Genomic DNA, 72,089 nt, shown 5'->3' on the forward strand with positions numbered 1-72,089 from the left:
CGCATGCTGGTGGTGGTGAGGCTGTTGGTGGTGGCTCCCCGGCTGATCTTGGCGCGACAAAGTTTGCACACCACTGTTCGTCGGTCGTCAGGCGTCTCTGTGAAAAACTGCCAGACCTTAGAGCACCTCGGCCTCTGCAGGGTGGCATGGCGCGAGGGTGCGCTTTGGGAAACAGTTGGTGGATTATTCGGTCTGGCCCTGCCTCTACCCCTGGACACCGCACTGCCTCTTGCAACCTGCCCTGCTCCTGCCCTTGCCTCCCCCTCTGAAGACCTGTCCTGAGTAGGCGTTGCATACCAGGTGGGGTCAGTCACCTCATCGTCCTGCTGCTCTTCCTCCGAATCCTCTGTGCGCTCCTCCCTCGCACTTACTGCCCTTACTACTACCTCACTGCAAGACAACTGTGTCTCATCGTCATCGTCCTCCTCACCCACTGAAAGGTCTTGAGACAGTTGCCGGAAGTCCCCAGCCTCATCCCCCGGACCCCGGGAACTTTCCAATGGTTGTGCATCAGTGACGATAAACTCCTCTGGTGGGAGAGGAACCACTGCTGCCCAATCTGAGCAGGGGCCCGAGAACAGTTCCTGGGAGTGTTCCCACTCCTGAGCATGTGTCATTGTAGTGGAGTGAGGAGGCTGGGAGGAAGGAGTAGCAGCAGACAGAGGATTCGGATTTGCAGCACTGGACGGCGCAGAACTCTGGGTGGATGATAGCTTGCTCGAAGCACTTTCTGCCATCCACGACAGGACCTGCTCACACTGCTCATTTTCTAATAAAGGTCTCCCGCGTGGACCCATTAATTGGGCGATGAATGTGGGGATGCCAGAAACATGCCTCTCTCCTAATCGCGCAGCAGTCGGCTGCGACACACCTGGATCAGGAGCTCGGCCTGTGCCCACACCCTCACTTGGGCCTACGCGTCCTCGGCCGCGTCCACGTCCTCTAGGCCTACCCCTACCCCTCAGCATGCTGTATTACCAGTGATTTCCAAGCCAGGAAAAAAATTGGCGCAAGCCTGCAGCCAAAATAGAATTTTTTCCCTTGTTTTTCAAAAGGACAAGCCACACTGCGTGTATTCAATGAATACTACTAAGTTTAATAACTGTGTTGTGGTGGCCCTGCAAATGTGTCAGAGAACTGCAGTGATGCAAAGTTATTCGCTACAGTAGATCAGGGATTTCCCATGCAGGAAAAAAATTGGCGCAAGCCTGCAGTAAAACGTAGCTGGCTGCGTCTGATTATTTTTAACGTTCTGCACGCAGCACACACGTACCCAGAGCCCTGAGGACTGTCAGAGGCAGGCGAAATAGAATTTTTTCCCTTGTTTTTCAAAAGGACAAGCCACACTGCGTGTATTCAATGAATACTACTAAGTTTAATAACTGTGTTGTGGCCCTGCAAATGTGTCAGAGAACTGCAGTGATGCAAAGTTATTCGCTACAGTAGATCAGGGATTTCCCATGCAGGAAAAAAATTGGCGCAAGCCTGCAGCCAAAATAGAATTTTTTCCCTTGTTTTTCAAAAGGACAAGCCACACTGCGTGTATTCAATGAATACTACTAAGTTTAATAACTGTGTTGTGGCCCTGCAAATGTGTCAGAGAACTGCAGTGATGCAAAGTTATTCGCTACAGTAGATCAGGGATTTCCCATGCAGGAAAAAAATTGGCGCAAGCCTGCAGCCAAAATAGAATTTTTTCCCTTGTTTTTCAAAAGGACAAGCCACACTGCGTGTATTCAATGAATACTACTAAGTTTAACAACTTTGTTGTGGCCCTGCAAATGTGTCAGAGAACTGCAGTGATGCAAAGTTATTCGCTACAGTAGATCAGGGATTTCCCATGCAGGAAAAAAATTGGCGCAAGCCTGCAGCCAAAATAGAATTTTTTCCCTTGTTTTTCAAAAGGACAAGCCACACTGCGTGTATTCAATGAATACTACTAAGTTTAATAACTGTGTTGTGGCCCTGCAAATGTGTCAGAGAACTGCAGTGATGCAAAGTTATTCGCTGCAGTAGATCAGGGATTTCCCATGCAGGAAAAAAATTGGCGCAAGCCTGCAGCCAAAATAGAATTTTTTCGCTTGTTTTTCAAAAGGACAAGCCACACTGCGTGTATTCAATGAATACTACTAAGTTTAATAACTGTGTTGTGGCCCTGCAAATGTGTCAGAGAACTGCAGTGATGCAAAGTTATTCGCTGCAGTAGATCAGGGATTTCCCATGCAGGAAAAAAATTGGCGCAAGCCTGCAGCCAAAATAGAATTTTTTCCCTTGTTTTTCAAAAGGACAAGCCACACTGCGTGTATTCAATGAATACTACTAAGTTTAATAACTGTGTTGTGGCCCTGCAAATGTGTCAGAGAACTGCAGTGATGCAAAGTTATTCGCTACAGTAGATCAGGGATTTCCCATGCAGGAAAAAAATTGGCGCAAGCCTGCAGCCAAAATAGAATTTTTTCCCTTGTTTTTCAAAAGGACAAGCCACACTGCGTGTATTCAATGAATACTACTAAGTTTAATAACTGTGTTGTGGCCCTGCAAATGTGTCAGAGAACTGCAGTGATGCAAAGTTATTCGCTACAGTAGATCAGGGATTTCCCATGCAGGAAAAGAATTGGCGCAAGCCTGCAGTAAAACGTAGCTGGCTGCGTCTGATTATTTTTAACGTTCTGCACGCAGCACACACGTACCCAGAGCCCTGAGGACTGTCAGAGGCAGGCGAAATAGAATTTTTTCCCTTGTTTTTCAAAGGACAAGCCACACTGCGTCTATTCAATGAATAATGTATGTCTTCTGGCCCTGCCTACACAATTAATAATAATAATAATAATAATCTTTATTTGTATAGCGCCAACTTATTCCGCAGCGCTTTCAGGTATGGATAAATGCAAAACAATACAACAATTACAATGTGAGATACATTGGGTTAGACACAAGTGGGTTGGGGGTGGTACAGGAGGTGCAGGGGGTGGGGAACACAGGCAATAGGAAATATTATGTACAGATCATTTATCAGAAGGCAAACAGGGTGGAGCACCATAGTGAGGGGCAGGGGACTAGGTCAGGAGATTTGGTATGCTTCCCTGAAGAGGTGCGTTTTTAAGGCACGTCTGAAATTTCGTGCATCGGGAATTGTCCGGATGCCTTGGGGTAGAGCATTCCAGAGGATGGGTGCTGCTCTAGTGAAGTCCTGTAGGCGAGCATGAGAGGTTCGTATTACAGGGGTGTTTAGTCTGAGGGTGTTAGCCGATCGGAGTGAGCGGGCTGGGTGGTGTACTGACAGGAGGGAGGCGATGTATGGTGGTGCAGCGCCATGCAGAGCTTTGTGAGTGAGGTAGAGGAGTTTAAATTTAGTTCTGCAGTGGATGGGCAGCCAATGCAGCGACTGGCATAATGCAGAGGCGTCTGAATAACGACTGGATAGAAAAAGGAGTCTAGCTGCTGCATTTAGTATGGATTGGAGCGGAGCGAGTCTAGTGCGGGGGAGGCCAATGAGTAGCGAGTTGCAGTAGTCAAGCCGGGAGTGGATGAGCGCAACCACGAGCGTCTTTAGCGTGTCCGTGGTTAGGAACGGACGTATTTTAGCAATATTTCTGAGGTGCATGTGGCATGTTTGGGCCAGAGATTGGATATGGGGGGCAAAGGAGAGGTCAGAGTCCAGTGTGACCCCAAGGCATCGGGCCTATCCCTGTAGTATTAATGCCGGGTGCAATGGTCTGCACAGCCGGTTTTGAGAAAAAAAAAATGCAACACTGCTAACAGCAGCCTGGACAGTACTGCACACGGATAGATGTGGCCCTAGAAAGGACCGTTGGGGTTCTTGAAGCCTACACTCACTGCTAACACTCTCCCTGCCTAACCACCACTTCTGTCCCTATTGCAGGGCGCAATGCTCTGCAGATCCAATTTTGAAAAAAAAAAAAAAATTACAGTGCTAACACAGTACTGCACACTATTAGATGTGGCCCTGAGAAGGACCGTTGGGGTTCTTGAAGCCTACACTAACTCCTAACGCTCTCCCTACAGCAGCTCCAGCACGATACCACTGTCCCTCAGCTAACTCACAAGACATCTGAGGCGAGCCGCGGGAGGGGCCGACTTTTATACTCGGGTGACACCTGATCGCCCCAGCCACTCGCTGCAGGGGGTTGGTATAGGGCTTGAACGTCACAGGGGGAAGTTGTAATGCCTTCCCTGTCTTTCAATTGGCCAGAAAAGCGCGCTAACGTCTCAGAGAGGAAACTGAAAGTAACCGGAACACCGCGTGGTACTCGTTACGAGTAACGAGCATCCCGAACACCCTGATATTCGCACGAATATCAAGCTCGGACGAGTACGTTCGCTCATCTCTAGTGCTACTATCATCTGCTTTATAAAAATCTCTGATGCTGCTTGCTCTTTGCAGCTCATGCTCAGAATAGGATCTTCAGTGTCTCCAAAGTCTGGAGTTGTTTCAGAATTATGTGTGATCTGGGGCTCTTGATCTGGAGTTTGCAAAATGCTGTATGCGTCTGACTCTGCTGCCCCTTGTTGTTTTTGCTTCTGGGGCGCGGGAAGCTTCCTCACTGTGAGTGCCTCAGGCGCCATCTTGGCTTGTCCTGCCTGCGCTTCCGCAGCCCTTTTGTGGGGGTCTAATGGTGAAGAAGTGGTGGGGGATCCCCCACCTTTTCCACTCTGCAGCCCGGTTGGTCACCGCTCCGGCTGGGGTCCGCTGCTCCCGCTTGTCAGCGTCTCCCTGCTCTCCTCCTGTCTCGCTCGAGCGGGCCATAAAGAAGGAGGTAAGGCGCTGTGGCCCCGTTTTTGTCCTCCTCCGTGTTGCCAACTGTGCCTGGGCTTCTCCTCTGCTGTTTGTCACCCTGTCTCTCTTCTTCTTGTTGCTTGCTGTCGCTTATTATAGCCGGGTCCCGCAGAGCTCAGAGAGATGCGACTGCTCCGGTCTCCATCTAGGCCATGCCCCCGTGAACTGTAGTTTTTGATGGTGCCATTTTTGGGTACATAAGACTATATTGTAAAACTTTTATTATTTTTTTTATAACAGGGAGAGAAAACGCATCAATTCTGCCATAGAATTTTTTTTTTACAGCGTTAATCATCCAGCGTAAATGACACAATACATTTTTTCTGCGGGTCGGTACGATTACAACGATACCAAATTTCTTATATTTTTTAGGTTTTTCCAGTTTTTTGCAATAAAAACCCTTTTTTGGAAATCCTTTTTTTTTCTATATCCTGTAACTTTTTTATTTTTCTATGTACGGAGCTCTATGAGGGCTTATTTCTTGTGAGATGAGCTGTAGTTTTTATTTTGGGGAATATACGGCTTTTAAAATCACTTTTATTGCATTTTTGGGAGGCAAAATACAAAAAATTAGCATTTTGCCTCTGTTTTTTAGCGTTTTTTCTTACGCTTTTTGCCATACAAAATAAAAAGCATGTTCAACTTTTTGTACACGTTGTTACGGACGCATTAATACCAAATATGTGCCATTTAAATTTTTTTACCTTTTTTATGCTAATATTAGAAAAAGCACAAAAAAGTATTTTTTTTTACATTTTTCTTTTTTTTACATTTTTCTTTTCTTTTTTTTACACAACTTGTAAGGGACTTACAACACTGTACTGATGATCACTGTGATAAGGCATGGCAGGGCTACTACCCTGCCATGCCTTATCGCTTATACAGCGATCATAGGCTCTGGCAACACATGACGCCAGTGTCTAGCGTCCTGTTGCCATGGCGACAGGCCGGGCTCTCTGCGATTATATCGCGAGAGCCCGGCAACTTCACAGAGGGAGCGTGCTCCCTCTGTGAACCCTTCCTATGCCGCGATCTACTTCGTTCGCCGCAGGAAAGGGATTAACAGCACCCGATGCACCCCCTGCTGGATCTGCTATGATCTCGCGCTATCCCTATGACGTAAGGGTACATCATTTTGCAGGAAGTACCACCCTGCCATGACGTACCCTTACGTCATTGGGCGGAAAGGGGTTAATGGAGACTCACGCCGTGGAAAAATGCGCTAAAATACAGCATGGCACAATTTTTTTCACGTGGCATAAATCCGCGGCATCATGCAGCCGTGGGAACCACGGCAGAAATCCCGCCCTAAAGGGGACCAGTGGCGATATCACATATGTGGGGTTTAGCTGAAATGTTTAATGTGCTTCATGAAAATAAGGGAAAGAAGAGCAAAAAAGTGTTTTAAAAATAGAAAAAAATTTTTTTTTTTGGTACACTATTGATTTAGTCGCTGGCAGAGCAGGACGCCTGTATCTGGTGTCCTGTTGCCATGACAACCCAGCAACACAGAGCTCCCTCCCTCCCTCTGTCAAGCCTTTCCACGTCTTCACCGAGCTGCTGCTCTCTGCAGCTCCCTGAAGGTGGCTGAAGGTGTGTAAAAAAACAGCAGCTAGCACAGAGCTCTGGGCACAGTAGTGAGGGTGTGTTTGTGCTAGCCTTGTGGTGACAAGATACAAGAATACCCCCGCAATGCCCTGCGCTCTCCCCCCTCTGTGTGCCCTCCCGATGACAGCAAGACACATCAACATGAAAAAGCAGGGTTTCCTGGCCTCGCTTAGCTCCCGTCCTGGCCCCACCTATGACCCGCCCACTTCTATTGAACTAATCTACAGTCACTCCCCACCGCCTCTAAGTCCCTCTACATTAGGGCATGTTCTCCTGCTGTATAGTGTACATAGAGGGGGTGTGGCCACGAGAGACTGTCTATACACACTCATCATTCAGGAAGAAATTCTGAACGATGAGAGTTCAGTGTAAACAGCAGCCGTTCAGTACTGAACGCCTGCCGTGTAAAGTAAATGGAGAGGGGCGGGGAGAGAAATCTCCTGCAGCCGCCCCGCTATGAAACAAGGATACCCACTTGACAGCCCCCCTCCCCCCAAAGTTATGGTGACATTCCCCACCCCCCACCCCCGCGTAACAAGTAACACTGACAGCCCCCCACCCTCAGCACAAGTACCACTAACAGCCCACCTCCCCCCCAGCACGACAAGTAACACTGACAGCCCCCCCTACTCCCCCAGCGCGACAAGTAACACTGACAGCCGCCCTTCCACCCCCAGCGCGACAAGTAACACTGACAACACACCCTCCTCCTGCGGTGACAAGTTGTCAACACCCCACCCCAACCATTCACAATAGTAATAGTTCACTCCCACTCCTCCCTGCACAGACAGGATTACACTTATATATAGATAGCACAGGATCCACCATTCACAATAGTCACAGTTCACCTCCTCCCCTCTCTGCACAGGCAGGATTACACTGAGAGGTGACACCTATATGTAGAGTACACAGGAGCCACCATTCACAATAGTCACAGCTCACCTGCTCCCCTCCTTGCACAGGCAGGATTACACTGGCTGGGTGGCTGGGTATTGTTGCTGGCTGGCTGGGTCGGTGGCAGCGTCAGTAATACTGACCCCCTCCCCCCACCCCGTGTGACAAGTTATGACAGCCCCCTCCTTCCCCCACCCCCGTGCGACAAGTTATGAAAGCCACCCCCCCACCCCTGTGCAATAAGTTATGACAGCCCTACCCTGCGAAAAGTTATAACAGTCCCCTTACCCCTCTATGTGACAAGTTATGACAGCCCCCCACCCCCATGCAACAAGTTATGACAGCCCCCCTCCGCCCTGTGACAAGTTATGACAGCCCCCCCCTGTGAAAAGTTATGACAGCCCAACCCAAGTACACTGGAAGCACCACCCCCCAGGGCACGATAAGTATGCTGACAGCACCACCAACGCCCCCAACAAGTACCCTGACAGCACGTCCCCCAGCACCCCGACAAGTACACTGACAGCACCCCCAACCCCCCGACAAGTACACTGACAGCACCCTCCCAGCAACCCGACAAGTAAACTGACGGCACACACACACCATTCCCCCCCCCCAGACAAATATACTGTGAGAGCACCCCCCTTCTTACCATGACAAGTACACTGACAGCACCCCCCCTCGCCGACGCTTTGCCGCGGCTGTCCTGAAATGAAGTGCGACACTGCGCATGCGCGAACTATGTCAGGCTCATCCACGGACCGATGATCCCTTCTGCTCATACCGGAAGAGTGGGGAAGCCGGCGGCAAGCTTTTGTCGGATCCAGGAACCACGGGATCGTCAATACGGTGGAGGGGGGGCACCCCTGTAGGTAAGTATAGAACTTCTGTATGGCTCATTTACAATACACAAAGTATATTACAAGGTGCATTGTAATGGCCATACAGAAGTGTATACATGCACTTGTCACAACAGGACAACCCTTTTAATGTCCTCCGGCTCTCGCAGTATTACCCCAGGAAATGTTCCTTATTATTGGTTTATAGACTATTCGGCCCATATGTATGGTGTATATTCTACCTTACAGAATGTCACCTTTTAGCTGTCTTCCTCCACATCTTTATGCACAATTTCAGTATAGGAACTCTGCACACAGGCCATTGTATACTGAATTGTGGATTCTATAGACACTAACCTAATGTATCATTTACTAGCATTTCACTGCTTTTCTACATCAATTTGACATTTTCCACAATGATCTTTATTATGTGGAAAAATTCAGCATAAAAGCACCGATTAGAGTGGGATTATAAAGATTCAAATAATTTGTAACAAGAATATGGCTACTTTCACACACAGTAAAATTTATACCTGGAAGATGCAGAAAACCTCCACCCGAAAATCCACAAAATTATGTTGCGGAAATAGCCGTGGATTTCACTCATTGCATTGAAAAGAAGGAAATCCGCAGTAAAAGTCAGTGGCATATTCACAACAGATAGAGCATACTGCAGATTCAAAAATTCGCACTGTGCCTGGAATCTGCAACAGATTTTTTCTGCTTTGGGAGAACAGGGTTTTTTAAAAATCTAATGCATTTTAATACTGTAGTGGCCCGGTTCAACCGGGCCCCTCCTCAAAAGTGTGTATGCTCAGTGTTGTTTTGTTAGTGTCCTTTGTGTTGTGTGATTGAGGTGTATTGCCTGTCTGCAGCACTGAAAGAGTTAAAGGGGTTGTCCCGAGCCAAAACCGCAAAATTTTAAATCTGCACATTCCCCCAGTCACCCCCCGGCATAAAGCAGCCCTTTAAACCGTTTAAAAACCGCTTCCTACTTACTGTTGAGATGAAATTATAACTTATAAAGTTCAGCAGCTAAGATGGCGCCTGTGTTGTCCCGTCCCACGGTGCATCGTGCTTCCAGGAGGCCTTCATGCACTCCAGCAGCAGCGGCGTTCTGGCCCCGCCCCCTTGTACGCGTCATCGCGTAGCTCCGCCCCATCACATGTGCTGATTCCAGCCAATCAGGAGGCTGGAATCGGCATATGTGACGGGGCGGAGCTACGTGATGACGCGTACAAGGGGGCGGAGCCAGAATGCCGGCTCGTGCCGGAGCGAAGAGATAGCAAAAGACCCTTCTGCGCAAGCGCGTCTAATCAGGAGATTAGACGCTGAAATTAGACGGCACCATGGAGACGGGGACGCTAGCAACGGAACAGGTAAGTGAATAACTTCTGTATGGCTCATATTTAATGCACGATGTACATTACAAAGTGCATTAATATGGCCATACAGAAGTATATAACCCCACTTGCTTTCACGGGACAACCCCTTTAACTGTCTGGTATGTGAGCTGACTGTCTGGAAAATGTATCCATTTGTTTGTCACGTGACCTTGTAATATATATGTGAATGCAAGGTGTGTGCAAGAGGAGTTCTGGGTCTAGAGTGTTCTGCTCTGGGCTTGCAAGAGGAGAGTGCGTTCTGGCGAGATCCCCAAGAGGACCACACAGGCACCTTCAGCCTGAGTGGCCCAGAATGGAAGAGGCTGAAAGAAATACCCCGCCTGCCCTGGGCCTTCTGTACCCAGTAGATATGAAAGGACTCCTTCCGTACTAAGAGAGAGAGAAAGTGAGTAACCGCCAGGCAGCGTACCTTTTTTTTATCAAATGAGAGTGTTGACCGGTAGAGTGTTGGAGAGAAAAGAGTGTGTTGCCAAGGAGCAGGACCTACAGATAACAAGACTGTGGTTTCTCTTGTCCACCCGTGAGTCCTCCCTGTCACACACTTTGATGTTTTTTTGTATTTTAAAATTGTACTTAAGTTACCTCAAGTAAAGCGACCAGTCGCTGGTCCGTTTCCAGACGCTGCGTCTTAAAAGAACCCCGTGTGTAGATTTACTCCGACAACTAGGAATTCCCCCACGGAGGCTATGTGAGGGTGTGTTTACGCTGCCATCCAGGAATTCCCTCACGGAGGCCACGTAAGGGGGAGTTTACTCCGCCATCCAGGAATTCCCCCATGGCAGAAGAAATGGTGGCGTCACGCGTGACACAAAACAGGACTAAGGTAATCCAGTATTAGGTTCCCCATTTATTAACCTTGAACGTGTCACCGGTTACCCTCTGGTTTGGAGACAGTAGAGCCACCGTGACAAGGCCCCAAACTCTACCGCGCTTCCTCCTAGGCCGTGTCCCACTCCTTGGGCGCTGCAATACCTACTTCTATAATGTGTCCCATATACTGGCAATTGTAGCAAACCTTGTGAGTCCTTGAACAGTAGCACAAGAAGTCCCTAGACTTCCGTACTCCACATACCACCTTATTGCCCCATATTGCAAAGGTATTCTCAGAATCTGTTAGATGGCATCTGATGGGACACAACGCTAGTAATACTTATAACATCTAATGGTCAGGATGAAGGCCTCTTTGTCTCTCGGTTAGTGCATTCCTCCTAAATATTTATCAGGATATTACAACTACTTTGTGGATTATGAATTGCATTTATACTGATTCTTGCACTGCTTTTTTTGGACATAAATCTCACATAAAAAAAGTCCATCACTGAGAAGAGTAGCTGATAAGTTTCTGTTTTAATGAAGCTAATGATACTTTGGTCACACAAACTGTATATATGATCCACAAAACAAAAATGAAAACAAAGTTTTAAGTGTAGAATATTTTTATTTATCATCAATAGATCACTTGCAAATTGACAAAAATCCACATCTTGCTTTATGGCCAGTTACAACAAGAGCAACTGGTGTCAAAAACTAAGCCAGACTGGCAGGACTGCGGGTAGGTGTTTCCATTCAGGCAGTTATAGAACTGACTTTTGTTAGTCGGACTTGGATGAAGACCATTTGATTTTCCAACACAGAAAGTGTTGCTCCCAGGTTGAGCCGCTGCAGCTGTCGTTGGGGCCCCTGCTGTGTTTGGGGCCGCTGCAGCTGTCGTTGGGGCCCCTGCTGTGTTTGGTGCTACGGTTATTGTTGGTGTTTGACAATCTGCATGGAAAATAAATGTAATGTTAAGAGTATCTTCACTGTGAATTCCGTCTCAGCTCCACCTCAAATTTGTGCCTTATTGGCGCGATTTTTGGCACGAATCCACACACAGAATTTGTCCTGTCAATAGGTAAAATCCATGTGCGGAATTCTGATACGGAAAATCATGTTTCTGTGCATTTTCACATCAAGAAATGACGTCACCGCCGTGTGAACATACCCTTGTACTTTCATATACTTCGTTATAACAAATAATATGCTTGAATACTGGAGACACTTCCATTTTGTGAATTATATATTTGAATTCAGGTAATCCGCCTGCAAGACCATTTGAGTACGACACTATTTGTTCAGTTAAATAGGACAAGTGTGTAGTACTCAGAACAACCATTATGAGTAATACGGCATTCAGAGTACAAACAGGTTGGGTTCAGATGTAAACACTGCACAGGCAGGGCTTGTTCGAGTTCAATGGCCACTGATCGGTGGAATTGAACAGGTTGGGCTTCAGATATTAATGATCTTTCCTGAAGATCAGTCATCAATTTTAATACGTTGTATTACCGTTTTAACACATTTTTAGCTCCTCACCGTTTAAGCATATCCCCACCTTTCCCCAACTCTACACAAACACACCATTAATAGTGTCCCATACAGTAATAGTGCCCCTTTTGGTGCCCTGTATTGTAACACCACACTTTTATGCCCCACAAAATATTAATGTTCCCCTACACTAATATTAGGTTCTACACAATAATAGTGTTCCCTCATATAGTAAGTGCACCCTTTAGGTCACACACAGTAAGTGTCCCCATGTAGAAATAGTGTTCTCATTGTGTCCTAGATAGAAATTAAAAAAAATAACTGAAACTCACCTAACCTCACTCCTATGACCAACAACTGAATTCTCCTCCTGCAGCCTGAAGCCCAGCAAAGGTGGCGCAATGCAGTGATGTCATTGTGCCGCTTGTGTGAGTCAGCTGCCGTGTCCCAGCCAAGAAGCCATCTCTCTGCACTACCTGAATCTTTAACTGGATTGGCATCCTGAGTACACGGATCCAGTTAAAACCATCTCTTGCCCAGTGATGCAGACAGACCCCCTTCCCCAATGGGCCCAGTTGCGGTTGCACCCTCTGTGTCTATGATTGTTACAGCCTTGACTTTACCTTACTTATAAGCCCTTACTTCCCTTCCTTTTGTCAATCCTAATAGGCCGTTATATGAGCAAATCCTAAGCATATGTGGATGGTCTTGGAATTAACTAGCTGCATGTGGGAAACCGGCATGTAAAATGTCCCACACCCAATTACCGTTCAATATTTTCTGTTGACTGAGTAGCTTTTAACACTCACTTGGAAAAGAGATACCCAGAGCGGATTTCAGTGTGTTCATTAAGGGATATTTGCCTTGACCACAGAATTTCCCACTAAAGTCATCTAAAGGAAGGGCCCACACCATAGCACCTCCAAAGTTATTCTTCAGTAGCCACTCAGCCTAAGAAAGAGAATGAAAGCACACAACTCATGATTTCTGTTCATTTTATGTAAATTCAAATGAATAGATGAAATAGCAATTTTGACAAAATAGGCGTAATTAAAGGGGTTATTTGGGGAAAGGAAACTATATGCCAATGTTCTTATGACTTATACAAAAACACCAGAAAATTTTGGACCAAAAGTATGAGGACCCCAGCCACAACAATGCAATTTAAACACAATTATTAATATTTATCACTTTAGGAACTTAAAATATATTTAAAATAGTAATTTATTATTTGCAATTACACATAGTTGTGGCATATTTTGTTTCCGTCGTCCATGTATAGTTAAAGGTCACTGGTACTATGTTTTCATACCTTGATCTGGAAGCTCTTTTGGTTGTCATACCCAACCCATTCACTTCCTTTATAGGCATAGGGGACTTTTTGTGGGCTGTTCCAAACCTTTGTAGCACCTTGTAAGAAACCACAGATCTGTAAATAAAAAGGGAACAAAAATAAGGAAACCATTTAGTTTGGAGCATTTTAGCTTTCTTTTGTATAGAGGTGATTGCATTTTGTATAGGGAATAGTAGAAAAAAACCAAAAAACTTTGAGCATTTCCATTTAAAAAAGTAACATTTAAAATTTAAGTTATCCTGTCAAATTATTAAGAATTTACTCAACCCTTTTTCTAGTTACAGTATTTGTATTCTCCCTCTGTACATTAGAAGAATGGCAGCAACAGAGAAATAGATAGAATAAATAGGCAAAAGGCAGCTACAACTTCATGGCCACTTTGGCCCCAATATAGGTCACAAGGCTTAAGATCGCAGTACAACCCTGGGACGTTGCAAAATAAACTGAATGTGGACATGTTGCGATTTACAAATTGGCCTGACCATGACCCAAATATCGCAGGAAAAAAAAACAAATTCACTGAATTTCTTGCGTTCGTTAGGCTACAGACATGGCAATTTGCGAGTTGCAAAACAGAATCATTCACTTCCATTAGTTTACAAAATTACAGGACTATATTTGTGATCTTTGGTGCATGACCTGTGTTGTGGCCAAAGTTGCTATGTAGCCCAAACCTAATGCATATTAGTGTGCAACATCATCTACAAGCATTAAAACTTCTGGAATTCTTTCAGATAAAATAGAGGGGTTCACCTTTCCTAATCCCCTCTATTGTGTCTGGAAGCCAAGTGACAGGTTCTAAACGGGTTGGTTTTAACTTATTGGATAACGATAGTCCCTCAGCTAGAGTCTAGTCTAATTACAGATCTGTCAGATGGAGAGCGAAACAAAAGACACCTTGAACACATACGCTGATCAACCACCTGATGAATATTGTGTATGTCCTCATGGTGCAGTGAAAACAGCACTCACCTGTTGTGGGAATGTGCTCCACAGAACCTCTGAAGGAATCCTGTGGTATATGGCACCAAGACATTAGCTGCAGATGCTCCAACTCCCATAAGTTTCGAGTTGTGGCATCCATGAATTGGACTCATTTTTCCAGGACACCCCACAGATGTTTGATTGATATTGACAAAAAGTTAGAGGTCAACACCTTAAACTCGTCATGTTCCCCAAACCATTCCTCAACGTATTTTGCATTGTAGCAGGGCACATTATCCTGCTTAAATAGGCTATTGCCACCAAGAAATACAATTGCCATGAAGGGGTGTACTCAGTCTGCAACTATGCTTAGATGGTAGAAACTTGTCAAAGTAACATCAATGTGAATGTCCGGGCCATAAGATTCCCAGCAGAACATTGTCCAGAGCACCATAGTGCCTCCATTGGCTTTCTGTCTTCTCATGGTGCAATATGGTGCCATCTGTTCCCCAGACAAGCAATGAACGTGCACCCAGCCATTAACATGATGTAAAAGAAACACGATTGATCAGACCAGTCCATCTTCTTGTATTACACCATGGTCCAGATCCAATGATCACATGCTCCTTGTACACTTTTATTGTGGACTGCGTTCATTGTTGGCACTCTGATTGGTCTGTGGCTATATAGTCCCGTATGCAGAAATCTGTGGTGCACTGTGTGCTCTGACACATTTTTATCATAGCCAGCATTAACTTTTTCAGCAAATTGTGCCACACTAGCCTTTCTGTGGGATCAGACCAGGCGGCCTGGCGTTTGCTTCCCACATGCATCAATAAGTCTTTGACTCACATGAGCCTGTCATCGATTCAATAGTTATCTTTAGACCACTTTTGGTACTACCTCTGCATAATACCCCCCCTCACCCTCCAAGACCTGTCATTTTTGAGATGTTCCGACACAGTCGCTCCTTACTCTTGACCACTTCTCCTGGTTCCAATAAATCAACTTCAAGAACTGACTGTTCACTTGCTGCCTAATATATCCCATCTCTTAATTAGTACCATTGTAAGGAAAAACTCTATGTTGCACATTTCATCTGGTTTTAATGTTACGTCTGGGCTGTGTAGAAAAAAAACTTTTTTTAGCCCCCTATTTAAATTGCCAGATAAAAAACTTCAGGTATGTGCAGACAGGCACAATCTGCGTGATGTATATTAGCTTCATAATGTGCTAAACCGTGTTTTTCCGTTGCAGATTTACATGTGTTGTTGTCATGGGTTCGAAAGTGGATTAGTCCCTTTAAACGGGGCTAAAATGTGTACCAATTTGCCGCTGTGGATTGCATGCAGAATCGTATTGAGAAGTAACATGCACTTTTTTCTGTATACAGATTTTAAATCCACATGTGGAAAACATCTGCGTTATGTGGACTACGGCATGGACCCTCATTGAAATGAATAGTAAGCCTTTGTACTCTTGTGGATTTGATGCAGAATCCATGTTGAATCATTGTGCATTTCACTTCAAATCTGAGCGGAATCCACTGTGTGAATATGTCCTGCACAGAGTAGATGTAGATTTTTCCTCTTACCGTCAGTGTTTGTATTACCAGTTCTGAAGATCAGAAAGATCTCTACGTTCTCCTTTGTGTTCAAGCATGTCATTTTCCTATTTTGCCGTGAGGATAGGAAAACAGAATGTCAGCTGGCAACGGATCCATCCTATGACAAAAATGGCGCCCAACAGACCTCATTGACTATAATATTTTTCCTGGACAAAATAGTGCAGATGGGAACAAAATCTGAGAGCCCCACCATCTATACCATGCATCGTAATAAACCTTTATTTAAAGAAGAAATATGGCACAGCCGACATATGGTCATAATTAAGCGCTGCGGAATATGTTGGCGCTATACAAATAAAGATTATTATAATGGGTTACCTCAAAATATGCCATAAATCCCGCTTCCTGTGTATATTTTGCACTTGGGCCATTGCCAGTGGTAGGAGCCCCCAGGCCATTGTTAGATGGATTAGTGAGTGTATAGGAACGTCCATAGGTTGGGAATCCCACCATCAGCTTCTCTGGTGCAGCACCATTATTTTTCCAGTAATTCATAGCATAATCCTAAAATATCAGAAGAGTAAAACTAGGATAAGTCTGTTTATATATTCTTAGTGAATACACACATAGAAGGAAAGGGGGAACATACCACGTTGAAATAGATGTAACCACCCTGATCAGCTGGACCCTGGTAAAGGGGGCTATTCTCTCCGGTAAATCCTTCCCATGAACCACGCAAATCATACGTCATTACATTAATAAGATCCAAGTACCTGCAGGCGAAACAGAACATTGTAATCATGAATAAAATAACCAGGATACAACTTCCCACAACAAATGTAATGAGATCTCTCTGATTTGGATACATTAAGTACATAGAAGGTAGGTACTTCAACTCAAACACTCAGCCACATGCTTTCATTCATATTGATGCAGCTATTAGTTTTCATTTAAAAAATGTAGGACTAAATGAAAGTAAGGGTGAAGTCACACGAACGTATATCGGCTCGGTTTTCACGCCGAGCCGATATACGTTGTCCTCGTGTGCAGGGGGGGGAAGGATGGAAGAGCCAGGAGCAGGAATTGAGCTCCCGCCCCCCTCTCCGCCTCCTCTCCGCCCCTCTGCACTATTTGCAATGGGAAGAGGCGGGGCGGGGTGGGGCTAAGTTCCAAGAATTAGCCCCGCCCCTGTCCCACCTCTCCCCATTGCAAATAGTGCAGAGGGGCGGAGAGGAGGCAGAGAGGGGGGCGGGAGCTCAGTTCCTGCTCCTGGCTCTTCCATCCACCCCCCCTGCACACGAGGACAACGTATATCGGCTCGGCGTGAAAACCGAGCCGATATACGTTCGTGTGACTTCACCCTAAAGCAGACATATACTAGTGCATATCCTAGAGCTGTCCTCTATTACATCTATATCAATGCAACATCATCGGTATTTCAAAAAGTCAAATTAGACAATTGACTATGGAAAATAAAGGCTGTGCATACCATCTGCATGGAAAAAATGTTATGTTTTTACATTCTGTATGCTAGTGGTTACCTTGAGTTAAAAAGTTTCAGTCTGCAATCTCCTTTCCTTCATTTATATTCAGACCCAATGATATTCAGTTTTAGCACACTACTAGTTTCCGATTGTCTCTCCCAGTAATGCTGGATGTAAAATTGGTGTTCGGGATGTGGCTGTATTCACTGGCTACTAGCTCTCTATTAGCACACCTTCATTCTTGTACTGATTTCCTCTTCTAGAGCCCATGATGTTGTGCTGATGTTGAGCAGAGGGATTTCCCTGCAGAATTTGCCTGGTATTCTACATTCTTTCAACACTTGTACACAACCTGTGTGGTTCACCCTCATCCTGTAAACTACCTTGTGCAGACTTTTCTAATAATAATATTAATAATCTTTATTTGTATAGCGCCAACTTATTCCCTCAGCGCTTACAACCTGTGTCATCTGCCCCCCTTGATAAAGTGAATGCTCTCCACATTCTGATCTGCCATGTACAACCTCCTCCCCTACCGTGCTATGTCTATGAATGGCATTCACATTAGATAATCATAGGCCTGATGCTTGTTCAGGAAACTGTTATATCTCTCTACACCCTTTGGCTGCCGTTAACGACCAAGTTTTCCTGATAATTCCTAGGCTACAGCTGCAAGCACAGGTGCAGCCCGGCAATTAGTGCTATTACATGAGTGTTAGCATGTAATATAGTGCTAATTGCAAGGCTGCAGCTGCGTTTGTAGGTGCAGCTCAGAAATTTCTGGAAAACCGCAAGTCCTAGCAGCTGAACCAGTAGAAATGGGGACGGCGAGGGGGGTATATATATATATGCATCTAATGTGTATGGCTACCTTACACAGAGAAAGAAGGGGGAAAGCAGAGACAAAATCAGAAGCAGTGTTCTGCTGAATCTATGTCAGATTCAACAAGACTGCTGGCTATGTGAAGGAGTTATACACGCTACAGCAGAAAAAATTATAGAAAATTTGTATTGAAAACTTTTAGAAAAAGTTACTTCCTTTTTGCTTTTGGGAAGCAATGGAAAAATGAAAATACATTCAGTACAAATGTGTTTATAGCTTTTTTTGCATATGGGCACATTTGTCAACAGATGATTTTGCTTATTTGATAGAGGATCTATCATGCTGTCATGTCGGTGGGGCCACCTGCGTAGCTTTGAAACCGTGGCCTTGCTGGCTCTGATGACTTCTCTCTTTTCCCTCTGCTCCCTGTTGTTCCCCCCTGAAAGCTCTGCTTAGTTTCACTTCCCAGAGCTGTGAATGTGTCAAGTAGCAAGTCACTACAGCTCACGACCCGATATTGCCCTCGCACTCCTGAAAACCCCTGGATGCAAGGCGCTTTCACAAGGAAACCGCCTTGCATCACTGCGGACGTTCCCTTCATCTCCGCCGTGGCTGTGACAGCCGTGGCAGGAGATAGCGATCATCTTCCATTTATTTCAACAATGGGGGATATTGCAAAACACTTTGCAATATCTCAAAAAGAATGAAGATGCTGCAATGTGTTTCCTGCACAGTATCGCAACATGGTGCCATGCAGGGAAACAGCGAAAGTGAAAGGGTTTTATATTTGTGTGAGATTTGTGCGCCTCGCACAAATCTTGCACGATTTTCTCACCAGTGTGACAGAGCCCTTTGTGGGTGTTAGACTTTATTGGCAGTGAGCAGTGGGAACCGCCCACCTGACAAAGAGAGACATCATTGGAGTCCACAGGGCTGAGTCTGCAAAGCCAGTCCTGCTGACATGAAGATATTATAACTGTAAGAGAATGTGGCAGAGCAGCAATATCAGACACAACCAGGGGAAATAATGCTTAAAATTTTAGTACAGAGCCCGATTAATGAGTTACTTTAGGGTAAAAAAAATCATACTGTGATAGCTGTGGTATTTGATATCCATTTTCAATGGTTGACACGCCAGCAGACACAGCAGCAGACATGAGCAGACGAGGCCTATTGGTTTGACTACCTTCCTGCACAAATGCTGCATTCATTTCCTGAAATGCAAAAATTTTAGGTACAATAAATATTAGTTATTTACACATCAAATAATAGGATAGGAGAGTATCTGATTGGCGGGACGCCAACCACTGGGCCCCCCTTTGATCACGGAGGTTCCTGAGTGTTCTCAACTGAATGTTTTGTGATCATACATGACCAATACCACTCCATTTATTTCAATGGGACTTGCAGAGATAGGCGACCGCTTGGCCATCTCCGGCAGTCCCACTGAAATGAATGCAGTAGTAGTGTGCACACATAACAATCGTCCATTCATTGGTGACCCTTGTTCTCATGAACAGTGGGGATCCAAGTACTGATCAGAGTCTTATTCCTTGTGTTGTGGATAGGGGATAAGTTCTTTTGTGGGACAACAAATGTAACTTTTTCCTTACAATAATTTTGGTCTGCATTGTAATAATACATAAGACAGTAAATTCTGTCGATAAAGAATCTTTGTACCTGTAGCAAAACAGAGAACTGTTGTTGAGTTTCTGGTGGGCTTCCTCTGTCGGAGTCCCCAGGATACTCCCAGTCAATGTCCAATCCATCAAACCCATACTGTCTTAGAAATTTAATGACTGAGGTGATGAAAGTCTGACGGTTCGCAGAGCTGGATACCATGGTATTAAACCTATAGGGAAACACAATCATTGCAGTGATAAAGCAGATTATACACGCAGCATTCTTTGAAGTGGTTTTCTCAATACAGGTCCTTTTATATGGAATGATTATGGTTCAAAAAATTGTTAAAATGAGCGAAAATGAATGCTAATTGTGTGTAAACGTGGCCAACAACCAAATGATAAACTATAAATTGTTCGCTAACTGTTCATGTTATGCAGCATAAAATTACCGTTGGCTCGCTCACTAATACTGATCGCTCACTTATACAAAGAGTCTGAACGATTTAGCATGTGAACGAGCCAACGATATATCTGCTATATAAACAGGCTGCACGAGCGAAAGATGACATAATTCGCTTGTTCAAATGAGAAATAGGCAGGTCAAAACTGAACCTAACTCAATCACCTTATATATGCCCAATTAGGGCGTAGAAACATCCCGGAGGAGAGTCAATGCTGGAGATCCCACCTAGTAGATAGAACAGAGAGTCCAAACCAATGTACCTCTCAATCTACAGGACTGCCAGGCATATATTATATTTATTTCAATGACTGGCATGTGATACTGCAATTCTACAACTAATAGATCGCTAAAATTTTTCCCAGCTTTTTGGAATGGAACAATTCCTTTAAGTAGGACTAAAGAATGTTGGAAAAATATGTTGCCTCCCTATAGAAGAGTGCAGTACTACATGTCCTGTTCTTCTCTTTAGCTCTGCCAGGATGAACGACACGGGGTGAGGGTGGCTCCAATGTATTTGTTCAGGACCCTGAAGAAGTGCTTCTCCTCTGGATATAAAGTCATTTACAACTTCCAGCAGCTATTCTGATTATAAAATGTATGGACTTGCCTTATCTGTATTAGTTATCTGTTTATTTTTCTTAATATTCATTGTTTTCTTATTTTGGGTGTCTTTTCAGGGCTTTGGAATCAATTACTAGTTTTCCATAGAGTTATAGTCTCAAGACACAGTACTTTTAACTTGCAAATGTTACCCAGAGGAGCATGCCTAGTATGTCTCTTCACCCACCTCCTAAGTGTCTCCACACACCTTTTGGGTGCTCCCCTTGAGGAGAGACGACATCCCTTCCAAACCTACTTTTAACTTAAAATGCTTACAGTCGTCCAAGGACAATTAATGTTGTAACTTGCGGGACTAATGCACGAGTGCGGATATATATTATTCAATGTGTGTCTATATGTATATTTACACAATCACACTGGTCCCTCAAGTTATAACATTAATAGATATACATACATATATATAGACATACACTTCTCTATAACATGACATATATCTACAAAGAAACTTCTCTATAGCATGACATACGGCTATGATAATGGAATGATGGAGTATGTCGGCCCAGGATGTGCGGTGAAGGGTGTTCCTGGTGATGCACCATTACTACATTACTGTGTCTGGGGGCAGAGAGAAGCACACCAAGAGATCTAATGCTCCTCTAGGAGTCAAGGAGATCTCAGTGTAAAAGTGATCATAAATGATATAACATCCCTATTATATTAGTTAAAAGGCCTTACAAATGCCACAAATCCATGCTGGGATATGATTGTTTCAGCTAAATATAAGATAAGAGCACAACATAATTCTTGTTTCAGTATCTATTACCCTGAGGTTCCGTAGTTCCAGCCACCAACAGAGAGAAGAGTTTTCAGTTCACTATTGCTGAAATCGAGAACAATAAAGTCTTTATTAATACAGGACTATGAAAGTCTGAATAAGTGAGAGTTACCCTAAATATACAGCGAATGGTTATATTGACGATGAAATATAACTGGATTACGGGATCCTAAACACAAAAGCAGGTTTACACTGAACCGACTGAAACAAAGCAGTTAGAGACCTCTCAGACGGGCCGGAACATTCTCCAGCAGCGTTGTGGAATACTCCGTTCTTGAATGCTGCACCACAATCCACGTGGCTAACTGCAGATTTTGATGCGAAATTGGCGTCAGGATTTGTGTATTTTCAATTTCACACCAAAATGTGCATTTCAGCAGTGCAGGTCTTGGTGGTGAATATTTGGCAGGAGGACATATTCTGTAACGCTGCTGTGGAATATTCTGTTCTGTGTGAGAGCTCCCTTAAGCTCAAACTTGCCAAATATAAAGACTGGCAAGAAGACTTGACATCTGTTCCCTGCAATGTTCTCACTGTAGAAAGGTTTTGTAAGGCCTTGACCATTTTACTGAAAAGTATAGGAGGACGGTCATAAATAAGATACACATGCAGCAGTTCATTTAACCCCTTAGTGACCACCCCATAGTAGTTTTACATCCTGCCTTAGTGAGCTCCAATTCCCAGGGACGTAAAAACTTGCTGCCTCTGGGGATTAAAGAATTAATACCGGCGATCGCATTAAAGTAAACATAAAGTTAAAAAAAGTTAAAGATTCAGCTACCCTCATGGATCCAATCACCCATGAATCCAAAATACTTACCCCCCGTCTTTCTGCAATGTCCCGTGGCGATCTGGTCCTCCAAGACCTGTCGCCGATCTTCTGCGCATGCGCACTAGACGTCATTAAGTCAGCCACATGCGCAGAAGGTGGGAGGCCCAGGAAATTTGAAATTTCCTGGCTCCGGAAGGATATCCAATGGATACCAGTGATCATAAAAAAGTTTAAAAAAGTTAAAGTTTCAGCCGATGTGGCGTGCATCCACAGAAGGCCGGAGATCCCGGCAAATTTAAAATCTCCTTGCACCCGTCTGTCAAAGATAGAGTGCAGGTAGATGTCACTGGGGACCGCTGTATGCGGTTTCTGGTTATGTGATCATTGTTATCCATCAGATAACAGTGATCATGTAAGGGTAAAGTGTAAAAAAAAAAAAAAAAAACTTTAAAAAGGTAGTTTCATCTCCTTTTACGGATCATATCCATAAGGGGAGATGAAATGACATACCTAAGGTCCCTGGATTTGTCCCCTAATAGGATCTTTATCCATGGACCCATCTCAGCTACGGCACATGCGCCAGTCAGCTAAATGGCGGACGCATGCGCAAAAGTCAAAAATTGTCCGGTAAATTTAAAATCTACTCCTGGTAGCCGAGAGCCTGGAGATGGTAATGTGAACAAAAAGTATCCACCTATCCACCTTAGGCCGGTCACCCACGACCGGATAGAAATTGCGGATTTTGCATGCGTTTGATTAGCGGTAATATGCGGATCAATCAAATGCATTGGATTACACAATTCTGCTCACATTAGCGGGTCGGAATTATGTAATCCACTGGCAGAAAAGAGAACCCAGCATGTTCTATTTTACCACGGATATCCACAACATAGAGCCCATTATGCTCCATGGTCGTGGGTATATCCGCAGCCCATATGCAACTACATTGTGTATGGGCTGCTGGTACCCGTGTCATCGCTAAGCGACAGTGCGGGAATACAAACAAAGAAATGTGTACTGTGCATGACTGCCTGTGTGAATACGCAGTTATGCGCAGTACATTACGCGGTAGTAGGCAGCGCCACAGCCGGGCTCACAGCTGGGATCCGCTGTGGGCCTCCACAAGCAGATTCCACATACGGCCGTGTGAGCCTGGCATTATTCAGATCGCTACTTGTAATACGTAATTTACAAGAAGTCCCCGGGAACGCTTTCCTTCCTGCAGTTCCAGGAGCAACTTGTTGAGCGCCTTCTGTGCGAGACCGCAGCACCTCAGCAAGCTTACGAAGCCTCACAGAACGCCATTTTCTACACCCCATCCCTGCCACTGAGGTCAAGAAATACTCCCCAAAAAAGCATGGGAGGAGGGATACCCAGCTTTATTGCCCCATGTGCCCATCCCAACCAGGCCTCCGTAATTACCTCTGTCTTCGGACATACCGCACTGTTTACATTACTACTGTTATCTAGGATTTAGGGCGCCCACCCACTGGCGATTTTTTCCCCTGCGAAATTCGCAGCATTTTTTTCTCTGCAGTGGTCTATGGGACTTGTAATGTTAAAATCGCGATCGCGCAAAATCGCAATTTACCGCAAAATCGCAATTTTGCGCGATCGCGATTTTAACATTACAAGTCCCATAGACCCCTGCAGAGAAAAAAATGCTGCGAATTTCGCAGGGAAAAAAATCGCCAGTGGGTGGGCGCCCTTAGGGTATGCCGAAAAGGGCGTGGAGGGGGAGATTATTTTTAGGGAGTCAATTTTTTTTCCGCACAAGTGAGCAATGGTGCCTGGAATTTATTTAGTTGTGCCCTGAAAGCCAATGGGTGTTCCCTCTATTATAGGCCTATCTATGTGTCCTATAAGCAGATTGGGGCTGCAATAGGTATGTTTCTGAACGATGAAAGTCTTCATTCCCAAGTACACTGTCCAAAAAAAACCTGTTTTTAAAATGACACAATTGCCAAAAAAATAAAAATTGTAATTTTTTCCTTCTGCTTTGCTTAGATTCATTCAAAAACTGTGGAGTCAGCAAAAGCAGTACACCCCTAGATGAATTCGTTAAGGGGTCTAGTTTACAAAATGGGGTCGTTTCTGGGGGTTCTCTATCATTTTCACTGCTCAAGGGCTCCAGCAGTGTGCTATGCGGCCTAAAAGGCCTTCCAGCAAAATTTCTGTTCTGAAAGCCACCGGCTGCTCCTTTCATTTTGGGCCCCGTTGTGCATACAGACCTAAGATTAGGGCCACAATGGGTATGTTTCTGAACACAGGACAAACAGGGGTATTCATCTTTGGGTGTAAGTCCTCATATTTATGTGCACTATAGAAAAAAATGCCTTTAAAATAACATATTTTCAAAAATATGGAATTTAATTTTTTCTCCTCTAAAATGCATTAGCTCTAGAGATGAGCGAACGTACTCGTCCGAGCTTGATACTCGTTCGAGTATTAGCGTGTTCGAGATGCTCGTTACTCGAGGCGAGCACCACGCGATGTTCGAGTTACTTTCACTTTCATCTCTGAGACGTTAGCGTGCTTTTCTGGCCAATAGAAAGACAGGGAAGGCATTACAACTTCCCCCTGCGATGTTCAAGCCCTATACCACCCCCCTGCAGTGAGTGGCTGGGGAGATCAGGTGTCACCCGAGTATTTAAATCGGCCCCTCCCGCGGCTCGCCACAGATGCATTCTGACATAGATCAGGGAAAGTGCTGCTGATGCTGGAGCTGCTATAGGGAGAGTGTTAGGAGTTATTTTAGGCTTCAAGAACCCCAACGGTCCTTCTTAGGGCCACATCTGACCGTGTGCAGTACTGTTGAGGCTGCTTTTAGCAGTGTTGCACATTTTTTTTTTTTGTATATCGGCCGTGCAGAGCATTGCGTCCTCAGTCTGCAGTCATTGTACATAGTATAGGGCTAGTACTGGTGAGGCAGGGACAGTGGGAAACGTGAAAGAGATATACTGTCTATATAGGCAGTGGGCTTTTTCAAACAAATTTGGGAAAAAAAAATATATTTGAGCTGCCTGTGACCGTCTTCTGTGTACTGCGTGTCTGCTGGGGGTAGTAGTCCTAATTAATACGCAGCTAAGTGTTACAGCAGGCTTGCGCAAAAGTGTTTACTGGCTCTGCGTTGCCCGTTACATCACCGCCGTCAACCCGTCCAGAGGGAAACAGTCTGCAGTAATTTTACATAGTATAGGGACAGTAGTGGTGAGCAGGGACAGTGGGAAAGGTGAAAGAGATATACTGTCTATATAGGCAGTGGGCTTTTTCCAAAAAATTTGGGAAAAATACTATCTTTGGGCTGCCTGTGACCGTCTTGAGTGTACTGCGTCTCTGCTGGGGGTAGTAGTCCTAATTAATACGCAGCTAAGTGTTACAGCAGGCTTGCGCAAAAGTGTTTCCTGGCTCTGCGCTGCCCGTTACATCACCGCCGTCATCCCGTCCAGAGGGAAACAGTATACATATATACGCTGCCTACACTATCTGTCTGCTGTCTCAGCTCAGCCTTTAAAAAAATAGAAGCAAAACACTTAAGGCCTACTAGTGGCCTTTGGACACTTGACTGCTTCTGCGCTGTGAATTCCACTAGCTCAGTCATACGCACCTATGTCTCACTACAGGCTTGCACAAAATTCTTTCCTGGCTCTGCTGTGCGTTCCGTAAGCGAAGTCAGCCTCCAACCAAAGGCCAATAAGCGGTACATTTAATTACAGCGTTCTGTTTCTGCACTACTGGTAATACACCATTCTGAGGGGTAAAGGTAGGCCTAGAGGACGTGGACGCGGGCGAGGACGCGGAGGCCCAAGTCAGGGTGTGGGCACAGGCCGAGCTCCTGATCCAGGTGTATCGCAGCCGACTCCTGTGGGATTAGGAGAGAGGCACGTTTCAGGCGTCCCAAGATTAATCTCACAATTAATGGGTCCACGCGGTAGACCTTTATTAGAAAATGAGCAGTGTGAGCAGGTCCTGTCGTGGATGGCAGAAAGTGCATCCAGCAATCTATCGACCACCCAGAGTTCTACGCCGTCCACTGCTGCAACTCTGAATCCTCTGGCTGCTGCTCCTCCTTCCTCCCAGCCTCCTCACTCCATTACAATGACACATTCTGAGGAGCAGGCAGACTCCCAGGAACTGTTCTCGGGCCCCTGCCCAGAATGGGCAGCAATGGTTCCTATCCCACCGGAGGAGTTTGTCGTGACCGATGCCCAACCTTTGGAAAGTTCCCGGGGTCCGGGGCATGAGGCTGGAAACTTCCGGCAACTGTCTCAAGAGCTTTCAGTGGGTGAGGAGGACGACGACGATGGGACACAGTTGTCTATCACTCAGGTAGTAGTAATTGCACTAAGTCCGAGGGAGGAGCGCACAGAGGATTCGGAGGAAGAGCAGCAGGACGATGAGGTGACTGACCCCACCTGGTTTGCTAAGCCTACTGAGGACAGGTCTTCAGAGGGGGAGGCAAGTGCAGCAGCAGGGCAGGTTGGAAGAGGCAGTGCGGTGGCCAGGGGTAGAGGCAGGGCCAGACCGAATAATCCACCAACTGTTTCCCAAAGCGCCCCCTCGTGCCATGCCACCGTGCAGAGGCCGAGGTGCTCAAAGGTCTGGCAGTTTTTCACTGAGAGTGCAGACGACCGATGAACAGTGGTGTGCAACCTTTGTCGCGCCAAGATCAGCCGGGGAGCCACCACCAGCAGCCTCACCACCACCAGCATGCGCAGGCATATGATGGCCAAGCACCCCACAAGGTGGGACGAAGGCCATTCACTGCCTCCGGTTTGCACCACTGCCTCTCCCCCTGTGCCCCAACCTGCCACTGAGATCCAACCCCCCTCTCAGGACACAGACACAACCGTCTCCCGGCCTGCACCCACACCCTCACCTCCGCTGTCCTCGGCCCCATCCACCAATGTCTCTCAGCGCACTGTCCAGCTGTCGCTAGCGCAAGTGTTTGAGCGCAAGCGCAAGTACGCTGCCACGCACCCGCACGCTCAAGCGTTAAACGTGCACATAGCCAAATTGATCAGCCTGGAGATGCTGCCGTATAGGCTTATGGAAACGGAGGCTTTCAAAAACATGATGGCGGCAGCGGCCCCGCGCTATTCGGTTCCCAGTCGCCACTACTTTTCCCGATGTGCCGTCCCAGCCCTGCACGACCACGTCTCCCACAACATTGTACGCGCCCTCACCAACGCGGTTACTGCCAAGGTCCACTTAACAACGGACACGTGGACAAGCACAGGCGGGCAGGGCCACTATATCTCCTTGACGGCACATTGGGTGAATTTAGTGGAGGCTGGGACCGAGTCAGAGCCTGGGACCGCTCACGTCCTACCCACCCCCAGAATTGCGGGCCCCAGCTCGGTGCTGGTATCTGCGGCGGTGTATGCTTCCTCCACTAAACCACCCTCCTCCTCCTACGCAACCTCTGTCTCGCAATCAAGATGTGTCAGCAGCAGCACGTCGCCAGCAGTCGGTGTCGTGCGGCGTGGCTGCACAGCGGTGGCCAAGCGTCAGCAGGCCATGCTGAAACTACTCAGCTTAGGAGAGAAGAGGCACACGGCCCACGAACTGCTGCAGGGTCTGACAGAGCAGACCGACCGCTGGCTTTCGCCGCTAAGCCTCCAACCGGGCATGGTCGTGTGTGACAACGGCCGTAACCTGGTGGTGGCTCTGCAGCTCGGCAGCCTCACGCACGTGCCATGCTTGGCCCACGTCTTTAATTTGGTGGTTCAGCGCTTTCTGAAAAGCTACCCACGCTTGTCAGACCTGCTCGGAAAGGTGCGCCGGCTCAGCGCACATTTCCGCAAGTCCAACACAGACGCTGCAACCCTGCGCACCCTGCAACATCGGTTTAATCTGCCAGTGCACCGACTGCTGTGCGGCGTACCCACACGGTGGAACTCTACGCTCCACATGTTGGCCGGGCTCTATGAGCAGCGTAGAGCTATAGTGGAATACCAACTCCAACATGGGCGGCGTAGTGGGAGTCAGCCTCCTCAATTCTTTACAGAAGAGTGGGCCTGGTTGGCAGACATCTGCCAGGTCCTTGGAAACTTTGAGGAGTCTACCCAGATGGTGAGCGGCGATGCTGCAATCATTAGCGTCACCATTCCTCTGCTATGCCTCTTGAGAAGTTCCCTGCAAAGCATAAAGGCAGATGCTTTGCGCTCGGAAACGGAGGCGGGGGAAGACAGTATGTCGCTGGATAGTCAGAGCACCCTCATGTCTATATCTCAGTGCGTTGAGGAGGAGGAGGAGGAGGTGGAGGAGCATGAGGAGGAGGGGGAAGAGACAGCTTGGCCCACTGCTGAGGGTACCCATGCTGCTTGCCTGTCATCCTTTCAGCGTGTATGGTCTGAGGAGGAGGAGGAGGATCCTGAAAGTGATCTTCCTAGTGAGGACAGCCATGTGTTGTGTACAGGTACCCTGGCACACATGGCTGACTTCATGTTAGGTTGCCTTTCTCGTGACCCTCGTGTTACACGCATTCTGGCCACTACGGATTACTGGGTGTACACACTGCTCGACCCACGGTATAAGGAGAACCTTTCCACTCTCATACCCGAAGAGGAAAGGGGTTCGAGTGTGATGCTATACCACAGGACCCTGGCGGACAAACTGATGGTAAAATTCCCATCCGACAGCGCTAGTGGCAGAAGACGCAGTTCCGAGGGCCAGGTAGCAGGGAAGGCGCGGAGATCAGGCAGCATGTACAGCACAGGCAGGGGAACACTGTCCAAGGCCTTTGACAGCTTTATGGCTCCCCAGCAAGACTGTGTTACCGCTCCCCAGTCACGGCTGAGTCGGCGGGAGCACTGTAAAAGGATGGTGAGGGAGTACGTAGCCGATCGCACGACCGTCCTCCGTGACGCCTCTGCCCCCTACAACTACTGGGTGTCGAAGCTGGACACGTGGCCTGAACTCGCGCTGTATGCCCTGGAGGTGCTTGCTTGTCCTGCGGCTAGCGTCTTGTCAGAGAGGGTGTTTAGTGCGGCTGGGGGAATCATCACGGATAAGCGTACCCGCCTGTCAACCAACAGTGCCGACAGGCTTACAATCATAGAGATGAACAAAGCCTGGATTTCCCCAGACTTCTCTTCTCCACCAGCGGACAGCAGCGGTACCTAAACAATACGTAGGCTGCACCCGCGGATGGAAGCATCATTCTCTATCACTATAAAAAACGGGGACCTTTTAGCTTCATCAATCTGTGTGTTATATTCATCCTCTTCCTCCTGCTCCTCCTCCTGAAACCTCACGTAATCACGCCGAACGGGCAATTTTTCTTAGGCCCACAAGGCTCAGTCATATAACTTTTGTAAACAATGTTTATACGTTTCAATTCTCAATTCAATAAAGCGTTGAAACTTGCACCTGAACCAATTTATATTTTAACTGGGCCGCCTACAGGCCTAGTTACAAATTAAGCCACATTAACCAAAGCGATTAATGGGTTTCACCTGCCCTTTTGGTTGGGCATGGGCAATTTTTCTGAGGTACATTAGTACTGTTGGTACACCAATTCTATTGGGCCCTCGCCTACATTGTAATCCTAGTAATTTTTTGCCCACCTGCATTAAAGCTGACGTTACATCAGCTGTGTTGGGCACTGCAATGGGATATATTTATGTACCGCCGGTGGCTTCCTGGGACCCATCCATGCTGTCGGTACACACGGAGTTGTAACTGCATGTGTCCACTTCTAAAGAACCCCAGTCTGACTGGGGCATGCAGTGTGGGCCGAAGCCCACCTGCATTAAACCTGACGTTACCTCAGCTGTGATGGGCAATGCAATGGGATTTATTTTGTACAGCCGGTGGGTTCCAGGGAGCCACCCATGCTGTGGGTGCACACGGAATTCCCATTGCGGAGTTGTACCTGCCTGTGACTATTTATAAAAAAACCCGGTCTGACTGGGGCATGCAGACACCTTGACAGAATGAATAGTGTGTGGCACATGGGTTCCCCATTGCTATGCCCACGTGTGCAGCTCCTGATGGAGGTGGCACAGGATTGGATTTCTCATTGCTTCTGTACAGCATTATGGGCTATCACCCCGCCCCTTTTAAAGAGGGTCGCTGCCTGGCCGTGCCAATCCTCTGCAGTGTGTGCCTGCGGTTCCTCCTCATGGCAGACGCGCTTATAAATAGACATGAGGGTGGTGTGGCTATGAGGCCAGCGTGTGACATGAGGGCAGCTGAAGGCTGCGCAGGGACACTTTGGTGTGCGCTGTGAACACTGGGACGTGCGGGGGGGGGGTTGGGCAGCATGTAACCCAGGAGAAGTGGCAGCGGAGTGTCATGCAGGCAGTGATTGTGCTTTGTTGGAGGTAGTGTGGTGCTTAGTTAAGGTATGCATTGCTAATGAGGGTTTTTCAGAAGTAAAAGTTGTTGGGAGGGGGGGGGGCACTCTTACCGCTATTGTGGCTTAATAGTGGGACCTGGGAACTTGAGATGCAGCCCAACATGTAGCCCCTTGCCTGCCCTATCCGTTGCTGTGTCGTTCCCATTACTTTCTTGAATTGCCCAGATTTTCACAAATGGAAACCTTAGCGAGCATCAGCGATATACAAAAATGCTCGAGTCGCCCATTGACTTCAATGGGGTTCGTTACTCGAAACGAACCCTCGAGCATCGCGAAAATTTCGTCTCGAGTAACGAGCACCCGAGCATTTTGGTGCTCGCTCATCTCTAATTAGCTCTAAAGACAAACTATGGGATCAAAATACTCATGACACCCCTTAGTGAATATATTAAGGGGTGTAGTTTTTAAAATGGGGTCATTTGTGCGGGTATCTATCATTCTGACGTCTATGAGCCTTTGCAATCTTGGCTTTGTGCAGGAAAACCAAGTGTTCCTCAAAATTGATGTGTTCCTTTCAATTTGATAATCAATATTAAATTTGCACGTCTCCTAAATGGTTAAAAAAAACTAAAGTTTTTCAATGTGTCCAGAAAAAAGTAAACAGATGTAAATATATATCTTAGAAAAAATTTGTACAGTATGTTTGCCCATATTTGAGATATTGCAATTGAAAATGTGAAAGAAATGACATTTTTTTCAAAATGTTCCCAATTTGAGCGCTTTTAATAAATATACACAAATTCTATCAGACTATTTTCACCACCTAAAGAAAGTACAATATATGGTGAAAAAAACAATGTCAGAATCACTTGGATATACAAAACCTTTACGGAGTTATTCTATGTTAAAGTGATACATGTCAGATTTCCAAAATTTGGCTTGGTCATTAAGGCGCAAACAGGCTTGGTCACTAAGGGGTTAAGTTCAATACTATTAAGCCAAATAATTGATAGATGACTCCCAAATGTGTCTGACGAGTACTGGACTAATATTTTGCTCTATTGGCTAACATGGTACCAAACTTTTTTGGTTTTTTTTTTAATATCTAACTTTTTGCAATGAGTGATAGAACTACCACACTGCAGCTCATGCTAGAGGAGATTATGAGCTTACTGCATATTTTATCCAAACACCACATCCCCCAATTAGTGGCAGAAGGGAAGACAGCATTTTATTATTTAACTTTATGGCTACGCAGGGGATTTCTACTACTCATTGTACTAATTTTCAATATGTCTGTGTAAATAATTTGCGAAGGCGCACCCTAAAGCCATTCTGGTGGAGGAAACTTTCATCCCATTTAGGAGCAAGAAGTAAATCTAAAAGCACACATCTTATTTTTGGTTGCTGTTTAGAAGCTGCGGACTGCCGGCAAGCACTTGTCTGCTCAGCAGTTTTCACAGGTATTACTAATGACATTTCATTTGTGCATACCCTAATGAGATGTAAATGGTTATGCCCATCATCTGTTTAGCGTCTACTAATATTTTTCACCTCTCATGAACAATATATAAAGACTAGAGATGAGCGAGCACCAAAGTGCTCGGGTGCTCGTTACTTGGTACGAAATTTTCGCAATGCTCGAGGGTTCGTTTCGAGTAACGAACCCCATTGAAGTCAATGGGCGACCCGAGCATTTTTGTATATCGCCGATGCTCGCTAAGGTTTTCGTTTGTGAAAATCTGGGCAATTCTACAAAGTGATGGGAACGACACAGCAACGGATAGGGCAGGCGAGGGGCTACATGGTGGGCTGCATCTCAAGTTCCCAGGTCCCACTATTAAGCCACAATAGCGGCAAGAGTGCCCCCCCCCCCCGCACTGTCAGCGTAAAGATCGTTCTCCTCTGCTATAGCTGTAACAGCTATGGCAGAGAAGAACGATGTTAGCCCATTGAATTCAATGGAGCCAGCAATACAGCAGGTTCCACTGAAAGCAATGGGCTGCCGGCGATCGCAGGATGAATTGTCGGGAAGGGGTTAAATATATAAACCCTTCCCTGCAATTCATCCAGAAATGTGTTACAATAAAAATATATACTGGCGTATAAGGCGACGGGGCGTATAAGACGACCCCCCAACTGTCACCTTATACGCCGGTAATATAGCGGAGCAAAGAATAAAAATCATTACTTACTTCTTCTGACGTTCTGCAGCGCTTATACGTCTTATACGCCCCGTCGCCTTATACGCCGGTATATATTTTTATTGTAACACATTTCTGGATGAATTGCAGGGAAGGGGTTATATATTTAACCCCTTCCCGACAATTCATCCCCGCGCACGCCGGCAGCCCATTGCTTTCAATGGAGTCGGCTGTATTGCGGGCTCCATTGAATTCAATGGGCAAACATCGTTCTTCTCTGCCACAGCTGTTACAGCTGTGGCAGAGAAGAAGGATTTGTCTTCTATATGTTCTCAATGGGGTCGGCGCTGCTGCCGCCGGCCCCATTGAGCGCATATAGAGAAGATTTATGGCCTTAAGAAGGACCGTTGGGGTTCTTGAAACCTAAAATACTCCTAACACTCTCCCTATAGCAGCTCCAACACGATAGCACTTTCCCTGAACTAATGTCAGAATGCATCTGAGGCGAGCCGCGGGAGGGGCAGATTTCAATACTCGGGTGACACCTAATCTCGCCAGCCACTCACTGCAGGGGGGTGGTATAGGGCTTGAACGTTGCAGGGGGAAGTTGTAATGCCTTCCCTGTCTTTCAATTGGCCAGAAAAGCGCGCTAACGTCTCAGAGAGGAAAGTGAAAGTAACTCGAACATCACGTGGTACTCGTTACGAGTAACGAGCATCCCGAACACCCTAATATTCGCCCGAGCATCAAGCTCGGACGAGTACGTTCGCTCATCTCTAATAAAGACATAAACGGGAGAGGAAATAGATTCATAAATTGAAAAATATCGAAAATGTTTCAAATAGAGTAAATTAAATGTGTTTGGAACTGAACACATTAGTGCAGATACATACTCTACAGTATCCATAAGTTTATATAGGTTAGACATATGCCAAAATATTGTCCATTTACATACATTTGGCAGGTTTACCCTTCGCAACTGCCAACAGTAAATTTACTGGGCTCTCTGCAGCAGCAATGTAAATTCATATTAGCTGCTGCAGAGAGCCACCAGCACTTGCAGCCCCCCATAGTAGGTAAAATACCTGAAACAGGCTGTTACTATCAGCCTGTTCGGGTGCTGTCCTCAAGACTTGATTGGTTTGAATCCCAATGACATCATTAGCGACAACCAATCACAGCACTGGCCAGGACAGTTTGTATACTATAAACTTTCCCCACATGACAGCTCTGTAGCAGCTCTCCCCTTCTCTCTCCTGTCAGTGTGAGATGAGAGGAGAGATAAGGAGAGCATACTGTGTAAAAACACCAGATATTAACCCCACAATAACCCCTTATACACATTAACCCCTTCCTTTATGATTTAGTTAATATAGATGATTGTATATTGTAGCAGTCCTTTTTTAACAATTTAGCTAGAAATAAATTATATTTTTAAGGCTACATTCACATGTAGCAGATTGTGGTGTGGATCCGCACAAAAATCTCCAGCACATTTTTCTTGTGGATTTTGGTGTGAATCTGCATTAAAATCTACACCATTTTGTGCGGATTTTGACATGGATCCACAGCCGATTGCACACTTCCAAATGTAGGGGTAAAGTCTGTTGCGGATCCACATAAAAATCTGCATAATAATCTACACCAGTGGTGTAATGCGAAATTTCCGCAGCAGAAAGTCAACTTTAATTTCACTATAGGGGAACGTACGCTTACAGTAATTTATTACTACATCAATTAATTTAATCATCAATACTATGTACATAAATTACAATTCAATATAAATGAAAAATAAAAACAGTATATGTAAAAAATAAAAAAATTGATGCTAAATTAGTAAGTCTCTTAAATTGCTCAGAAATATGCTTCCAAAGTAAAGTCTCTCTGCAGCGCCCGGAGGAAGAACATGTGACCAGCTTCATTGTCGTCTAACTGTCAGTCACACGGACGCATCGCCTAATTGTCAATGGGACTTTCTAATGTTAAAAACACATTGCAAGTTGGTGCTTTGCAATTTTTGTGCAACATTTTTGTTTAACATTAGAAAGTCCCATTGAGAATCACGTTAAAAAAAACGCAGCGATATCGCAGCGTTAAAAAAACGCAAGTGGGTGTGAGCCCTTAAAGTGGAAGGCACAACCAAGTTGGTCTTGAAGGAGTTTTTGATGAAAATGTAGGTTTTTCATAACACAGAAAATTATACATTCAGGTTTCCAATTTTTTTACAATGACAGTGAATGACAGACGTCTGCAAGTACACGTAAATGTAGAAACGAATTCAATGAAAGCAGTACAGAATACGGATACTTACTACTTCTTGAGGCCATTGATGGAAGCATAAAGTGTGGGATCGTTCCATTCAAATGTTTGGATCTGGTTGTTGGTCATAGTGGCAAAAGCATAAATCAGATGAGTACACATGCAAGGATCCACATCATCTGGCATGTATATTGCTGGAGCAGGATAGTACTGAGCCCAGTTGGTAAAATAACAAACCAAGTTGACAGAAGAGCCTGGCAAGAAGAACATTATAATAATCAATAATATTAATGACAGCTATGATACTATGTATGAGGATGTGACATAAACATAGACATGTAAATATGTATAACTACATCTCTATTAAAAAACACGCTTGCACATGCCAAGGCTCTCTGCGAATAGGAAGGTCCTGCTGAAAAAGGAAGGGGTCATTCACACGGGTGTATTCTCACCGCATATTATGCACGTAGTGAGTGGAGACAATTAAAGTCTATGAACTTTCATTCACACCTGTGTTGGAACTGCATGTGGACATGCGTATAAAACGCAGGACACCTAAGGGTGCTTTCACACTTGTGCTGAGGATTTCATTTTCCTGCACCATGCGGCTGACCGGCTCAGTCTGTGGATGGATCCCATTGACTGTAATGGGGTTTGCCTGCTTTCTACCCAGCTGCCCAGATTTTGGATGGAAAAAAAAGTGCAGCATGCAGTGCTTTTTCTTCCAGTATTTTCAGCCAGATCTGCGACGGAACCTCTACCTGGAAGTTTCGACGCAGATGTGATACCACTCTATTAGTATAAGCCACTATCATGCTTAGGGTGAATCAATTGATTAATCTTGTTTATTTTTATGGGAAACAACAGAATGTAAGGCTGGGTTCACACAGGGCTGATTTGCCGCGGTTTTTCCGTTGTGGTTTTGCCGCAGAAGAACTGCTTCTGCGGCAAAACCGCTTCAAAGGTTAATTTGGGCTTGCGGATTTTCGTGCGGAAAAATCCGCAAGCGTTTTTTTCTGCAGCGCTTTTTTACTTTTTGCCGCATATTTGCCGCGTATTTGGTGCGGTTTTGGCTGCGTCCATAGAGGTCTATGGACAAGTAAGCACTGCGGAAAAGACCGCAGAATGAACATGCTGCATCTTTTAAAACCGCAACGCAGTTGCATTTCCGCACGGCGGCTGTGCGGAAAAAGTCCGTCCTGTGAGAACAGCTTTTTGGCAAATCTCATTTGTGCTGCATTGCACTGCAAGCGCAGCGGTTTTGCCGCAGTGCGGATATGTAACGGCAATCCGCGGCAAAACCGCGGCAAATCAGCCCTGTGTGAACCCAGGCTAAAGGTTACCCACCACCACACACACTGAATAAACCCAACAACCAGAGTCCAGATTGATCTGAAAATATAGCAAGGAAGCCTAGGCTATAACATGTACTTACCTAACTGCACATGCAGTAGGAAGGTCAAACCTGTAAGAAATAGATTGGGCATAATGAGATGAATAAAGTAAGACACTTCAAGCAAACATAATGATAGTTCTGCTTAAGTTAAAAGAAACGCACACGTTACAAGGAAGAATCTGTTCATTTTGACTCCTCAAGTAGACTCACTAAGAGGTGTGCCTGACTTATATAGGTATCTGTCACCTCCAGCTTGCCCCAGCTATGCACTTAGGAACACAGGATTTAAATTGGATGCATCCCAAAACAAATTTTTTCTTGGATAGTTGAAAAGTATTTGATTTACTGAATTTGTATTAGAAGGGAGGTAATCTTTAGTTATGTAATATTAATACCCTTCAAAGGTTGTGCCTCTGTTACTACACATTTAAAGCCAGAATGAAGTGCGGGTGAAGTAGATATCCACCAAGGGCACCATTGAAGGATGATTGTGATTCCAGGGCAAAAAAGCAAAAATATGTGCAGATATAGTTATAACCTGTACAAATTCTACACACACTGATGTACCATAGAGGCAGAACAGCAGCTCACTAGCTGGTCTCACAGCGTTTCAGCACTGAAGTCTTGGGTTGGAAGTCCATTAAGGGCAATATCCGCTTGGAGTTTGTATGCTCTAACACTTCAAAAACAAGCTGATCTGTTAAAGGGGTTGTCTGGTTACTACACAAGTTTTTGAAAATAGGTACAACTCTGTTAAAATAATAAAATCAGAGGTATTTGCCTGCCCTCTTCCCTGGTGATTTAGCACTGCAGCTCAGCGGTCCCCCTGGTCTTTGGTTTGGAACGGCTACCACTTTACCATTGCAACTAAGAAGAGACCGCGGCGGTCAGATCTCATTCTCCAAACATATCTGCTCAGTTGCTGTGAGTGGATATACTAGGAGAATGGCATCTCACTGCTGCGACCTCTGATTGGCTGCAGTGGTAGCCTTTGAAAATAAAGACTGCGGGGCTGCAGCATTGGATTGCTGGGTACTTCTGTTTTTATTATTTTAACAGAATAGGCCATATTTTTTAAAAACTTGTATTGCAACCAGACAATCCTTTTAATGACCTTTTCCTATGAAATAGGGCCTGGTATGTGAGATACAGAATTTACATTGAGAGTCCCATTGGGGACTGTGACTACTGACAGTCTGTATCCAGCACTTTGCAATATATAGGTGTTATATAAACAATAGGAATTAAATAACATGCATTTCTGAAGAGAAGAATAAAACGGGTCTCTCATTATGGTTCTAGGTTTTACCACTTGCCATAGAAAGGTCTGGTATTTGTTTGTTTATTATTTTGTGCTTTCATAACAAACTGCTTCTTATTATTGCACATTATAATTAGTCTAAGGCCGGGTACACACGGGCGGGTCAGATTCCGCGTGCAGGAGCTAGCAGTGTAATCCGACCCTGAGCCCAGTCGACATCCTTTCTTTCATCTTCTCTGTACTGTGGATGGCCCGTCAGACATGCGCAGTACAGTTTTTTTTTTTAAAACCTCTGCTTTTCCGGCATCATTGCCTAGCAATGACACGGAATCCACGATCTTTCAGCAATGTCATTACGGAAGGACTGCAGTTTGGACAGCTTTCATTGACTTCAATGGCAGCCGTCCGCACAAAAATAGAACATGCTGTGACTTTTCCTCTGTGTATGAAAAATCACAATTGATTTTTGCTCGTGTAGAGGAATAAGCGATTTTCAATAGCGTGTTATGGGCAGTATTTGCTGCGGAATCCAGAGGCAGACGCCCGCTCTGGATTCTGCAATGCAAGTCCGCCTGTGTGCAGCCAGCCTAAATGAGCAAAAACACAGATGAACTGAAACAGGTATTTCTTTATTGCATTATATAGAGGAATTATGGATTAGGTTTTGTTCCCACCTACATTAGAGACTACATTTGATGCCTCCATCGCAGTTTTAAAATAAAATGGAAGCAGGACACACCTTATTAAAGTCAATGGGATTTGTTTGGCGCCGTTCGATTCTGTCTTGTGATAGAAAACACTTTGTTTTCCTGTTCCCATGATGGAACAGGAAAATGAAAACCCTAAAGATGATGTGACGGTCCGTACGCAGCTGGCAAGTGATCTTTAGGAAAGAATGTCAGATCATGGAGTTGTGTTTTATAAACTGCAGGTTTTACATAGTGTATCCCAAGTTAAGGGTTTTCTTCTACTATGGGTTATGCCATCATTACCTGATCAGTGGGGTATGACTAACGGGTCCTGGTAGTAAAAGACTCAATTATTAGGGTGACAGATGGGGTAATCTACACAAAGACCGGGATTGTTAAATGGTGCGTAATCTCCCTGGTGCTAGACTTCAACACATCACGAAGATGACAGATTAATGGGAAGGGCTGGTGAAGATCCAGCAGTCATGGTACACATTGGCACTAATAACAAAGTTAGAGGTAGGTGGAAAGTCCTTAAAAACAGTTTCAGAGAATTAGGATGTAAGTTTAGGGCAAGGACTTTCAAAGTAGTATTTTCTGAAATTCCTGTACCAAGTGCCACACCACAAAAGGCAGCGGGAGATAAGAGAGGTAAACAAGTGGCTCCAGAGTTGGTGTAGGAAGGAAGGGTTTGGGTTCCTGGAGAACTGGGATGACTTTGCTGTTGGCTACAGGCTCTACCGTAGGGGTGGGCTGCATCTCAATGGAGAAGGGGCAGCTGTGCTGGAGGATAAGATGGCTAGAAGGTTGGAGGAGTGTTTAAACTAGGGACTGGGGGGGTGAGCAACCAGAGAGATTGGGGGGAAGACATTGTAGACATTGTGATCTGGGGCAGTAATGGAGGGGTTTACTAGTGGGGTACTGCAGGGGTCTGTTTTAGTCCTTATTCTTTATAGTATATTTATTAATGACCTTGTAGATGAATGGTTGGTAAAACATCAATATTTACAGATGATAAAAACTATGTAAAAATATTAACACAAAAGTGGACACAAGGAGATTGCAAGAGGATCTGGATAAGTTGGGGCAGAAAGTGGCAAATGAGATTTAACACAGATAAATATAAAGTTATGCACATGGGCAGGGAAATACAGGTCACCATTACACACTAAATGGGAAACCACTGGTAAACACTGACATGGAAAAGGACTTGGGGATTTTACTTAACTGTGTCAGGCAGCTGCTGCCAAGGCAAATGGGATCTTGGGGTTCATCAGAAGAGACCTAGGGGTGCATGATGAGAACATTGTTCTTCCTCTTTACAAGTCACCGGTCAAACCTCATATGGAATATTGTGGACAGTTTTGGGCACCGGTACTCAAGAAGGATAGGAGCTTGAGTGAGTACAAGGGCGGGCAAAAAAAATAAATAAATGAAATAGGTGGACTACAATACCCAGAAAGGTTAATAAAATAGTTTTTTTTAGTTTTGACAACAGACAGCCTAGGGGTGACCTAATAACTATTGTGAGACACTGAAGAGGTTAATTGTGGACGATCGCTATGTTTCGCCTGGATTCAGGTATTACGCCCATTAGGTGTGAAGGGAGTTCGGTTTCACTATGTGGGACAGGGGAAAAACCACGGATGCAATGTGATCTCCAGCAAAGGTAGTTGCTGGAGATGTTTTGTAAAATATGTTTGGGCCTGTTTTTTTTGGAATGGATGGCAGGCTCAGTAGTGGGGCTGTCCATTCCACTCCCTCCACTCCAGGTCTTATTTTGGTGCGACAAGCTCCTCAGGTACAGATGCTGGCTGATTGGCAGGGCCATAAAGTCTGCAAAGCTGCAGACAGAGAGGCGGCTGGGTGCAGCTAAGTATGATGGAAGCTGCTGGTCTCAAGGGATGCTTTATCCCTGACCAAGAGGAACTGGACTTTGTGCAAGAGGGTTGGTGTTTGTGCGGCTGCAGCTAGCCATATCAGACAGTCAGGGAATGACTCTGTTTAGTTAGTGCTGGAGAAGCAGGATTTTGTTTATGCCTAAGGCCGCCTGCAGATGGCCGGGTCGGATCCCACTGCGAGAATTCTCGCAGCGGGAAGCGAACCCGTGCCGCTGCAGAGACCTGCGGCTCACCCACCCCTGGCGTTTTCCATCTCCTGCTACACGCCAGCTGCCGGCCAGCCGGCGCATGCGCAGAGCGGAGCCGGCCCGTCACTACTGACATTTCTGTGAACATGCCGCGATTTGTTTTCTGCGTGTGTTTTCACACGGACAAATCACGGCTGTCTGCATAGGATTGCATATTGTAATGTAATCCTATGCAGGCGAGAACGGGCGGCAATTCTGCAGGAAATCCCGCCGTGGAATTTCCGCCCGTGTGCAGGGGTCATCAAGCTAAGACTGTGTTTTGTTTTATGAACTTTTAATAAACACAGGCCAAGCCTGTATTGGACTATACCTGATGTCTTGGACTCTGACTGCCGTTCACACTGCAAACCCGTGCTCTACCTGAGCTAACTTTCCCACACTGTATAAATTTATCAGGGGACAATATAGAGATCTCTCCCATCATCTATTAAACCCCAGGGCTGTAATAAGGGGGCGCTCTAATAACTATGTATAGATATATCATGAGTTAGTACAGAGATCTCTCCAATCATCTGTTTATACCCAGGACTGTAACAAGGGGGCACTATAATAACTATGTATAATATATCAGGGAACAATACAGAAATCTCTCCCATCATCTATTTATATCCAGGACTGTTACGAGGGGGCGCTCTAATAACTACCGTGTTTCCCTGAAAATAAGGCACCCCCTAAAATTTGCAAAAGTCCCAAATATAAGGCACCCCCCGATAGTAAGGCATAGTAAAGTGTGCAGGCAAGTCAAGAGGCCTGTCCCCTGCTGCCATCCCTGTTGTCTCCTACCTCCAGATGTATAGGTAGATCTGCAGACAGTCTGCTGTTACCCTGTCCCTGCTGTGCTGTAGGAGTGTGCTGTTGTGAGCTCCCCTTGCTGGCTGGAAAAGTCCATACTGTACGTTCTGTTCCTGCTGTACATGTCTGCTGTGATGAGCTCCCCCTGGTGGCCGGAAGCTGCAATACCATCCCTGCTTACAAGTGGTACAGGAACTTCTGTTTGCAGACAGGTACGTTACTTTACAGCCCTTATTTTTTTATGGCTCTGTGTGTGAGTCAGGCAACCTGTGTGTGATTCTTAAGGCTGGGTTCTCACAGAGCGTATTTCCAGCGGAAATCTCGCAGTTTGGCCACAGCGATAAACAGCGAGATTTCCGTCGCTTGTTTTGAAGCAACCTGGCTGCACGCTTTTCCGTTTCTGTGGCCGGTGAATCCGCACCACAACACCGGCTTCTCCCAGCTTTGCCGTGACAGATTTGCTGTCCCATGTGGACGAGATTTCTGAGAAATTTCGTCCAGAAAGCTGACCAATTGAGGAATTAGCGGCCACAGACGGATTTGCCGCGGCAAAATAAGACACCCCCTGAAAATAAGACGTAGCGCATAATTGGGAGCAAAAATTAATATAAGACACGTCTTATTTTCGGGGAAACAGGGTATGTATAAATATATCAGAGGACAGTACAGAGATCTCTCTTATCATCTATTATACCCAGAACTGTAACAAGGGGGCGCTCTAATAACTGTGTATAGATATATGAGGGGTCAGTACAAACATCTCTCGCATCATCTATTTATACCCGGACTGTGACAAGGGGGCGCTCTCTACATCTAGAGGATAGAAGATTTCTACACCAACATAGAAGGGGGTTCTTAACTGTAAGAGCAGTGAGACTATGAACTCTCTCCTGAGGACACGGTGATGGTGATACGATATAAGAGCATAGATGTGTGTGGACGCCTTTATTGTGTGTTACAATATTACATGTTATATCACTGATTACTGAGAAGGGTCGGTGATCCAGGAATTATTATTCTGATTACCAGATTGGAGTTGGAAAGGAATTATTTTGCCTTAAAAAAGAAAAATTGGCTTTTACCCCATTGAGGCCTTTTGCCTTCCTCCGGATCAACATTGCAGGATATGTGACTGACCTGGGTGGACATGTCTTCTTCCAGCCTTATAAATTATGAATTATGTTACTGACCCCGGGGTCAGAGCTGGAAGTGTAATATGAGGTTTTGCTCTCATTGATTTCAACAGGAACCTGGGGCGTAACTATAGGGGATGCAGAGGATGCAGTTGCACCCGGGCCCAGGAGCCTTAGGGGCCCCATAAGGCCTCTCTTCTCTCTATATGGAGCTCAGGACTATGAATAAAGCATTATAATTGGGGGCCCTGTTACAGATTTTACATTGGGGCCCAGAAGCTTCAAGTTATACCTCTGTCAGGAACTATACCTTCTATTGCACATGTGGCTCTGATCCCAGTGTGGACAGAACTAGCAACATCCAACTGGCCACAGTGATTGCGGGGACTGAGAGGGGCTGAGATCAGCTGATTTCCTGGGGTCCTGAGCGACTGACCACTATGATCAATTATTGATGACCTATCCTGCGTACAGATCATTAATACTACAAGAAATTAAATGCCCAGAATAACCCTTTAATTTACTGTACTTTCATTATACTCACAATTTCATTCATAAAATATAACATCATCTTGTTTCCAAAATTCATTATTACAATATATCAGTTCCTGAAATGAGTCAAAATGATCCGTTGGCGACATCTACTGGCAGGAAAGCAAACAGCAACAATTCCCTTTGGACTGGACTGTGCTACATTATGTAGGATTACTAGTTTGTTTGAAATATTCATTTTTAACTTATAGAATTCACGGATTAATTAAATAAGAAATGTCTATAGTTTTTACATATAAAGTGTTAAACAGTATTTCTTTATCTGTTCACAATGCAGCAATGTGCCGCCCAAAACAACAGAAATTTGAAACTTATAGATATTAGGGTTTTTTAAATCCATTTTAAGCAGTACCATTAACTTGTGTGTTTTAGTGGAAGATTTTTGAAATGGTCTAAAAAGAAAACTGTCTATGTTGCCCCTAGTAACCAATCACAGCACAACTTTCATGTTGCATTGTGATTGGTTGCTTGGGACAAAAAAGACAGTTTTCCTTTTAGACAGTTTCATAAATCTGCCTCTATGTTTACAGTATGTCGACCACATAGGGGTTTTAGTATTGGAGAAGTATCCTGTTGTGGGACACCCACCGATATCTGAATTGTGCGGCGTGCAGCAACCTGTCAAACTATACAATGCACTACATACCATGTAGTTGCATGTGGTGGATGTACTTCACGAAGAGTCCGTGGCAGATCAAAGAGCATTGTAAGCAGCCTGGATACCTTAAGAAAGTCTGTAAAACTGAAAGATGGACGACTCTTCTCTGGTCCTGCACCGAATGACACTCCAAGTCCTGACAGTCTGATTAGCCTTCTCTTCACCCATCGACAATTGATTAGTTGCGGTTAGGGTTGCCACTTTTGTCACGAAAAAATATCGGACATGGTTTAAAAAGGGGCGTGGCTTGTTACGGCATATTATTTGACCTCCGGGCACCAGGTGGCCTCTAATGGTCGCAGCCTCGCTGGCTGCAACATCACTTGACACAGTGGCCCCAGTTGAAATGGCGATCCCCACAATGGCCCCAATAGAAATAGCGACCCCCCCCCCACAGTGGCCTCAGTAGAAATAGTGACCCCCACAGTAATATCAACCCCACAATAGTATTAACCCCCCCCTCAGTAATAATATTAACCCCACAATAATATTAAGCCCACAATAATAGTAGACCCTCTCAGCAATATTAACCACCCCTCAGCAATATTAACCCCCCCTTAGCCAAAGTAGTAACCACCCCCTATCAGCAATATTAGTAACCCCCTAGGCCAGTGATGGGCAACCTTTTGAGCTCGGTGTGCCAAAATTCGCCAAACAAAAGAGCATAACTTGGGTGGTGTGTCACTGCGCGAAAAATCCATAAATTTGCGATATTTATAATTTAAATAACAAAAAAAGTATAATTGTAATATATAACTGTATTTAGTAAAGCTAAAACACCCATAGCACAGGCCCACGCCTCTCCCAGCCTCCCTCTCACTCTCCTTAGTAATGATGAGTGACAGTGCCCCCCCACAGCAGCCCCCAGCGGTGACAGCGCCCCCCAGCAGCGGCCCCCCAGCAGCGACAGCGGCCCCCCAGCAGCGACAGTGGCCCCCCACAGCGGCCCCCCCCAGCAGCGACAGCAGACCCCTCCTAGCAGTGACAGCAGACCCCCCCAGCAGTGACAGCAGACCCCCCCAGCAGCAACAGTGGTCCCCACAGCACCCCCCAGCAGCATCAGTGGCCCCCACAGCGGACCCCCCCCCAGCAGCGACAGCGGCCCCCACAGCGGACCCCCCAGCAGCGACAGCGGCCCCCACAGCGGACCCCCCAGCAGCGACAGCGGCCCCCACAGCGGACCCCCCAGCAGCGACAGCGGACCCCACAGCGGACCCCCCAGCAGTGACAGCGGACCCCCCAGCAGCGACAGTGGACCCCCCAGCAGCAGCCCCCCCCAGCAGCGCCCCCACCCAGCAGCGACAGTGGACCCCCCCCAGCAGTGACAGTGGGCCCCCCCGCAACGACAGCGGACTCCCCCAGCAACGACAGTGGCCCCCACAGCGCCCCCCCCAGCAGCGACAGCGACCCCCGAGACAAGCATATTCACCCCATCCACGTCCTGAAAGCTCCGCTCCTCCACTGTCCTCCGCGCCCTCCAGCAGCAATGATCTCCGGCGCACACTGTGATGTCAGTGTGTTGCAGGACCCCTTCTCTCCTGGACGCTCCCGCGGAACCAACAGGTAAGAGACATTGGGGGACGGGGGGAGGAGGATCCTGACTGCACACTGACATCACAGTGTGCGCCGGGATCAGCGCTGGTTAGTGAATACCAGCAGGGGAGCCGCGGTGGCCCCTGCTGGTATTCACCAACGGGGTAAACGGCCGACAGCGGCCGCGTGTCAGCAACTATGGCCACGCCTGTCAGCACTGGCTAGCCAATCACAGCCATTCAATGACGTCATTAAATGGCTGTGATTGGTTAACTCAGCGCCGGCTTCTAATTGGCTGACGCCGGTGCTGGAGGTGGGGAATTCAAGCCCCGCTTCCAGGAAGATATGCTGTATGCTGAAAGACAACGGTCAGCCTTATCAGGAATTCACAGCGGGATACAGCTGATACTATTGTTTCAGCTGTATCCCGCTCCCTGAACAGCCAGGGTATGAAGAACACAGCGGTCCAGCTGTATTCTTCACACTCTGCACGGAGCGCAGAGTGCTCCGTGAACAGCCAGGGTATGAAGAACACAGTGGTCTAGCTGTGTTCTGCATACCCCGCTCTGAGCGCTCAACTGTATAACAGCCGGGTGTACTGAGCAGAGAATAGCTGGATGCGGAAGACAAGCGGCCCCGCTTGTCTTCTGCATCCGCCACTCGGAGCCGAAAGTGATCGCTCAACGTTTGAGCGATCACCTTGCGCTTAAAGGCACACAACGATTATCGCTCAAAAGACAACTATTGAGGGATAATCGGGTCTAAATGGGCCTTTACTGAGTAGGACAGAGATAAGAAAGGCCTTTTTTCTCCCTCCCTTGCATTCCTTCCTAATAAGAAAATAACGGTTTCTTTGTATGTTATAGTTACACCTTAAAAGGTCTGAATTTAATGTTAATCATTTTAGTCATAACCTATCATGTATTCTTATTAGTTTTGGAGGTATATACTTTTCCTGTGATATCATTTATGATATATAAACAACATGCAACTTTGAATACATTAGAAATCATTTGATACCGCAACAGGCTGGTGTGATTTGTATTCCTCTTAAGGACCCATGCTTCTACACGGGATCTGAGATTGTCTTCTCCTTCGTAAATAAACAAATTCTTGACAGTGTACGAGAGTAGAGTGTACCACACTACAGCCGGTGAGAGTGCCCCTGCACCACACTCTCAGCCTTTTTTTTTACCAATTACCAATGTGGTGAGCGGTCTGCAAATCATGTTTTATGAGGAACGGTTATAGGATCTGGGAATGTTTAGCTTGCAAAAAAGAAGGCTGAGAGGAGACGTAATAGTGCCTGCAAATATCTGAAGGACTGTCACAGTGCAGAGGGATCAGCCCTATTCTCATTTGCACAAGGAAAGACTAGAAGCAATGGGATGAAACTGAAAGGCAGGAGATACAAATTAGATATTAGAAAAAACTTTCTGACAGTGAGGGTGATCAATGAGTGAAACAGGTTACCACGAGAGGTGGGGAGTTCTTCTTCAATGGAAGTGTTAAAACAAAGGCATCACACTACAGCGGGAGTGAGGAAAGCACCCCCGTACTACGCTACAGCCAGTGTGAGGAAAGCCCCCCCCGCGCCACAATACAGCCAGTGTGAGGAGAGCAGACTTACACCACACTGCAGCCGGTATGAGCACCTCTACACCACACTACAGATGGCGTGAGCACCCCTACATCATACTACTTCTGGTGTGTGCACACCAACACCACACTACTTCCGGTGTGTGCACCCCTGCACCACACTATAGATGGTGTGTGCACCCCTACACCACACTAGTTCCAGTGTGTGCAAACCAACACCACACTACTTCCGGTGTGTGCACCCCTACACCACACTACTTCCAGTGTGTGCACCCCTACATCACACTACTTCCAGTGTGTGCACCCCTACACCACACTACTTCCAGTGTGTGCCCCCTATACCACACTACTTCCAGTGTGTGCACCCCTACACCACATTACTTCCAGTGTGTGCACCCCTAGACCACACTACAGCCGGTGTGTGCACCCCTACACCAGACTGCAGCCGGTGTGTGCACCCCTACACCACACTACAGCAGGTGAGAGCACCCCTGTACCAAGGCCTTAAGCGACTGAATTCAGCGACCAAACTTTCTTGCTGTCGAAAATATAATTCTTGCCCTATCTTTGGTCTGAAAAACACTGCAGCCTCCATAGGCTCCTAATGGAGTGTTTTATGGATAAGTCGCCAAAAAAAGGAAAATTCAGGTCAGCAACCCTTTATGCATGATGAGTGTAAGCAAGTATCAGGATTGTGTGCCTAAAAGAGGCAGTACTGATGTGTAATGTGTATATAGGTGTGCATGGGGTGTGTACTGGTCTACCTAGTATATATGTTTGTGGAGTGCACGCAGCTGTTAGGCAAAGTATACAAATTAGGGCTCATTCAGTCCTGCGTCGGGGTTCATTTGGGGCCTTCACCTCAGACATCGATTGAAATCCCTGACAGAATAGCAGTGTATGCAGCACTATTTCATCCTGGAAAATGCCCGATGGCATAGTAGACGCCAGACATACCCCATCGAAGTCCATTCATAAGACAGGTCGGCTCCAGCTAGCGATTCTGTTTTTCGGCTCCCATAACGAAGCAATGTGAGCAAGCTTTTAGTTAGGTGCCTATGTAGTGTGCAGAGATGTGTGTAGAGATGTGTGCAGTGTGTGTGTACATATCTGCATAGTGTATTTGGGTGTGCAGTGTATATACAGGTGAGTAGGGTGTCTACCCAGATGTGTAAAGCGTGTGTGTAGAGGGTGTCCAGAGATGTGTAGTGTGTGAGCAGAAAAGTGTACTATGTATAGAGATGTGTGTGGGGATGTGTGCAGAGATGTGTAGTGTGTGCATAGAGATATGTACAGAGATGTGTGTACATATCTGCATAGTGTATGTAGATGTGCAGTGTGTATACAGGGGAGTAAAATGAATATCCGGATGTGTAACTTGTGAGTGTGGCGATGTTGGCAGTGTATGTGTAGTGTCCCAGCGGGCACTACAAAAAACACACAGCACACTGTCCTGCCTTACCTGTCTGTATGGCATCCTTGGGAGAGATGTATGTCTGTGGGAGAGATCCTATATCTCCCTCTTCTGCTCTAAGCAATGAGCTCATCCCTGATGTCAGCTGGCTCCTCATTGGCTGACAGTCAGGTTTAATCTTACTGGTGCAGAGCCCAAGGGCAAGGAAGCAGCTCTATTAGTCTCTATGCAGAAGGAGGAGTTGAGAAAGTGCGGGAAGGAAAGAGAGAGGTTATAAATAGAAGGTAGACAGAGCAGTTAGTCAGTCGTTGTCAGAGTCAGAAAGGAAGACGACGTCAGACAGAGAGAGCAAGCAGTACAGCACGTTTTGCCCCATGGTCGAATGCGGTTAACACCCGTTCTCTTGGCATCCCACAGCAGAGGAAGAGAAGCATCTCTCCAAGATCCACTTCTACAAAAATAGTGAGTCATGACTTTCTGGTGAAGCCAAAGCCGTGATCAGTCTTCTAGCTACTTATCCTTCTGCTTCAGTTACTCTTCAGTTATTTAAATCCTTTCTTCAGTCAAATCTACTTGTGGGGAAATTGTCTAATTCTTCAATCCACAGTAAATATAATAGAGAGAGTGTTGAAGTTCAAGTGTCATCATTACAACTGTATTTTCACCAAGTATTGTAATCCACTGTGTCCAGTTAGTAAATCTGCTCACTCTCGGATTACTAATTTGCTAGACTCGTCTCTATTATTTCTGCGGCATATCATCCGGAGAGTCTAATTAGAGTGTGGCGTCACCGTGAAAAGAACTAGGCCTCCGGGCATACGCACAGTAAGTGTACTGGGGTATTACATATGCAGAGATGTGTGTACATATCTGCATAGTGTATGTAGGTGTACAGTGAATATACAAGTGAGTAGAGCATCTATCCAAATGTGTAATGCGGCTGTGTGGAGTGTGAGCAGTGTGTGCGGAGATGCATGTACTGTGTCTAAAGATGTGTGCAGCGTGTGTAGACACGTGTGCAGAGAGATGAATACAGTGTGTGTGCAGAGATGTGTGCAACGTGTGCAGAGATGTGTAGTGTGTGTGTGTAGAGCTGTGTGCAGCGTCTGTAGAGATGTGTGCAGAGATGTGTACTGTGTCAAGAGATGTGTGCAGATGTAGTGGCCTGGAGAGTCCTCCAGAATAGTCACAATCATTTGTCCTGTAACACCTAACTATGGGCTCCTAGGAGACATAGAAGGTGCCGTACGTTGGAGAAACTAACTTTCCCTTTTCTTCTCACAGCTAAAGCTAGCTGCTTGGCAACAGCTGGCTGCTTATTGGCTGCTTGTCAAGCTATCACTGATTGGTAGAGGGGGATGGTGTGAGCTCACAGAGCTGGAAAATATCAGATAGAGAAAGGATGTTAGGGGAAGGAGTAGAAAAAAGTGCCGGAGTTAGACAGGAAGAGAAGGCAGTTGTAGTGAACAGATGTCAGAGGAGGATGTGCGAGAGGAGTTCTGTGGAGTTAGAAGAGACAAATCGTGTTCTGAGTGAGGAAGTCACGATTCTCCAGCTTCCTTACCAACCAGCAGTGTGGAGGAGAGAATTCGGGGTCGTTTTTCCACTAAAACAGTGAGTTACTAAAAATATGCGCTGCGGAAAATGTTGGCGCTATACAAATTTATTATTATTGTTATTATTAATACCCGGTGAAGCCAAAGCCAAAGAGGTCCATCTTATATTCTACTTTGCTACTGCCGTATAATCATCCAGTAAGCCCAACAGTTAACTAGGACTGTGGAAGTTATACTGAAAAAGCCTCTAAAGTCAAATTGAGAGATAGCGTTGAAGAGTAAATTGTTTTCTGTTGTTTTCAACTGTCAAGTAACGTCATCTCACTACCAAGTCTTAATCTCTGCCAAATTACCACAAGACTACTTTTGTGTTTCCTTTGAATGCAAAGCTAAAGTAAATCTGTCCACTTGCAGTGTACTAAAACAAAGCTACCAGGACTCATCTTTTATTCCATCCTTAAGTACCAGAGTCCCGTAAGAAGTGCTTGCGTCACGTGACAAACCACCGTTAAAAACCACACGTTACAAAAACCCTTTGTGCCACTGTGCGACGACCAAGCCACGCACCTTGCAACCTTTGTTGGGAGAGGTTACAGAGCCACCTGAGACAACCAGCTTTCCTACCTGTGGTCTCCCCCACTTTGGCTCACTGTGTGTAGTGGGCCATAGTTTAGGGGTCCCCTCCATCACCTCAAAATACATGTTTCATGTTAGTCGCATGCACTGTAATGTTTGTTAGATGCATCAGTTATGTGTATTGGATGGATGCAGGCACGAAAGGGTTAATGTCTGGTCATGTATCTTTTTGTCCCTCCTCTTGTATAAAAGAGTGGTCACATGATTGAGGAAAAAAAAAGTGAGAGGAGAAGAGAAATCAGCTGTCAGTGGAGATAGTTAGTCAGTATGGAAAAGTCCTAGAGGTGGTCCGCTGCTCCCGGTTGGGCCTAGCCCTTCTGGATGAAACTCCCTGGGACCACTATCCAGTTAACTAGGACAGATAACTAGAACTGCGGTTGAGTAATCTCCTGGGAAGCCTCCCTGTTTCAGCACTATTTCTAAGGAGTGTTGTTCTATGTTATCCCCTTAGTGACCAAGCCTGTTTGCGCCTTAATGACCAGGCCAAATTTTGCAAATCTGACATGTGTCACTTTAACATGGAAAAACACCAGAAAGGTTTTGCATATCCAAGCGATTCTGACATTGTTTTTTCGCCACATCTTGTACTTCATTTAGGCGGAAAAAATAGACTGAAAGAATTTGTGTTTATTTATGGAAAGATATATCTTTCCATCTGTTTACTTTATTTTGGGCGCACATTGGAAAAACTTTCATTTTTTTTAAACCATTCAGGAGACGTACAAATATAACATTACTTTTCAGCATTTTGAGGAACACTTTGTTTTCCTACACCAAGCCAAGATTGGAAAGGTTCATAGGAGTCAAAATGATAGATACCCCCACAAATGACCCCATTTTAAAAACTACACCCCAAATGTATTCGCTGGGGGGTGTCATGAGTATTTTAACCCCACTGTTTTTTTTAAGGAGTCAATGCAATTTAGAAGTGAGAAACTAAAATTTCATATTTTTGCAAATATGTCATTTTAAAGACAGGACTTTTTTCTATAGTACACATGAAAATGAGCATTTGCACCCCAAAATGGATACCCCTGTTTGTCCTGTGCTCAGAAACCTACCCATTGTGGCCCTAGTATTACGTCTGTATACACAATGGGGCCCAAAATGAAAGTAGCAACCGGTGGCTTTCGGAACAGAAATTTTGCTTGAAGGAGATTTAGGCCCTATTGCACACTTGTAGAGCCCTTGAGTGACCAAAACGATGGAGAACCCCCACAAGTGACCCCATTTTGAAAAGTAGACCCCTTAACGAATTTATCTAGGGGTACGATGACTTTTTTGACTTCACAGTTTTTGAATGAATCTAAGCCAAGCAGAAGGAAAAAAAATTACGATTTTCATTTTTTTGGTAATTCTGTCATTTTAAAAGCAGTTTTTTTTGTACAGCACATATATGAATGAAGACTTGCACCCCAAAATGGATACCCCCGTTTGTCCCGTGTTGAGAAACATGCCCATTTTGGCCCTAATCTACTTAAGGGAAACATTGCTAGGCCTATAATGAAAGGAGCACCCGTTGGATTTCAGGGTACAACGGAATAAATTCCAGGCCCCATTGCCCACTTGTAGAGCCATTGAGCGGCCAAAACGATAGAGAACCCCCACAAATAACCCCATTTTGAAAACTGGACCCCTTAACGAATTCATCTAGCGGTGTACTGCGCATATTGACCCTACAGTATTTGAATGAATCAAAGCAAAGCAGAAGGAAAAAATAGCGATTTTCATTTTTTGGGCAATTTTGGCAATTTAAAAAGTTTTTTTTGTACAGTGTACATAGGAATGAAGACTTTCACCCCAAAATGGATACCCCCATTTGTCCCGTGTTCAGAAACATACCCATTGTGGTGCTAATCTACTTACAAGACACATCGCTAGGCCCATAATTGAGGGAATGCCCGCTGGATTTCAGGGTACAACTGAATAAATTCCAGGCCCCATTGCCCACTTATACGGGAAAAAAATTGACTTACTAAAAATAATCCCCCCCATCCCCATTTTTTGGCATTCCCTAAATATTAGATAAAAGTAATAATATAAACTGCGTTTTATGTTCGAAGACGGGAATAATTACGGAGGCTGGTTGGGATGGGCACGTGGGGCAAGAAAACCATGTATCCACCCTCCTCTCTCGCTTTTTTGGGGGTATTTCGTGACTTCAGCGGCAAGGATGGGGTGTAGAAAGTGGCGCTCTGTGAGGTTTTGAAATCTTGCTGCGGTGCGGCGGTCTCACACAGAAGGCGCTCAACAAGCTGCTCCTGGAACTGCATGAAGGCAAACGTTTTCGGGGCTTCTGGTAAATTACGGATTACAGGTAGTGGTCTGAATAACGCCGGGCTCAAATGGCCGTATGGGGAATTCGCTTGTGGAGGCCCGCAGCGGATCCCAGCTGTGAGCCCGGACGTGACCCTGCGTACGGCCGAGTAATGTACTGTGCATAACTGCCTACTCACACAGACAGTCATGCGCAGTACACCTTTTTTTGTTTATATTTCCCACGCCGTCGCTTAGAGATGACCCGGGTACCCGCAGCCCGTACACAATGTATTTGCATATGGGCTGCGAGTATATCCGCGGTCATAGAGCACAATGGGCTCAAGGTCGCGGATATCCGCGGTAAAATATAGCATGCTGTGTTCTGTTTCTGCGAGTGGATTACACAATTCCGCCCTGCTAATTGGGGGGAATTGTGTAATCCAATGCATGTGATTGATCCGTGGATTACCGCTGATCAAGCGCATGCAGAACCCGTAATTCCTCTCCGGTCATGTGTGACCGGCCTAATGTTATATCGCTACTTTATCACGTGACCGGGGACCGCTCAACGAGGCCTCCGGTCACTGCTCCAAGCACTCAGCGACCGTGTCCGGCATTTTGCCGTCGGGCGCATACCCAGTAGCCGTCAGGATCCATGGAGGATAATCACATCTGGATTCAAATGTGGAAGCCTCCGAGAAGATGTTTCATCTTCCCTCACCGATCGCATCAGTAAGGGGAGATGAAACTTCCACTTTTTTAAGAACTTTTACGTGATCGCCATTATGCATTGGATAACGGCGATTACGTGACCAGTAATCGCATACTGCGGCTCCCCGTGACATCTCCAGGCTCTTGGCTACCTTTGGTAGCCAAGAGCAGGGAGATTTTAAATTTCTTGGGCAATCTTTCACTTTTGCGCATGCGTCCGCTATCATGCTGATGGGCGCATGTGCCGAAGCTGGGGTAAGGTCTACGGATCAACATCCCACCAGGGAACAAATCCGGGGACCTTGGGTACGTAATTTCATCCCCCCTTACGGATACAATCCGTAAGGGGAGATGAAACTTTAACTTTTTAAACTTTTTTTTTGCTTTTTAACTTCATATGATCACCGTTATCCGATGGATAACGGTGATCATGTGACTGGGAACCACATACAACAGTCCCCAGTCATATCTCCCTGCACTCGGCTATCTGTGACAGCCGGGTGCAGGGAGATTTTGAATTTGCTGGGCTCGCCGGCCTTCTGCGCATGCGCGCCACATCAGCCCACGAGCAGAAGCCAGCGGTGGGTCCCGAGACCGGCCGGAGGACATGGAGGAAGGGGGGTGAGTATTTTCACCTTCCCTCATGGATCTGATCCATGAGGGGATGTGAAACTTTTCTTTTTTTACATTTTTCTTCACTTTTTCGCGATCGCCGTTATCCATTGGATAACGGCGATCGCGGTACCGAGGACCGCTCACCGCGGTCCCCGCTGACATCTCCTGCCTCCCGGCTACCTACAGGAGCCGGGAGCCAGGAGATTTTAAATTTCCCGTGGCTCCGGGCCTTCTGCGCATGCGGCTGACGTAATGCCGCCTGGCGCGCATGCGCAGAAGGCTGGCTTCGGGGCCCGGAGGACCAGGACAGCGGGGAGCAGTGCGGCGGACGGGGGTGAGTAATCTCAGCTGCCCCCATGGATCAGATCCATGAGGGCAGCTGAATCTTTAACTTTTTTCAACTTTCATGCGATCGACGCTATCCATTGGATAGCGTCGATCGCATTGCCGGGGGGGGGGGGGGGGGACTGCCCGCAGCCCAGGATGACAGCTCCATGCATGGAGCTGTCACGTCCAGAGCCCACGTGGCTTAATTCTCTGCAGGACACATGTTGTTACGTCCTCAGAAAATAAAGCCCACTTGGGCAGGACGTAAAAAGGCAATGGGCTGGTCACTAAGGGGTTAAGAGTGTTACTGAGTAGAGCTGAATGCTCAAAAACCCTTTGTGCCACTGTGCGACGACTGAGCCACGCACCTTGCCGCCTTTGTTGGGAGAGGTTACAGAGCCACCCGAGACAACCATCTTTCCTACCTGTGGTCTCCCCCACTTTGGCTCGCCCCGCTCGGACGCTGCATAGAGTATGCGCAGGCGCATGCGCAGAGATGTGTGTGCTATTCTACATAGTGTATGTAGATGTGCAGTGTGGATATACGGGTTAGTAAAATGTCTGTCCACATGTGTAGTGTGTGTGTGGACACGTGTGCGGTGTGTGTAGAGATGTGTAGTGTATATAGAGATGACTGCAGATCTGAGTGCGCAGAGCTATGTGCCGCGTATACAGAGGGGGCACATAAGGCCTCTCTGCTCCATATAGTGAGCCTAGTACTATGAATAAAACATTATAGTTGGGGGCCCTATTACAGATTTTGCATTGGGGCCCAGAAGCTTCAAGTTACACCTCTGGTGTACAGAGATGTGTGTAGACATGTCTGCAACGTGTGTAGAGATGTGTGTAGAGATGTGTACTAGTGCATTATGTCTCCATTGGAATTATGGGTGGAGACATGGGTTGGCCGGCCACAGTGACAGGGAACACCAACGTAAAGTCACAGTAGCATGTTATGTAATCAGATCCTGCTCCGGCGCTGTGCTATACGGCTATGTGGAGGACCGGACTGCCAGCTGTAATCTGCTCTGGCACTGTGCTGGGCAGCTCTGCCGAGGACTGGACTGAGAGCTGAAACCCACTCCAGCACTGTGTTCTGGTCGGCTTTGCCGAGGACTGGAGTGACAACTATTGTTGTTCAGCCCCTGCTCTGGAGCTGTGCTGGACGGCTCTGCCGAGGACTGACCGCAGCTGCTATTGGTACCCCACTCAGTGGCTTCTTGTGTTGGTGGAGTCGTCACCGCCAGAAAGCATCATGAAGTTACCAGTAGGAGCAGCGGCGGCGGCAGGACTGGCGGAGCAGCCTTTACCATCTGGACAGCGAGGACGCTTTTCAGGACACTCCTATCGCCCTGCTTATGTTTGCATGGCCAAGCAGCAGTAGGTGCCCAGCGAGCTGCCTGGTGGGGGGCCACGGCCTGCTGCTTGTTTATACAGCCGGTAGGTCCTCAATGTGTCGCCCAACCAATCAGAAGTTGGGGGCAAGCAGTTTGCCTCCACCCATTCTGATGGCCAGCCAATCTCAAGTTGTGGGCATAGTTGTGGACATTGTGAGGGACTAGCGTTTAGGATCGGTAGCAACCTGGGCATAAGCAGTCAGAGACAGTGACACATAGGATAAAGTCTTTAGTCCAGGCTTTGCCTGGGTTTATTTCCAAGCAAACAAAAGCAAAATACAGGCCTTAACATCAGGCAAAGATAACGTAAATCCTGCTCGTCTGAGCACTTACTATACATGTAGCGTCCCTGTCTACATACTGGTAAACAAATGGCTCCTGCACACAGCCAGCCAGGACTCTCACATCTGAGTTACGTTGTATAAATTCCCTCGACTCTTGTTGTTGGGATTTGGACAGGGACCCTGATACACACACCTCTGGGACCCCACCACGGGGGGTGCTCACTGCAGTTAGGGCTTCTCTGTCCTTCCATGGCTTAATTAGGTTTACATGGTACAACTGTTCTGGCTTCCGCCTACCTGGCTGGTATACCTTATAATTTACCTCTCCGACTTTCTCAATTATTTCATAGGGCCCTTGCCATTTTGCTAGGAATTTACTTTCTAGGGTGGGCACCAACACTAGTACCCGATCCCCAGGGTTGAAGGTTCTCACCTTGGCGGACCGGTTATATACCCGGCTTTGGGCTTCTTGAGCCAGCTGTAAATGTTCTCTAACAATGGGCATGACCGCCGCAATTCGATCTTGCATGAGGGAGATGTGTTCAATAACACTCCTGTAGGGGGTGGACTCGTGCTCCCAGGTCTCCTTAGCTACATCAAGGAGCCCTCGGGGATGTCTACCATAAACTAATTCAAAGGGAGAGAACCCAGTGGAGGATTGTGGGACTTCACAGATTGAGAACATTAAATATGGCAGCAGACAGTCCCAGTCCTTCCCATCCTTATTGACTACCTTTTTTAGCATGCTTTTTAGGGTCTTATTAAATCTCTCAACCAGGCCATCCGTCTGTGGGTGGTACACAGACGTCCGTAAGTGCTTAATATTCAGCAGCTTACACAATTCCTTCATGACCTTTGACATAAAGGGGGTTCCTTGGTCCGTCAGGATCTCTTTTGGTATGCCCGTGCGGGAGAACATGTGAAGTAGTTCCTTTGCAATACCCTTGGATGACGTATTGCGTAAAGGAACGGCTTCGGGGTAACGGGTGGTGTAGTCTACAACCACCAATATATGTTGGTAACCCCGGGCAGACTTTACCAAGGGCCCAACTAGGTCCATAGCGATCCGCTCGAACGGCACCTCTATGATGAGCAAGGGCACTAAGGGGTTCCGGTAATGGGGCATAGGAGCTGTTATTTGACACTCCGGGCACAACTCACAGTAACATTTTACATCACCATGTACCCCAGGCTAGAAAAAACGCTGAAGGATGCGTTCCTTAGTCTTTTCGCTCCCGAGATGACCTCCCAGCACATGCTTGTGCGCCAGGTCTAAGACCATCCTACGATAGGACTGAGGTACCACCAGCTGTTCCATAACCTCCCCACGGACCTTGTCAACCTGATACAACAATTCTTGGTTGACTGCAAGGTGTGGAAACACAGTATCAGCCCCTGGGAATTGAGGCTCCCCATTTATTACTTTAACATTTTCCCTAGCTTTTACTAAGGTAGGGTCTCGGAGCTCCTCAGTTCCGAAATTGGCACGTGAGACCTCTAAGTCAGGCATAGCAACCACTTCGTCCGGTACCTCCGTCTCACCCGCTAGTACTGTTAAGGGAAAGTTATCCCCATTCTCTTGGGTCACCCCTACTGCTGGAACCGTACCCTCAGGGTCAAACGGTTCTGGACACACATCATACACATTTGCTTTATCATGAACCTTATTTGCAGACGACCCTCGGTGTCGCCACAAGTCCCAAAGTAGGGGAAAGTCTCTCCCGAGGATCACGGTGTGCATTAAGGATTTTACGACGCCCACCTCATGGGTGGCAAGTCCACACGGAGTATCAAGTCGTACAAGGGCAATAGAATACTCCTTGGTGTCCCCATGCACACAAACCCCCATGCGACGGCTGGTGAAGGTTGTGGGATCGACCAGGCTGGAGTGCACCAGCGTAACCAAGCTCCCTGAGTCCAGTAGAGCTGTCACCGCAAAGTCATTCACCTTTAGGTGACATACTGGTCGATCAGTCTCTGACGCAGTCTCTGCAGAACACACTGGCCGTGCGAACATCGACCTCCGCCGGGCAGAGTCACAGTCCATTGGTTCCACGGTAAGTGGACAGTTGGCAGCAAGATGCCCGGGCTCATGACAGCGCCAACATCGTATGGAGGCCCGGTCTCCTTGGGGTTCTACCCGGGACCCGAATGTCCATTTGGGGCTCCTCCTCTGCCCCAAACGATCCCCCTCTGAGCCGCCTCCCCTTGGGACACTTTTGACAACCCTTACATATGGAACAGTCTTACCAGGGGCTCCAGCCGACTTGCTGTTCCCAGGGTTGGAACGTCCAGGAGGCACGGCTTGCAGTAAGTCTTCCGTGGCTTTATACCTCTCGACGAGGCTCACGAGTTGGTCCACGTCCTGGGGACCTCCTTGTCCCACCCAGCGCTGGATTGCAGGGGGCAACGAGCGTATAAACTTATCCAGAACCACTTTCTGTACGATCTCTGCCGGGGACGACTCCTCCGGCTGCAGCCACTTTCTCACCAGGTGGAACAGGTCGTACATCTGGGAGCGAGCTGGTAGGTCGTCCGTGAAAGTCCAGGTGTGTACGCGTCGGGCCCGCACATGGGTGTCCACGCCCAAGCGTGCCAGGATCTCACCTTTGAGCTTATTATAGTCCTTGGCATCCTGCTCACCGAGGTCAAAGTAGGCCTTTTGGGGTTCTCCCGTCAGGAAAGGCGCTACTACCTCAGCCCACTGAGGCGCCGGTAAGTTCTCCCTCTCGGCCACTCTCTCAAAGACCGCGAGATAGGCCTCGATGTCATTGGTGGCCGTCATCTTTTGTAAGGCCGTCTGTACCGCGGTACGGGTGGTGGGGAGCGAACCAGATGACCTCTGCATACTTTGCGCCAGGAGAGCATTAGTCTCGGCCTGAGCTCTCATGGCCTCCTCATGGATCTTTTGCTGGGTCGCCGCCACTTGTTGCTGCTGGGCCAACGCTTGCTGTTGCTGCACGTTCATTTGTACCAGCTGCTTTATCAGTTCCTCCATCTTGGCAGTATCTGATGGCTGTGCCGTTGTAGCTTTCACCCATGACATGGGGGTTACAGCACTCTCCAGTCAATCTCTCTTGGGCGGTTGCCCTTAGCAACGGTTCACCAGCTGCTGCAGCAAAATGTCCATTAATTGGTGTATGTCTCTTTAAGACCGCTGCCCGCATCCAAACACCATATGTGAGGGACTAGCGTTTAGAATCGGTAGCAACCTGGGCATAAGCAGTCAGAGACAGTGACACATAGGATAAAGTCTTTAGTCCAGGCTTTGCCTGGGTTTATTTCCAAGCAAACAAAAGCAAAATACAGGCCTTAACATCAGGCAAACATAACGTAAATCCTGCTCGTCTGAGCACTTACTATACATGTAGCGTCCCTGTCTACGTCCTGGTAAACACATGGCTCCTGCACACAGCCAGCCAGGACTCTCAGACCTGCAAAGGTCTCAGCTCTTCCCTTACGCCCTGTAGACCCAGGCTTTATAAGGCCTGGTACCAGCCCCACCTGGTACGTGGGAGTGACCATCCCACCCTTCGCTTTGGTCACTCCAGGAAAAGCCGGCCCGGATTATGCGGCTTGGAGCCACTTACTTGCTACAGCGTGTTAGTAGCTTAATGCTACTAACACTATACTGCCGGCTTCCTCCACCGAGCCCAGGCTGCTCGGTGGCACGTATCTGCCCAAGCGCTCCCCAAGGCAGCATAGGAGAGCATCCTAGGCGACACATACCTGCCCTCCAGCACCTTGCCGGTCACCGTCTCATTCTGCTGGTGGAGACATAATGCACGAGTACCATACAGATGTGTGCAGCATGTGCAGAGATGTGTGTACATATCTGCATAGCGTATGTGGGTGTGCAGTGTATATACATGTGAATAGGGTGTCTATTCAGATGTATAAAGCATGTGCAGTGATGTGTATGTAGTGGCCAGAGTTTAGGGGTCCCCTCCATCACCTCAAAATACATGTTTCATGTTTGTCGCGTGCACTGTAATGTTTGTCGGATGCATCAGTTATGTGTATTGGATGGATGCAGGCATGAAAGGGTTAATGTCTGGTCATGTATCGTTTTGTCCCTCCTGTTGTATAAAAGAATGGTCACATAATTGAGGGGAAAAAAAGAGTGAGAGGAGAAGAGAAATCAGCAGTCAGAGGAGATAGTCAGTATGGAAAAGTCCTAGAGGTGGTCCGCTGCTCCCGCTTGGGCCTAGCTCTTCTGGAGGAAACTCCCTAGGACCACTACCCAGGTAAAGAGTAGAGATGAGCGAACACCAAAATGTTCGGGTGTTCGTTATTCGTAACGAACTTCCCGTGATGCTCGAGGGTTCGTTTCGAACAACGAACCCCATTGAAGTCAATGGGCGACCAGAACATTTTTGTATTTCGCCGATGCTCGCTAAGGTTTTCATGTGTGAAAATCTGGGCAATTCAGGAAAGTGATGGGAATGACACAGTGACGGATAGGGCAGGCGAGGGGCTACATGTTGGGCTGCATCTCAAGTTCACAGGTCCCACTATTAAGCCACAATACCGGCAAGAGTGGCCCCCCCCCCCCCTCCCAACAACTTTTACTTCTGAAAAGCCCTCATTAGCATGGCATACCTTTGCTAAGCACCACACTACCTCCAACAAAGCACAATCACTGCCTGCATGACACTCCACTGACACTTCTCCTGGGTTACATGCTGACCAACCGCCCCCCCTCCCCCCCACAGCGCACACCAAAGTGTCCCTGGGCAGCCTTCAGCTGCCCTCATGCCACACCACGCTCATGTCTATTTAGAAGTGCGTCTGCCATGACGAGGGACCGCAGGCACACACTGCAGAGGTTGGCACGGCTAGGCAGCGACCCTCTTTAAAAGTGGCGGAGCGATAGCCCACAATGCTGTACAGAAGCAATGAGAAATAGAATCCTGTGCCACCGCCATCAGGAGCTGCACACGTGGGCATAGCAATGGGGAACCTATGTGCCACACACTATTCATTCTGACAAGGTGTCTGCATGCCCCAGTCAGACCGGGCTTTTTAATTCATAGACACAGGCAGGTACAACTCCCTATTGTGAAGTCCCTGTCGACCCACAGCATGGGTGGCTCCCTGGAACCCACCGGCGGTACACAGAAATATCCCATTGCATTGCCCAACACAGCTGAGGTAGTAATGTCGTGCTTAATGCAGGTGGGCTTCGGCCCACACTGCATGCCCCAGTCTGACTGGGGTTCTTTAGAAGTGTACAGATGTAGTAAAAACTCCGTGTGCACCTACAGCATGGGTGGGTGCCAGGAAGCCACCGGCGGTACATAGAAATATCCCATTGCATTGCCCAACACAGCTGAGGTAGTAATGTCGTGCGTAATACAGGTGGGCTTCGGCCCACACTGCATGCCCCAGTCAGACTGGGGTTCTTTAGAAGTGTACAGATGTATTAAAAACTCCGTGTGCACCTACAGCATGGGTGGCTCCCTGGAACCCACCGGCGGTACATAAAAATATCCCATTGCATTGCCCAACACAGCTGAGGTAGTAATGTCGTGCTTAATGCAGGTGGGCTTCGGCCCACACTGCATGCCCCAGTCAGACTGGGGTTCTTTACAAGTGGACACATGTAGGTTAAACTCCCTGTGGACCCACTGCCTGGGTGGGTGCCAGGAAGCCACCGGCGGTACATAGAAATATCCCATTGCATTGCCCAACACAGCTGAGGTAGTAATGTCGTGCGTAATACAGGTGGGCTTCGGCCCACACTGCATGCCCCAGTCAGACTGGGGTTCTTTAGAAGTGTACAGATGTATTAAAAACTCCGTGTGCACCTACAGCATGGGTGGCTCCCTGGAACCCACCGGCGGTACATAAAAATATCCCATTGCATTGCCCAACACAGCTGAGGTAGTAATGTCGTGCTTAATGCAGGTGGGCTTCGGCCCACACTGCATGCCCCAGTCAGACTGGGGTTCTTTACAAGTGGACACATGTAGGTTAAACTCCCTGTGGACCCACTGCCTGGGTGGGTGCCAGGAAGCCACCGGCGGTACATAGAAATATCCCATTGCATTGCCCAACACAGCTGAGGTAGTAATGTCGTGCGTAATACAGGTGGGCTTCGGCCCACACTGCATGCCCCAGTCAGACTGGGGTTCTTTAGAAGTGTACAGATGTATTAAAAACTCCGTGTGCACCTACAGCATGGGTGGCTCCCTGGAACCCACCGGCGGTACATAAAAATATCCCATTGCATTGCCCAACACAGCTGAGGTTACGTCAGCTGTAATGCAGGTGGGCTAAAAATTAATTTGATTACACTGTAGGCGAGGGCCCACAAAAATTGCTGTATCAACAGTACTAATGTACATCCCAAAAATTGGCCATGGCCAGCCAAGAGGGCAGGTGAAACCCATTAATCGCTTTGGTTAATGTGGCTTAAGTGGTAACTAGGCCTGGAGGCAGCCCAGTGTAACGAAAAATTGGTTCAAGTTAAAGTTCCAACGCTTTTAAGCGCATTGAAACTTATAAAAATTGTTCTGAAAAATTATTTGAGTGAGCCTTGTGGCCCTAAGAAAAATTGCCCGTTCAGCGTGATTACGTGAGGTTTCAGGAGGAGGAGCAGGAGGAGGAGGAGGAGGAATATTAGACACAGATTGATGAAGCAGAAATGTCCCCGTTTTGGATGGTGAGAGAGAACGTAGCTTCCATCCGCGGGTGCAGCCTACGTATTGCTTACGTATCGCTGCTGTCCGCTGGTGGAGAACAGAAGTCTGGGGAAATCCAGCCTTTGTTCATCTTGATGAGTGTTAGCCTGTCGGCACTGTCGGTTGACAAGCGGCTACGCTTATCTGTGATGATTCCCCCAGCCGCACTAAACACCCTCTCCGACAAGACGCTAGCCGCAGGACAAGCAAGCACCTCCAGGGCATACAGCGCGAGTTCAGGCCACGTGTCCAGCTTCGACACCCAGTAGTTGTAGGGGGCAGAGGCGTCACCAAGGATGGTCGTGCGATCCGCTACGTACTCCCTCACCATCCTTTTACAGTGCTCCCGCCGACTCAGCCGTGACTGGGGAGCGGTGACACAGTCTTGGTGGGGAGCCATAAAGCTGGCCAGGCCCTTAAAGACTGTTGCACTGCCTGGGATGTACATGCTGCTCGATCTCCGCACCTCCCCTGCTACCTTGCCCTCGGTACTGCGCCTTCTGCCACTAGCGCTGTCGGCTGGGAATTTTACCATCAGCTTGTCCGCAAGGGTCCTGTGGTATAGCAACACTCTCGAACCCCTTTCCTCTTCGGGAATCAGAGTGGGCAGGTTCTCCTTATACCGTGGATCGAGCAGTGTGTACACCCAGTAATCCGTCGTGGCCAGAATGCGTGCAACGCGAGGGTCACGAGAAAGGCATCCTAACATGAAGTCAGCCATGTGTGCCAGGGTTCCAGTACGCAACACATGGCTGTCCTCACTAGGAAGATCACTTTCAGGATCCTCCTCCTCCTCCTCCTCCTCCTCCTCAGGCCATACACGCTGAAAGGATGACAGGCAATCAGACGCTGTACCGTCAGCAGCGGCCCAAGCTGTCTCTTCCCCCTCCTCCTCATCCTCCTCATGCTCCTCCTCCTCCTCCTGTACGCGCTGAGAAATAGACAGGAGGGTGCCCTGACTATCCAGCGGCATACTGTCTTCCCCCGCCCCCGTTTCCGAGCGCAAAGCAGCTGCCTTTATGGTTTGCAGGGAATTTCTCAAGATGCATAGCAGAGGAATGGTGACGCTAATGATTGTAGCATCGCCGCTCACCACCTGGGTAGACTCCTCAAAATTACCAAGGACATGGCAGATGTCTGCCAACCAGGCCCACTCTTCTGAAAGGAATTGAGGAGGCTGACTCCCACTGCGCCGCCCATGTTGGAGTTGGTATTCGACTATAGCTCTCCGTTGTTCATAGAGCCTGGCCAACATGTGGAGCGTAGAGTTCCACCGTGTGGGCACGTCGCACAGCAGTCGGTGCACTGGCAGCTTAAAGTGATGTTGCAGGGTGCGCAGGGTGGCAGCGTCCGTGTGGGACTTGCGGAAATGTGCGCAGAGCCGGCGCGCCTTTACGAGCAGGTCTGACAAGCGTGGGTAGCTTTTCAGAAAGCGCTGAACCACCAAATTAAAGACGTGGGCCAGGCATGGCACGTGCGTGAGGCTGCCGAGCTGCAGAGCCGCCACCAGGTTACGGCCGTTGTCACACACGACCATGCCCGGTTGGAGGCTCAGCGGCGCAAGCCAGCGGTCGGTCTGCTGTGTCAGACCCTGCAGCAGTTCGTGGGCCGTGTGCCTCTTATCGCCTAAGCTGAGTAGTTTCAGCACGGCCTGCTGACGCTTGCCCACCGCTGTGCTGCCACACCGCGCGACACCGACTGCTGGCGACATGCTGCTGCTAACACATCTTGATTGCGAGACAGAGGAGGAGGGTGCTTTAGTGGAGGAAGCATACACCTCCGCAGATACCAGCACCGAGCTGGGGCCCGCAATTCTGGGGGTGGGTAGGACGTGAGCGGTCCCAGGCTCTGACTCTGTCCCAGCCTCCACTAAATTCACCCAATGTGCCGTCAGGGAGATGTAGTGGCCCTGCCCGCCTGTGCTTGTCCACGTGTCCGTAGTTAAGTGGACCGTGGCAGTAACCGCGTTGGTGAGGGCGCGTACAATGTTGCGGGAGACGTGGTCGTGCAGGGCTGGGACGGCACATCGGGAAAAGTAGTGGCGACTGGGAACTGAGTAGCGCGGGGCCGCCGCCTCCATGATACTTTTGAAGGACTCCGTTTCCACAACCCTATACGGCAGCATCTCAAGGCTGATGAATTTTGCGATGCGGACGGTTAACGTTTGAGCGTGCGGGTGCGTGGCGGCGTACTTGCGCTTGCGCTCCAACAGTTGCGCTAGCGACGGCTGGACTGTGCGGTGCGAGACATTGGTGGATGGGGCCGAGGACAGCGGAGGTGAGGGTGTGGGTGCAGGCCATGAGACGGTCGTGCCTGTGTCCTGAGAGGGGGGTTGCATCTCAGTGGCAGGTTGGGGCACAGGGGGAGAGGCAGGGGTGCAAACCGGAGGCGGTGAACGGCCTTCGTCCCACCTTGTGGGGTGCTTGGCCATCATATGTCTGCGCATGCTGGTGGTGGTGAGGCTGTTGGTGTTGGCTCCCCGGCTGAGCTTTGCGCAACAAAGGTTGCACACCACTGTTCGTCGGTCGTCAGGCGTCTCTGTGAAAAACTGCCAGACCTTAGAGCACCTCGGCCTCTGCAGGGTGGCATGGCGCGAGGGGGCGCTTTGGGAAACACTTGGTGGATTATTCGGTCTGGCCCTGCCTCTACCCCTGGCCCTGGCCACCGCACTGCCTCTTGCAACCTGCCCTGCTGATGCCCTTGACTCCCCCTCTGAAGACCTGTCCTCCTGAGTAAGCGTTGCACACCAGGTGGGGTCAGTCACCTCATCGTCCTGCTGCTCTTCCTCCGAATCCTCTGTGCGCTGCTCCCTCGGACTTACTGCCCTTACTACTACCTCACTGCAAGACAACTGTGTATGATCGTCATCGTCCTCCTCACCCACAGAAAGTTGTTGAGACAGTTGGCGGAAGTCCCCAGCCTCATCCCCCGGACCCCGGGAACTTTCGAATGGTTGGGCATCAGTGACTATAAACTCCTCTGGTGGGAGAGGAACCGCTGCTGCCCAATCTGAGCAGGGGCCCGAGAACAGTTCCTGGGAGTGTTCCCGCTCCTGAGCAGGTGTCATTGTAGTGGAGTGAGGAGGCTGGGAGGAAGGAGGAGCAGCAGACAGAGGATTCGGATTTGCAGCAGTGGACGGCGCAGAACTGCGTGTTGACGATAGGTTGCTCGAAGCACTTTCTGCCATCCAGGACAGGACCTGCTCACACTGCTCATTTTCTAATAACCGTCTCCCGCGTGGACCCATTAATTGGGCGATGAATGTGGGGACGCCAGAAACGTGCCTCTCTCCTAATCGCGCAGCAGTCGGCTGCGACACACCGGGATCAGGAGCTCGGCCTGTGCCCACACCCTGACTTGGCCCTCCGCGTCCTCGGCCGCGTCCACGTCCTCTAGGCCTACCCCTACCCCTCAGCATGCTGTATTACCAGTGATTTGATTTCACAGGCAGGAAATAAATTGGCGCAAGACTGCAGGCCAAATATAATTTTTGCCCTTTTTGGAAAACGAAAGGCCCCACTGCCTCTAGTGAATGAATAATCTAAGTTTAATAACTGTGCTGTGTCCCTGCTTATGTGTCACAGAACGTGAGGGTAGCAGAGTTATTATAACTCTGGCAGAGCAGGTATTTTTTTTCCCAATTAAGGAAAGCAAATGGCGAAGCCAGCAGTAAAGCGTAGCTGGGTGCGTATGATTTAGCACTGTTCTTCACGCAGCTCACACGTCTCCACCGCCCGTAAGGACGGACAGAGGCTGGACAAATAGATTTGTTTTCAGTTTTTTCCCACCAAAAGGCAGCACTGCGTATATTCAATGAACATGAGAAGTTTAATAACTGTGCTGTGTCCCTGCTTATGTGTCACAGAACGTGAGGGTAGCAGAGTTATTATAACTCTGGCAGAGCAGGAATTTTTTTTCCCAATTAAGGAAAGCAAATGGCGAAGCCAGCAGTAAAGCGTAGCTGGGTGCGTATGATTTAGCACTGTTCTTCACGCAGCTCACACGTCTCCACCGCCCGTAAGGACGGACAGAGGCTGGACAAATAGATTTGTTTTCAGTTTTTTCCCACCAAAAGGCAGCACTGCGTATATTCAATGAACATGAGAAGTTTAATAACTGTGCTGTGTCCCTGCTAATGTGTCACTGAACGTGAGGGTAGCAGAGTTATTATAACTCTGGCAGAGCAGGTATTTTTTTTCCCAATTAAGGAAAGCAAATGGCGAAGCCAGCAGTAAAGCGTAGCTGGGTGCGTATGATTTAGCACTGTTCTTCACGCAGCTCACACGTCTCCACCGCCCGTAAGGACGGACAGAGGCTGGACAAATAGATTTGTTTTCAGTTTTTTCCCACCAAAAGGCAGCACTGTGTATATTCAATGAACATGAGAAGTTTAATAACTGTGCTGTGTCCCTGCTAATGTGTCACTGAACGTGAGGGTAGCAGAGTTATTATAACTCTGGCAGAGCAGGTATTTTTTTCCCAATTAAGGAAAGCAAATGGCGAAGCCAGCAGTAAAGCGTAGCTGGGTGCGTATGATTTAGCACTGTTCTTCACGCAGCTCACACGTCTCCACCGCCCGTAAGGACGGACAGAGGCTGGACAAATAGATTTGTTTTCAGTTTTTTCCCACCAAAAGGCAGCACTGCGTATATTCAATGAACATGAGAAGTTTAATAACTGTGCTGTGTCCCTGCTAATGTGTCACTGAACGTGAGGGTAGCAGAGTTATTATAACTCTGGCAGAGCAGGTATTTTTTTTCCCAATTAAGGAAAGCAAATGGCGAAGCCAGCAGTAAAGCGTAGCTGGGTGCGTATGATTTAGCACTGTTCTTCACGCAGCTCACACGTCTCCACCGCCCGTAAGGACGGACAGAGGCTGGACAAATAGATTTGTTTTCAGTTTTTTCCCACCAAAAGGCAGCACTGCGTATATTCAATGAACATGAGAAGTTTAATAACTGTGCTGTGTCCCTGCTAATGTGTCACTGAACGTGAGGGTAGCAGAGTTATTATAACTCTGGCAGAGCAGGTATTTTTTTTCCCAATTAAGGAAAGCAAATGGCGAAGCCAGCAGTAAAGCGTAGCTGGGTGCGTATGATTTAGCAATGTTTTTCACGCAGCTCACACGTGTCCACAGCCCTTAGGACGGAGAGGCTGGACAAATAGATTTGTTTTCAGTTTTTTCCCACCAAAAGGCCGCACTGCGTATATTCTATGAATAATAACTGTGTTGTGGCCCTGCCTATACAATTCTTTCCCTGCAGTATCAATGGAGGGTGGAATGCTCTGCAGAGGCGATTTTGAGAAGCCCAAAAAAAATGCAGCACAGCCAACAGCAGCCTGGACAGTACTGCACACGGATAAATATGGCCCTAGAAAGGACCGTTGAGGTTCTTGAAGGCTACACTCACTCCTAACACTCTCCCTGCCTATGCAGCACTTCTGTCCCTAATGCCAGGTGCAACGGTCTGCAGAGGCGATTTTGAGAAAAAAAAAAATGCCACTGCTAACAGCAGCCAACACACAGCTATCAGTGGCCCTAATAAGGACCTTTGGGGGGTCTTGAAGCCTACACTAACTACCAATTCTTTCCCTACAGCAGCTCCGGTATAAACAGCACTGTCCCTCATCTAACTCACACCGCATCTGAGGCGAGCCGCGGGAGGGGCCGACTTTTATATTAGGCGAACACCTGATCTCGCCAGCCACTCACAGCAGGGGGGTGGTATAGGGCTTAAACGTTGCAGGGGGAAGTTGTAATGCCTTCCCTGTCTTTCAATTGGCCAGAAAAGCGCGCTAACGTCTCAGGGAAGGAAGTGAAAGTAACCAGAACACCGCATGGTGTTCGTTACGAATAACGAACATCCCGAACACCCTAATATTCGCACGAATATCAAGCTCAGACGAACGCGTTCGCTCATCTCTAGTAAAGAGTGAATGTGCCCATACCCTAAAAGACGCGTGGGAAACGCATGAGTCTGGAGAAGGAGAGAAACCGCTAGGAAGCGAGAGACGTGTGAGTGACTGGCAGCGGATAGAGAAAGTTACCGGGAGAGAGGGGACAGACAGATAACTAGGACTGCGGTTGAGTAATCTCCTGGGAAGCCTCCCTGTTTCAGCACTATTTCTAAGGAGTGTTGTTCTATGTTAAGACTGTTATCGGGTAAAGCTGAACATTCCTGGTTCCTACTCGAGAAAAGTATACTTTGTGTGTGGACTTTATTTCTGGAATGGCTGTTGGAGTTATCCACCGCAGAGGATAGAACGTTGGCATCATGAGTGACAAATACTGGACTACAGGTAACCATGGTTACTATGCCCGTGATCTCCCCCAGCAGTAACAGGGTTGGGTCCCGAGCTACCCCTAGGGAGCAAATGGTAGAGCCCTGTGGCAGGGTTAACACTCTACCCCGCTGTCTCCTCAGCTGAGGGCCTGCTCCTCAGACGCCGAATATGCAGTGTGTGCAGAGATGTGTGTACATATCGGTACTGGTCCAATATGTCTCCACCAGAACTAGGGGTGGAGACATGGGTTGGCCTGGATCAGTGACAGGGAATGCCCATGTCACACCCACAGATGTGGATTGGCTACTGGCACTGTGTTCTGTTTTGGACCTTGTAAAGCCACTGCTCCAACCCCCGGTCCGACAAGCTGCGGTTGCAGCTTTTGTAGGGAATGTCCTCCTCTCCTGCAGCCTCCGCTCCGCTCTCTGGTCCTGCACACCCCCCTGCTCAGCTCGCTCCTTAAAGTCGGTCCTCCATGCACCACTGTGCTAGCATCTCCCTCCCAGCAGCATATATTGTATTTCAGCTGCACTTCAGTAGCGGTGAGCGATTCCAGCGACCTCATTGGATGTTGGGTACATACCCCCCTTTGGAGATGTGCATGAGTGCTAGTTCACGAGACCTGCGGGTTGTGCACGAGTGCTACCTCACGAAGCCCCGCGGCCCGTTAAATAAGCACTAGCAGGCTGGTAGGAGGGTCGGAAACTTGTACTCAGTTGGCCGATGTTATTAACCCCTTGCAGGCTGCTGTTCCCTGTTGTGAGATCAGCACAGTAACTCCTCGTCACTTAATGTACTCAGCCATGGTTGACCCCCGACTGTCCACACCGATCCACTCTTCAATAATAAGCCTGGAAGAAGTATATCCTGATCGGCAGATCCACTACATCCCGTGTGTATTATTATAGAAGGCTGGATCGGTGCGGACAGTCGGTGGTCAGACCCGCGCTGAGTACATTAAGTGATCAGGAGTGCTGTGCTGATCTCACAAGAGGGAACACCAGCCTGCAGGGCATGAGAACAGCGGACAACACAGTAGAACTGTAACGCTGGCAGGCGCTGCAGGGTGCCGCCGACCCTCCTATGGGGCTGCTAGCAATTATGTCACGGGCCATGGGGCTCGTTAGGTAGCACTCGTGTATGGACCGCGGGGCTCCTGAACTAGCACTCGTGCAAATCTCCAAAGGGGGGGGGGGGGGGGTGTACCCAACAAGCAATAAGGTTGCTGGAATCGCTCACTGCTACTTAAGTGCGGCTGAAATTCAATATAAGCCTTCCGGCAAGCAGTGCCTCATCTGTATGGAAAACGTTCCTCGGGAACCATGCTCAGTCAGCCCCTCCATCCTGCCATGCTGTGGGAGCGCCGGTAGTAAGAAACGCGGTGGTCGGCACTGTGCTGCCTTCGCCCTCCCGACAACCAGTGGGAGCGGCTAGTAGGAATTCTGCTCCTCCATCTGTCGCTCTGCAGCCTCCTCGGTAAGAAAACCGCTCCTCCGCACCCCGCTCTCTACTGCCATGCTGTTGAAGAGCTAGCGCCTTGCACCGCACTGCTGCCTCCTCCATGCAGTGGGAGCGCCGGCGGCTTGTAGATGGACTCCACGGTGGTGATGGTGCTCCATCTGTACTCCACCATGGCAGCCAATCCACAACTGGGGCCCTGAACTGCCTGTTTCCTGTCACTGATCATGTCTACACCACTAGTTCCGGTGGAGACATAATGCACCAGTACCATACATATCTGTATAGTGTATGTAGGTGTCAGTGTATAAACAGGTGAGTAGGGTGTCTTTCCAGATGTGTAAAGCGTGTGTGTGTGGGGGTGTGCAGTTTCTGTATGCAGGTCTGCACAGTGTGTATGTATGCTTAAACTTTCACTCCTGTGTATTTTGGCCAGTAATCTGCACTAGTATTTGTAAAACAAATCCAGGAGTGGAACCTACAGAGAAAAGGTATAATGGAGAAATTAGAATTTATTCCCTGCTTTGGATCAACTCCTGGTCTTCCACTTATACACACTGATGCAAAATAGTGACCAAAGTATGCCGAGTGCGAAAGTGTCCTGAGCATCTACGGGGACTTTCCTAATCCTCACTAATGTCCAGTAGTACAGTAGGTATTGTGAGAATGTTTGACCGCTGCCACATTGGCGAAGGGGCGTTCTGAAGCTGTTGCCTTGGGTTTCAAGACAGCTGGGGGATTAGTGAGGGTTTGTTCACATCTGCATTACGGTTCTGTTAGGGATTTCTCTCTGTTCTGTTTTTGAAGTAGAAAAACAATCAAAACTGAAGTAAATGTTTCCATTTCTCCCCATTGATTTATCCCCAATCCTTTGGATATCCGGTGGATGGGGGAGAACTTGATAATTTGGTACAACCCCTTTAATTCTGTTTCTCTAATCCAAAAATGGAACAGAGAAACAAAAAGCCCTAACAGATGTGAATGCGCCCTGATCCTACTTCATAATCACTGTGCCCTGTAATAACATTTAGCGATTCATGTGCAGACGTCCCGGAGGGATTGTGCAGGCAATCTGAGAATGCAGAGCTGCAAGGAGCAGGAAGAACACAACAGTGTTTACAATAAGACAGGAGGTCTGTCTGTTGCAGTAGAGGCATAGCTAGGCCTGCAGTATGCTACATGGGCAGTGGGTGATGAGAGTGGTAGTTATCTTACACTACACTGCAGCAACCATCACAGGTACTTTCCCAGACAGCATCTGCAGTGAATGGATATTAATAAGTGGGCTAATAATTTGTCGTGATGCCAGTGCTATACAGCACAGAGTAGTGGGAGAAGCGATCAGGCCTAGACTGAGGGTTATAGTAGACCCACGCTGCAGTGATTTACTAAACTCTGCAGGTTTATAACATTCACAGATTCTCAGCATACAATTATTTACAAAATTTGCCAACTGTACAATGGCGGTGAGGTGGCCAGAGTGATTGGGGAAATGTTGGCGGTGGCGGTTGGCATACAACCAAACCCTGCTGCGTCCTAAATAAAGAATAAACGGCCTTTAGTAAACAGGAGGCTTCTGTGTACTCCCACCTGAACGGATGAAGACACTAGATGCTGTGCTGACTCCTGCAGGGACTAAGCCTAAGGTGCTCGGGCACTTTCACAGTTACAGGCTCACTTGTGACTCTGGCGGGAAGAAGGGCCTCTCCGGACTCCTTGCTCATAACTGCT

General features: G+C 47.5%; 1 protein-coding gene across 1 annotated transcript; it reads right to left on the bottom strand.

The window, feature by feature from the left end:
* Positions 1-11,034: 11,034 nt before the first annotated feature.
* LOC136624773 (acidic mammalian chitinase-like) lies at positions 11,035-36,551 on the bottom strand. Its single transcript, XM_066598709.1, has 11 exons — positions 36,527-36,551; positions 36,404-36,433; positions 35,018-35,219; positions 21,474-21,530; positions 19,682-19,853; positions 19,091-19,215; positions 16,344-16,467; positions 16,073-16,258; positions 13,162-13,278; positions 12,659-12,800; positions 11,035-11,306 (listed from the first exon to the last, which is right to left on the bottom strand). Exons 1-11 carry the CDS (start codon positions 36,549-36,551, stop codon positions 11,035-11,037), a joined length of 1,452 nt encoding a protein of 483 aa, XP_066454806.1.
* Between the last annotated feature and the right edge of the window lie 35,538 nt (positions 36,552-72,089).

This window comes from Eleutherodactylus coqui, chromosome 4 (assembly GCF_035609145.1).
Source record: "Eleutherodactylus coqui strain aEleCoq1 chromosome 4, aEleCoq1.hap1, whole genome shotgun sequence".
NCBI classification, from domain to species: Eukaryota; Metazoa; Chordata; class Amphibia; order Anura; family Eleutherodactylidae; genus Eleutherodactylus; species Eleutherodactylus coqui.

Coding starts and splice junctions, on each gene's coding strand:
- LOC136624773 (XM_066598709.1), bottom strand. CDS start 36,551: ATGAACAGATTCTTCCTTGTAACGT. Junction 19,216..19,681: donor AGTTCTCTGTTTTGCTACAG/GTACAAAGATTC, acceptor TTTGCATTTCAG/GAAATGAATGCAGCATTTGT. Junction 16,468..19,090: donor CAAATACCACAGCTATCACA/GTATGATTTTTT, acceptor TTTCGCCTGCAG/GTACTTGGATCTTATTAATG.